We start from the raw sequence: 68869 nt of genomic DNA on the forward strand, positions 1-68869 counted from the left end.
CGCACGTCTCGATTGCCTAGATACGACCCACACAAGTACAAACTGAACGGCAGAGATCAATCTGAAAGCACAAAGACTGAAAAGCACGAATCGTCACTCACCAAACTTTTACTAACACGCGTAAACACGGAATCAGCAAAAGGAGCCCCAAGGGTGGCGCCAACAAAATCAAACCTCCCCTTTATAGTCGCGTCATACGTCGTGAGCGTCATCGCGCCGGAGAACGACCAGATTTTGGTATGTTACGTGTGTACGCAAAGCAAGCCTGCCGAGCTTCTCGACAAGTTCAACAAGGAACTCGTCGAGGAACTCGACGGGCTTGGCACGTCGAGTTTCTCTGTCGTGTGTACGAGGCCTCACAGTTAGCTAAGGATATACATGCTCCACAGATTAGTGTTCCTACTGACTCTTCTCATGTGAATGTGTGGTCGCCATCTAGTGGTGCTTTGGCTAATTGCGGCCACATTTCTCAGAATGTTGTTCCTCAAAATGTTGTACATTCACAAAGTATTGAAAATTCAGGTTATTCAGCTATTCGTACACAAAATTTACCTGAAACTTGTTTAACCAGTTCCCGACCACCGCATGTACATATACGTCCACAATATGGCACGTACAGGCACATGGGCGTATAGGTACGTCCCCGCCTTACCTCGGTTCGGGGGTCCGATCGGGACCCCCTCCGGTACATGCGGCGGCCGGGAACGGTGTACGGGAGGTCCGGGAGGAGGGGGCGGCTATTGGTTTCCAGCCGTCCCCTCTCGATCTCCCTCGGCGAATCGGATTGCAGAGCCCTCCCTGCCTGTGTAACTGTAAACACAGGCAGGGAGGAAGTGACGTTTTCTCCCCTCTGGCGGTCTTTTCGTTTGATTCCAGAGGAGAGAAGACGTCAGTACTGTGAGTTGCACCAACAGCACACTGACACAGCACACATAGGCACATAACCCCCCCCGATCACCCCCCCAGCACCCCCAGATCACCCCCTGTCACAGTGTCACTGATTGCAGTGATCATTTATTTTCTGATCACTGCTTTTAGTGTCAGTGTGACAGAAAAAAGTGTCAGGGCAGTTAGGTTTAGGCCCCTTTAGGTCCAGGGTAGCCCCCTACCCCCCCCCCAATAAAGGTTTAACCCCTGATTGCCCCTAAAGTTAACCCTTTCACCCCTATTGCCAGTGTCACTAAGCGATCGGTTTCTGATCGCTGCATTAGTGTCACTGTTGCCGCTAGGCAGTTAGTTTTTTTTGAGGTTCGCCGCCAGGTTTATATAGCGTTAGGTACCCCCATAAATAAAGGTTTTAACCCCTGATTGCCCCTAGAGTTAACCCTTTCACCCCTATTGCCAGTGTCACTAAGCGATCGGTTTCTGATCGCTGTATTAGTGTCACTGTTGCCGCTAGGCAGTTAGTTTTTTTTGAGGTTCGCCGCCAGGTTTATATAGCGTTAGGTACCCCCATAAATAAAGTTTTAACCCCTGATTGCCCCTAGAGTTAACCCTTTCACCCCTATTGCCAGTGTCACTAAGCGATCGGTTTCTGATCGCTGTATTAGTGTCACTGTTGCCGCTAGGCAGTTAGTTTTTTTTGAGGTTCGCCGCCAGGTTTATATAGCGTTAGGTACCCCCATAAATAAAGGTTTTAACCCCTGATTGCCCCTAGAGTTAACCCTTTCACCCCTATTGCCAGTGTCACTAAGCGATCGGTTTCTGATCGCTGTATTAGTGTCACTGTTGCCGCTAGGCAGTTAGTTTTTTTTGAGGTTCGCCGCCAGGTTTATATAGCGTTAGGTACCCCCATAAATAAAGGTTTTAACCCCTGATTGCCCCTAGAGTTAACCCTTTCACCACTGATCACTGTATAAGTGTCACTGGTGACGTGGTTAGCCAGTTAGTTATTTAGTTATTTTAGGTTCGCCACCAGGTTTTTAGAAAGCGTTAGGTACCCCCATATATTACCGAATAAAGGTTTTAACCCCCTGATTGCCCCCTAGTTAACCCTTTCACCAGTGATCACCGTATAAGTGTTACGGTTGACGCTGGTTGGTTAGTTTGCTGTTTATAGCATCAGAGCACCCGCCGTATATAACCCAATAGGTTTAACCCCCTGATCACCCGGCGGGTGATATAAATTTAATTTTAGCGCCAGTCAGGGTCTGCGTCACCCCAGGCAGCGTTAGGTTAGAGCCAGTACCGCTTACACCCACTCGCTAAGCATACACCCCCCTTAGTGGTATAGGATCTGAACGGATCGATACCTGATCTGATCAGATCTATACTAGCGTACCCAGCAGTTTAGGGTACCCAAAAACGCATTGTTAGCGGAATCAGCCCAGATACCCGCTAGCACCTGCGTTTTCCCCCTCTGCCCAGCCCAACCCACCCAAGTGCAGTATCGATCGATCACTGTCACTTACAAAACACAAGACACATAACTGCAGCGTTCGCAGAGACAGGCCTGATCCCTGCGATCGCTTACAGTTTTTTTTGAAGCGTTTTCTACATTTGCTTTTCTATAGTCAGGTGCTTTTTTTACCTGTGAATCCTTACCATTGTACCACTAAATTTAGAGTCCAAAATGGCAAACCGAAGGTACAATGATAAGCAGGCCTTTGAGTTCATGTGCATGTCAGATAGTGAAGAGGAGGAGGTCACGCATCTGACAGATTCTGGCTCAGAATATGAACCCATTTACGACAGCGGCTCCATGTCAGATAGCTCGCACGACGAAGTTGAGGTCCCTGCTAAGGCCAGGCGTACCCGATCCCATTCTGATGTTGTGAGCAGCAAGAACCGCAGGACCCTCGTATGGAGCAGAGATCCAGTACTAGCGCCGCTATTCCTTCTGGTGAATTGGCAAGCACCAGCGGCCTAGTACACCCTGGTCGTTTATCCAGCACTGCAGTAACACTTGGTGACGTGGCGAGTCCCATAAGTGCAGTTGAAGCTGGCGATGGGGCAAGCACAAGTAGTGTCCCGCTGCCACCAAGAAAAAGACAGAGACAGGCCCGTCGTGCCCATAGTGCCCTTCCTGTAGAATTTGCCTATCCTGATTGGGTCCCCACCACTTCTACAGCACCTGTACTTCCCCCATTCACTGGCCAACCCGGTATTCAGGTGGATACAGCGAACTTTATGTCACTTGATTTTTATTCGCTGTATTTCACGGAAGATCTCTATAGATCTATTGTGGACCAGACCAATTTATATGCTGGTACTTACATCGCCGCTAACCCCCAGTCTCGCCTTGCCAAAGAATGGAAACCTCTCGAGGTTTCCGAATTTAAGACCTTTCTGGGCCTTACCCTCAACATGGGCATACACAAATTTCCGTCATTGCGGATGTATTGGTCCACACATCCCATTGACCATATGTACATTTTCTCTGCTCACATGGCCAGGAGACGATACGAGGCGATCCTGCGGTTCCTGCATTTCAGTGACAATGCACTTTGTCGTCCACGTGGAGACCCTGAATTTGACCGGCTCTACAAAATTCGGCCCCTCGTAAACCATTTCAACGAACGTTTTGCAGCCTTGTTTAATCCCCAGCAGGTTGTATGCGTTGATGAGTCCCTGATTAAATTTGCTGGCCGCTTGTCTTTCAAACAGTACCTTCCCAGCAAGCGTGCCAGATACGGGGTCAAGCTCTATAAGCTCTGTGACAGGGCCACAGGCTACACATGGAGCTTTAGGGTTTACGAGGGAAAAGATAGTCAGGTAGAGCCGGAAGGATGCCCAGATTACATGGGGAGCGCTGGCAAGATTGTTTGGGACTTGGTGTCACCCTTATTCGGAAAGGGGTACCATTTGTATGTGGACAATTTTTACAGCAGCGTGCCACTTTTTAGCCACTTATTTGATCAACAGATTGGAGCATGTGGCACCGTGCGACCTAATCGCCGGGGCTTCCCCCAGCGGCTTGTAGATGCCCGTGTTAGGCCGGGGGCGAGAGCCTGCTGCAGATGTAAAAATTTGCTCGCTGTGAAGTGGCGGGACAATAGGAATGTTTTCGTTCTTACCACCCTTCACGCAGACACGACAGTCCAAATTCGTACGGCGACTGGTGTTGTGGAGAAACCCCTCTGTGTCCACGAATATAACCTTAATATGGGAGGGGTGGACCTCAACGACCAGTTGATGGCGCCGTATCATATTGCCCGTAAGACGAGACGCTGGTACAAAAAAGTGTCTCTACATTTATTTCAATTGGCTCTACTGAATGCTCATGTCGTATACAGAGCTTCAGGACGGAATGAATCCTTCCTTCAATTCCAGAGGGATATCATCACAGAACTCCTGTATCCAGGCGGTATTGTACCTCACCATCTCCTACCAAATGCAGTAAGCCGACTGCATGAGAGGCATTTTTCTTATGTCCTCCCGAGTACCCCTACCCAACGAGCCCCCCAAAGAAAATGTCGTGTCTGTACCAAGCGCGGATTTAGGCGTGACACCCGTTATTTTTGTCCCAAATGTCCTGGCAATCCTGGTCTTTGTATTGGTGAATGTTTTGAACGCTTCCACACACACGTTAATTATTAGTGTAGGGTGAAACATTTCACAGGCTAGGCACACTCACACAGGGTCTCCCAAGATGCCATCGCATTTTGAGAGACCCAAACCTGGAACCGAAAAGTTGAAGTTACAGTTCACAGTTACAAAAAAAAGTGTTAAAAAAAAAAAAAAAAAAAGTAAAAAATAAAAACACACAAAAAAATATAAAATAAAAAAACCAAAAATAGTTGTCGTTTTATTGTTCTCTCCCTCTCTATTCTCTCTCTATTGTTCTGCTCTTTTTTACTGTATTCTATTCTGCAAAGTTTTATTGTTGTTATGTTTTTTCATGCTTGCTTTTCAGGTATGTAATTTATTTTACTGTTTTCAGGTACGCCATTCAGCTGTTGCGCGGACTTATTTATCTTGACAGCAACAGCGTTTGCTCCCACGATATATAAAGCCGCGACTCCAGTGCTGTAGGAGGTGATTTCACCACCACAGTTAAAAAAAAGAGCATATATGCCGAAGCATGCGGGCAGCAGGGGCGGAGGAGCGATTTTGCTCCTAATGCCGCGTACATACGGTTGACATTCCTACGGAGGCTTTCCCGTGGAAAAGTCTGACCATGTGTACACGGCATAGAAAAGTCCGACCGTGTGTACGCGGCATAGAAAAGTCCGACCGTACGCGGCATAACTTTTTTGCGGGAGGATGCCCCCATGCTTTGGCATATATATATATTTTAGGCACAGGTTGCGTTAAAAAATGTTTTATTTTTTACTATGTTTTTTTATAGGTATTTGCTTTGCAGGTATGGTATGATCTTACTGTTATACTGGAATGTTACTTTGTTTTAATGTTAACCATCATTTGCTTAGCAGGTACGCCATTCAGTTGCAGTGCGGATTTATTTAGCGTGACAGCAACAGCGTTTGCTCCCACGATATATAAAGCCGCGACTCCAATGCTGTAGGAGGTGATTTCACCACTACAGTTCAAAAAAGAGCATATATGCCGGAGCATGGGGGCATTAGGGGCGGAGGAGCGATTTTGCTCCTAATGCCGCGTACATACGGTTGACATTCCTACGGAGGCTTTCCTGTGGAAAAGTCTGACCATGTGTACACGGCATAGAAAAGTCCGACCGTGTGTACGCGGCATAGAAAAGTCCGACCGTACGCGGCATAACTTTTTTGCGGGAGGATGCCCCCATGCTTCGGCATATATAAATGGTGCATGTATGCCCATCATTAGAAGTGGGTGGATGAAGGGAGGTATTCTAATGGTGGGCATACCCACCGATCAATCTTTTTTTTGTTCAGCCAACAGACTGCATGAAAAAAAAAAAGATTACAATACATGTCCAACAAGAACCATCAACGTACTGGTATGTTGCAGGACTTTGAATGGTTATACCAGAATGATGCCTGCGGGTTTAGGCATCATCTTGGTATCATTCTTTTCAGCCAGCGGTCGGCTTTCATGTAAAAGCAGTCCTAGCGGCTAATTAGCCTCTAGACTGCTTTTACATTCAGTGGGAGGGAATGTCCCCCCCCCCAGATATAAACGGCGCCATTGAGAATATGGGAAAGCATTTTATCACACCGATCTTGGTGTGGTCAGATGCTTTGAGGGCAGAGGAAAGATCTAGGGTCTAATAGACCCCATTTAAAAAAAAAAAAGAGTACCTGTCACTAACTATTGCTATCATAAGGGATATTTACATTCCCTGAGATAACAATAAAAATGGTAAAAAAATAAATAAATGGAAGGAACAGTTAACAAATAAAATAAAAAAAGCGAAATAAATATATAAAAAAATAAAAAAATAAAAAAAAGCATCCCTGTCCCCCCCTGCTCTTGCGCAAAGACGAACGCAAGCGTCGGTCTGGAGTCATATGTAAACAGCAATTGCACCATGCATGTGAGGTATCACCGCGAAGGGCAGATCGAGGGCAGTCATTTTAGCAGTAGACCTACTCTGTAAATCTAATGTGGTAACCTGTAAAGGCTTTTAAAGGCTTTTAAAAATGTATGTAGTTTGTCGCCACTGCGCGTTTGTGCGCAATTTTAAAGTATGTCGTGTTTGGTATCCATGTACTCGGCCTAAGATCATAATTTTTATTTCATCAATAATTTGGGCAATATAGTGTGTTTTAGTGCTTTAAAATAAAAAAAAGTGTATTTTTTCCCCAAAAAATGCGTTTGAAAAAACGCTGCGCAAATACTGTGTGGAAATTTTTTTTGCAACACCTACCATTTTAATCTGTAGGGCCTTTGCTTTAAAAAAATATATAATGTTTGGGGGTTCAACTTTACTTTCTTGCAAAAAAATAATATGTTTTTATGTAAACAAACAGTGTCAGAAAGGGCTTTTTCTTCAAGTGGTTAGAAGAGTGGGTGATGTGTGACATAAGCTTCTAATTGTTGTGCATAAAATGCCAGGACAATTGAAAACCCCCCCAAATGACCCCATTTTGGAAAGTAGACACCCCAAGCTATTTGCTGAGAGGCATCTTAAGTCCATGGAATATTTTAGATTTTGACCCAAGTTGCGGGAAATATAAATATATATATATATATATATTTTTTTTTGCGCAAAGTTGTCACTAAATGATATATTGCTCAAACATGCCATGGGCATATGTGGAATTACACCCCAAAATGCATTCTGCTGCTTCTCCTGAGTACGGGGATACCACATGTGTGAGACTTTTTGGGAGCCTAGCCGCGTACGGGACCCCAAAAACCAATCACCGCCTTCAGGCTTTCTAAGGGTGTAAATTTTTGATTTCACTCCTCACTACCTATCACAGTTTCGAAGGCCATAAAATGCCAAAATAGCACAAAAAAAACCCAAATGACCCCATTTTGGAAAGAAGACACCCCAAGGAAACTGCTGAGAGGCATGTTGAGTCCATTGATTTTTTTTTTTTTTGTCCAAAGTGATTGAATAATGAGAAAAAAAAAAAAAAAAGAAAAATGTGTCACTAAATGATATATTGCTCACACATGCCATGGTTATATGTGGAGTTGCACCCTAAAATACATTCTGCTGCTTCTCCTGAGTACGGGGATACCACATGTTTGGGACTTTTTGGGAGCCTAGCCGCGTACGGGACCCCGAAAACCAAGCACCGCCTTCAGCATTTCTAAGGGCGCAAATTTTTGATTTCACTCCTCACTACCTATCACAGTTTCGAAGGCCATAAAATGCCAAAATAGCACAAAAAAACCCCAAATGACCCCATTTTGGAAAGTAGACACCCCAAGCTATTTGCTGAGAGGCATGTTGAGTCCATGGAATATTTAATTTTTTTGCCCCAAGTGATTGAATCATGACCAAAAAAAATTAAAATAAAAAAATGTACAAAACATTGTCACTAAATGATATATTTCTCACACATGCCATGGTTATATGTGGAATTGCACCCCAAAATACATTCTGCTACTTCTCCTGAGTACGGGGATACCACATGTGTGGGACTTTTTGGGAGCCTAGCCGCGTATGAGACCCCGAAAACCAAGCACCGCCTTCAAGATTTCTAAGGACATAAATTTTTGATTTCACTCACACAAATCCTGAAGGCGGTGCTTGGTTTTCGGGGTCCCGTACGCGGCTAGGCTCCCAAAAAGTCCCACACATGTGGTATCCCCGTACTCAGGAGAAGCAGCAGAATGTATTTTGGGGTGCAATTCCACATATAACCGTGGCATGTGTGAGAAATATATCATTTAGTGACAACGTTTTGTATTTTTTTTTTTTTGGTCATTATTCAGTGACTTGGGGCAAAAAAATTAAATATTCCATGGACTCAACATGCCTCTCAGCAAATAGCTTGGGGTGTCTACTTTCCAAAATGGGGTCATTTGGGGGGGTTTTGTGCTGTTTTGGCATTTTATTGCCTTCGAAACTGTGATAGGTAGTGAGGAGTGAAATCAAAAATTTATGCCCTTAGAAATCCTGAAGGCGGTGATTGGTTTTCGGGGTCCCGTACGCGGCTAGGCTCCCAAAAAGTCCCACACATGTGGTATCCCCGTACTCAGGAGAAGCAGCAGAATGTATTTTGGGGTGCAATTCCACATATAACCGTGGCATGTGTGAGAAATATATCATTTAGTGACAACTTTTTGTATTTTTTTTTTTTTTTTTTCGTCATTATTCAATCACTTGGGACAAAAAAATTAAATATTCAATGGACTCAACATGCCTCTCAGCAGTTTCCTTGGGGTGTCTACTTTCCAAAATGGGGTCATTTGGGGGGGTTTTGTACTGCCTTGCCATTTTAGCACCTCAAGAAATGAGATAGGCAGTCATAAAATAAAAGCTGTGTAAATTCCAGAAAATGTACCCTAGTTTGTAGACGCTATAACTTTTGCGAAAACCAATAAATATACGCTTATTGCGATTTTTTTTACTAAAGACATGTGGCTGAATACATTTTGGCCTAAATGTTTGACTAAAATTTAGTTTATTCGATTTTTTTTACTTTTTGTTATAAGAAAAATCATTTTTTTTCAAAATTTACGGTCTTTTTGCGTTTATATCGCAAAAAATAAAAATCGCAGAGGCGATCAAATACCATCAAAATAAAGCTCTATTTGTGGGAAGAAAAGGACGCAAGTTTCGTTTCGGTACAACATTGCATGACCGCGCAATTACCAGTTAAAGCAGCGCATTGCCAAATTGTAAAAACACCTCTGGTCTTTAGACAGCGTATTGGTCCGGAGCTTAAGTGGTTAAAAGTACCGATGCCTTGTGATGTTAACCCTTTAGGTTTCCATTTTTCCGCTACGGTTAAAGAGAAAATCTGGCGGGGAGAGTTTATAGATATATTATCTTTACTCCCGTCTGCTAGAGATTTTGTTAACAGAACGGACAAAAAAGATGAAGATGACAGACGTAGGCCAGTACAAAAATCATTTAACAATTGGCTGCAGTCGTTTTGTATTTTTTCTGGGATCATTTGTGAAAAGTTTCCTGAAAGGAGCCCCGGCCTCTTTCAGCATCTTGATATTATCATAGAAGCCTTTAGGAATTTTGGTGGTGTAGCATGGTACAATTATGACGAAGCCTTTCGTCAGAAATTGTCCGTGCACCCCTCTTTGAAGTGGGGGGTCAAAGATGTTGGCCTTTGGCTGAATCTTTTTCTGCCCCAAAGGCCAGCATTTACCAGACCTACCGTTAGTCCACAGGTCGTCAGTAGCTCTGGATACAAAAGGGGCTTGTGCTTCAATTTTAACGATAGCCAGTGCAGGTGGCCAAATTCATGCAAATACAGGCATGAATGTGCATTCTGCGCTGGCTCGCACTCAGTATCCAGGTGTTTTAAAAAAATGGCAGCAGCAAACCAGCCAGGTACCTTTTCAAAGAGCGGTCACACCAGTGAGGCTTCTAAATATGTTACCGTGGCTCAAGGGGTACCCAAACCAGCAGAAGGCGCACCTTCTCATTGAAGGTTTCAATGAGGGTTTTTTGTTGCCGATTTTTTCTGGTCAAGGTTGTGATATTGTCAACAATCTTAAATCGGTTAGTGAGTTTCCCAAAATAGTGCTTGAAAAAATTAATCTGGAAGTGTTGGAAGGTCGGGTGGAAGGTCCATTTTCCGCCCCTCCTTTTGAGAATTTCAGGATTTCCCCTTTAGGTATCGTCCCAAAGAAAGAAAAAAACTTGTTTAGATTAATTCATCACTTGTCCTTCCCCAAGGGATACTCCCTAAATGATGATATAGAGGATAACTTGTCTTCTGTATCATATGCTACTTTTGAGGATGCTCTTGTTAAGTTGAGACTCCTTGGTAGGGGTTCTCTCTTAGCAAAAGCTGACATCAAATCGGCTTTTCGCTTGCTCCCTATCAACCCGGTGTGTTTTAACTCCCTTGTTTTTTTTCTTTGATAACTGTTTTTATTTTGACAAATGCCTGCCGATGGGTTGTTCCCTGTCATGTTTCTATTTTGAAACATTTTCATCTTTTTTAGAATGGGTAGTCACTTTTCAATCGGGTTCTGATTTTCTCATCCATTATCTAGACGATTTCCTGTTTTTTGGCCCTCCCAATGCGTCCGATTGTGACCAGTTGTTAGACACATTTTTTAGAATTTGTCGTCACTTCGGTGTCCCTTTAGCCGTTGATAAGACAGTTTTGCCATCCACATGCTTGGAATTCCTAGGTATCATCATTGATACTGAATTAATGGAATTCAGGCTTCCTGAATTAAAATTAGAAAAAATAAAATAATGTTATCTTTGATTCGAAAAAAAAAGGCTCTTTTGAAAGAGATTCAGTCTCTTTTAGGTCTACTAGCATTCGCAACAAGGATCTTGCCGATAGGTAGAGTCTTCTCAAGAAGACTTTATTTGTCCATCTCTGGTTTAAAATCTCCTTTCTCACATGTGCGAATGTCCCATGACATAAAAGAAGACCTGTTGGTCTGGTTACAGTTTTTATCCCATTTCAATGGCAGAACAGTGTGGCAGGAGGAATTTATTTTAGATAAGGAGTTTTTTCTGTTCACTTACTCTGCGGGTTTGGTGGGTTTTGCCGCTATTTGGCAGACCCACTGGTGTGCAAGACGTTGGTGTTCCTCCTGGCAGGCTAAGAATTATTTAAAAAATATTGTTCTGTTGGAATTGTTCCCAAATATAGTGGCTCTGGAGATTTGGGGATCTTTCTTTCAGAACTAGTGAATTCTGGTTCGTACAGACAATAAGGGTGTGATGTACGCCATAAATTGCTTGTCCTCTAAGTCTCCGCCAGTCATTGCTCTTTTGAGATTTATGGTCTTTAAATGTTTAAACCTGAATGTTTTGGTGAAAGCAGTACATGTTGCATGAAGGGACAATGACTTGGCGGATGCTTTGTCTCGTTCGCAGATGGAGCGTTTCTTCCGGTTGCTCCCAGAGGCAGACAAGGTGGGAACGTTATGTCCACCCTTCCTATGGGATCTGGTGTAAGGCCTATTTCACAATATATCATTAATTCGGTGGCCTCTTCCAGGGCCGGATTAACAAGGGGGCTGATGGAGCTGCAGCTCCAGGCCCCTTTCTCAAGATAGGCCCATTTGCCCAAAAAAAATTCAGAAAAAAAAAAAAAAAAGATCGACTTCGGGGGTTGTAGCTCGACGACCAGAGGTCACAGAAACCCCACATTTGGGGGGTAGGCAGATGAAGACCTACCCCACAACTGGTCAAAACATGGGATGGCTATCATTTATGGTTCCGGAGATACGGGCCTGCTGGCACAGCCTGTCAGAAGCTACATTCAGAGCGGCCAATATAAATACAAGCTGACACTCTGCAGCAAACTGATAGGATCACAGGGCTTATAATAATTATTTGTATATTTCTCATGGTAATTAACCCCTTGCCACCCAGGCCAATTCTGACACTTCTCTACTACATGTAAAAATCATAATTTGTTTTTTGCTAGAAAATTACTCTATGGTGGTCTTTGCACTTTTTATGTTGCACGGTGTAGAGCTGCACGATTCCGCCTAAAATGAGAATTGCAATTTTTTTGCTTAGAAGATAGATCACGATTCTATCACGATTCCTGCGGTGTAACATCATCTTTCACATTAAAACAAACAAAAACAAAAAATGGGCTAACTTCACTGTTTTGTTTTTATGGTTTTTATTATTCATTGAAATGGGCAAATGCAGTGTGACATAAATATTGCAGCAATAGCCTTTGTATTAAAAAGATTCTTTGGCCTATCCCCGACAATGTCATTTACGACGAAACGTGCGTAGGAACGGCCGGATTTTGCGTGGAACGTTATCACGCTCACGAGGAGATACACACACACACGGAGACCAGCTGACAGGACTGAATCGGATCAAAACGCTACTTTCTGTCTATCCCATGCTGTTTTAATTCATCTTAACTGTAAGTGCAACCCAACCTTTATTAAACCCGCGATCTTTGCAGTACTTCACTATGGAGTGTTTTTGTTCATTTTTCCAACATATATGAGCCATATTATTCCATGTGTTGGGGACTGTTGCTGAGGATCTGCCCTTTCCATTCACCTGCCGGAGAAAGTCTGATTGGGAAGACTATAATCATCCCTGTGGCTTACTGACCGCTGATATAGCGGTCAGTGGATTCGGTAAGAAGACTACATCTCACTACTTGGGTGTCCCTTTTTGGTGGAAGAAGATTTTTTCAGTGCACCTCCCTTCTTTTTTCAAATTATTAACCACTTCACTACTTGGGACTTTTACATTGATATAATATTGGTTTCAAACGTTTATTTTATATCATCTTATTCACATTTTTTTTTAATTTGTCACCATTTTTCACTTATTTGGTTATTATCACTCAATATTTCTAGCGCTGTACCTTTTTTGTATTTAATAGCCATTGTATTCCCTAGATTCTCTGCTAAAATATATATAATGTTTGGCGGTTCCAAGTAATTTTCTAGCAAATAATATTTCTTTTTAACTTAAGAAACAAGTGTTGGACTTTAAGTGGTTAAATTTCCTGCATTTACACACAGAAGTTTGATCTAAGAAGATAGTTGGTTACAATGTTTCATGTTGTTTACAAACTTGGCAGACTGCCCAGATTTTTTCTTTACACACAGAAGTTTATCCCTTTGATCTAAGAAGCAAGGTTAGTTACAATGGGCCAGATTCAGGTACATTTACGAAGTTGCGAAGCTGCGCCGTAACGTATCCCATTTACGTTACACCGCCGCAAGTTTACAGCGTAAGTGCCTGATTCACAAAGCACTTACCTGTAAACTTGCGGCGGTGTAATGTAAATCCGCTCGGCGCAAGCCCGCCTAATTCAAATGGGGCGGGCACCATTTAAATTAGGCGCGTTCCCGCGCCGAACGTACTGCGCATGCTCCGTCCGTCAAATTACCCGACGTGCATTGCGCTAAATGACGTCGCAAGGACGTCATTGGTTTCGACGTTAACGTAAATAGCCTCCAGCGCCATTCACGGAGGACTTACGCAAACAACGTGATTTTTCACATTTCTTCGCGGGAACGACGGCCATACTTAACATTGGCTAGTCCACCTAGAGGGCAGCCTTAGTTTTACGCGGCGTATCTCGACGGAAACAACGTAAAGTTAGAGTGACGGGTAAAGCGTACGTTCGTGAATCGCCGTAACTAGTCATTTGCATATTCTGCGCCGACCGCAATGGAATCGCCACCTAGTGGCCGGCCTAGAATTGCATCCTAAGATCCGACGGTGTAAGTCAATTACACCTGTCGGATCTTAGGGCTATCTATGCGGAACTGATTCTATGAATCAGCCGCATAGATACGACAAGCGTATCTCAGAGATACGTCGGCGTATCAGGAGATACGCCGTCGTATCTCTTCTGTGAATCTGGCCCAATGTTTCCTGTTAAAAACTTGGAAGACTGCCCAGATGTTTTCTTTTGATAGCTGAAAGTCTTTCCACTTGTTTTATGAAAGAATCGGCAAACTCTGCATTGGAGATCGTCAGGGGGGTTGAATCGAGATCACAATTTTTTTTAACGATTAATTGTGCAGCTCTAGCACGGTATTTGCGCAGCAATTTTTCAAACATGTTTTTTTGGAAAAAAACTGTTTAGTTCATTAAAAAAGAAGTTAGCACGATTTTTTTTGGTATCCTAAGCGATGCTTTAAATTTTTTTTAGGTTACATGTTTAGAGTTACAGAGGAGGTCTAGTACTAGAATTATTGTTCTCGCTCTAACGATCGTGGCGTATGTAACCTGTGTGTATCTGGCTCTGATACTACCAGTGCCTACACAGCCACTGACTACTATCTCTCCCCAGCCTGTCCCCCACACACCCCCTCACCTGCTGACCTGTGGATGGGGCAATCACTCCTGCAGTGTTATTGTGTTTTGCCAGTGCATACAATGATCAGTGTTGCTAACTATAGCTGGCAGCACTGATTGTTTTGGGAAATAGATTGACTTATGTAAAACCAGATAGCCCATACATAGATCGACTATGGCTGGTCTCTGCATAATTGGTGTAATTTCAATCCATGTATGACCTGCTTAACCACTACGCAGTCCCTAAATATCCTTCCACTCCTGTACATAGTGCTCACTGTCATACTCTCCACACTCCTCTCCTGTACATAGTGCCCACTGTCATACTCTCCACACTTCTCTCTTATACATAGTGCCCACTGTCATACCCTACACACTCCTCTCCTGTACATAGTGCCCATTGTCATACCCTCCACACTCCTTTCCTATACAGAGCACCCACTGTCATACCCTTCACATTCCTCTCCTGTACATAGTGCCTGCTGTCATACACTTCTCTCCTGTACATAGTGCCCACTGTCGCACCCTTCACACTCCTCTCCTGTACATACTGCTCACTGTCATACCCTCCACACTCCTCTCCTATACATAGTGCCCACTGTCATACCCTCCACACTCCTCTCCTATACATAGCGTTCACTGTCATACCCTCCACACTCCTCTCCTATACATAGTGCCCACTATCATACCGTCCACATTCCTCTCCTGTACATACTGCCCACTGTCATACCCTCCACACTCCTCTCCTGTACATACTGCCCCGTCATACCCTCCACACTTCTCTCTGGTACGTACTACCCTCTGTCATACCCCCACACTCTTCCTGTACATACTGCCCATTGTCATACCCTTCACACTCCTCTCCTGTACATAGTGCTTTTTTCCGTACCCTTTGCACTCCTCTCCTGTACATAGTGCCCACTGTTAGACCCTCCACATTCCTCTCCCTCACCTGCACATACTTCCCACTTATATACCGTCCATACTCCTCCCCTATGTCGCTTACCCACAAAAACAGTTCTTTAAAATTATACTGAATATCCTCAATGTTACCAGCTCTAGAATGGACACACTTTTGTTAGTTCAACTAAAGGAAATATCAGTTCTCATATTTGTTCTGCCCCATTATTAGTACTCATTTAATTTTGTGATTACTACTGTGATGTATAGAGGAACATAGGGGATCTCAGCTACTCTAAATATAGCACTTATATAAAAAAGTGTCCCTGAAAATATTTTTTAAATGTTGGCAACTGTGCACTTAGGCACTGCTCAAGGGCCACTGGGTCAGTAGGGGCCCCATGAGAGGCTCCTGGGATCCTGTGATATTAAAGTGGTAGTAAACTTTCCTGACATTACTACTTTTTAGAGGCCCTGGGGTAGGTTATGCCACAACGTACAAGTATGCACAGCATATTAGCACATTAGTGTACACTTACATTTTCAGACTGAGCCCTCCAGTGCTGCGCTGTGATGAATCAGGCGGGGCCCGGGCGCTTCCATCTTCACCCGGTCTTCCTTCTGGGTTCTGTGTCTTTGGTCACTTGCCTTGGCCGGGCTGCATTCATGTCATTCCCACACATTTATTTATTATTTATAAAAGGCCCCACCAAAATCCTCAGCACCAGGCCCATGATGTTCTTAATCTGGCCCTGCCACTAGGATCAGTGGTTAGGTTGCCATTCGGTAATGCCGGCCGCCAATCACAGTGTGCCACATATGCTGTACATGCGCACAGTGCTCATAGCAACAGGGCAACGGGAGGACTACTACCTGTGGAGTCGCCACGGAAACCAGTGATGTAAGGCTGGCACCACATTAGATATACCACAGTGCTAAAGGAAGTGTAGGCTAGGAAAGGTGAGAAACTAAAGAAGAGTGATAAAATATTGGGGTAAAAAAGGTGAGAGAGCATGAAAAAGATGAATAAGAAAAAAATAGAAGAGATGAAAAGAAAAAAGAAGGGGAAATAAAGAGGAGACAAAAGGAGGAGAAAACAAGAAAAAAAAGGCAAAGAGAAAAAGAAAAGGCAAAAACAGGAGGAAAAAAACTGCAGAAAAACAAAAAACGGTAAAGAGAAAACAGTAAAAGAAGGAAAAAAGGGGAAAGAAAAACAAAAAAGAAAAAGGAAAAAAGTGGAGCAGGAAATAAAATAATATGACATGAACAACAGAAAAAAAAAAAATATATATATATATATATATATATATATATATATATATATATATAAAAAAATATATATACATGGGTATCTATATATATATATATATATATATATGGGTATATATATATATATATATATATATATATATATATATATATATATATATATATATATATATATAAAATAAAAACAGGCACACAAGTGACAAAAATCAACAGATACAAAAAATTTAATAAATAAAATAAAAAATAATATAGACATGAGATCAAAAGGTGATTTTAAGGGGAACCCCACGCTACAACTAAAAAAAAAAAAATAATGTCATTTTTTTTTAAAGTTCGAACTCCACCTGATGCAAAAAAAACATGCACAGGGTGTACTGTACACATAGTCCTCCTCAGAAGAGAAAACACCCTAGTCCTGATCCCCTGGGGTCTTAGGCTCCAGACGGGGACTGGGGTACTTCACTGGTCATTCTCTGGAAGGTCTGCCGAAACAGACCCACCCAATGAGGGAGGGCGAACCAAGCCAGAAAGCCATGTCCACCCCCTCCCAAGACTTTCAGGGCAGGCCCGAGCATCTCCACCCTACCAAGCGTGAAACAAAACGTGTACACCAACAACCATAAAAAAATGACAAATTGACAAAAACAACAAACAAACATAAAAGTGGGTAAAAGGCAAGTGGAGAAAGTGCTAGGTGACCATTTTGCTGAGACTCCTGGCTCCACCCCTGACCCCACCCCATTTTCCATGCCCATGTATACCTCACCTTTTTAATGAAGCGCCCAAATGTAGCCTCACCAGCGCCTATCAAATGTAGCCTCACCAGCGCCTATCAATGCAGCCTCACCAGCGCCCATCATGCAGCCTCACCAGCGCCCATCAAATGTAGCCTCACCAGCGCGCATCATGCTACCTACCAGCGCCCATCAAATGTAGCCTCACCAGCGCGCATCATGCTGCCTACCAGCGCCCATCAAATGTAGCCTCACCAGAGCCCATCAATGCAGCCGACAAGTGCCCATCAATAAATGTTTGCTTGCGGAGTAGTCGCTGCCTGCTGATGCTGAGACTTAGTTGCTTGCTGCAGAGAGAAGATAGTAGGTACACCAGTGGCCGGGCGCCCTAGGTAGCAGGGCGCCCTAGGTGTCTGCCTAGTTTGCCTAGCGGTAGCACCGGCCCTGTGTGCAGTGACCGCAGTGCTGGTAAAACTCAAAGTGGGACACCAACATAGTGAGAGTTACGGCACCCCTGGACTGCCACTCCAGGGGCACATACACCACGGGCTTCTTTTGGGAGCCCTGCCCCTCCGTCCCTTTCAGGTGGTAACCTTTCTGGCTTTCTCTAGAGGTGACCTACTCATGGCTCTCAGTTTGTCGAGCGGTCCGGTTTGGAATCTCCCCGATATTAACTGTTCAGATTACCATTACAGTGGACAGTGTATTTGCATAGCCACCACTACCCCCAACCTAACGCTGTAGCCTAGGGACAGTAGCACAGCGCCTCCACTGGTAAGAACAGATACTACACGCCATCTTAGACCCCTTTCACACTAGAGGCTTTTTCAGGCACTTTAGAGCTAAAAACATTGCCTGTAAAATGCCTCATTTGCAGTCCCAGTATGAGAACCCGAGGGCTTTCACACTGGGGTGGTGCGCTGGCAGGACATTAAAAAAAGTCCTGCAAGTAGCATCTTTGAGGCGCTTTAGGAGTGGTGTATACATCGCTCCTAAAGCACCCCTACCCATTGAAACCAACGGGCAGCGCCACCGAAGCAGTGCTTTGAATCCTTTATTTGGCCACTAGAGGGTTAAAAGCACCCCACTAGCGGCCGAAAAGCGCCTCTAAAATTACAGTATAGCGCCGCTAAAACTAGCAGTGCTTTTCCGCTAACGCGGTCAGCACCTCAGTGTGAAAGGGCTGTTAAGCCTCATACACACGATCGGACTTCCATCTGACAAATCCGTGGAATTTTGTCTGAAGGTCGTTGTTCGTGAACTTGTTCTGCATTCAGACAACAGAACTTTTTCATCCAACATTCACAAAACTACGTGTTTTTTCTGCTCTTTACCGCCACCCTTTGAGCAACTTCTGCTCATGTTGTCTTATGGTTAGCATTGGTTTGGAGTAGGGTTGTCCCGATACCACTTTTTTAGGACCGAGTACAAGTACCGATACTTTTTTTTAAATGTGTCCCCAAATGCAGCCATGTCCCCCCACAAATGCAGCCATGTCCCCCCCCCCACATATGCAGCCATGTCCCCCCCACAGATGCAGCCATGTCCCCCCCATATATGCAGCCATGTCCCCCCACATATGCAGCCATGTCCCCCCACAGATGCAGCCATGTCCCCCCCATATATGCAGCCATGTCCCCCCACATATGCAGCCATGTCCCCCCATAGATGCAGCCATGTCCCCCCCATATATGCAGCCATGTCCCCCCACATATGCAGCCATGTCCCCCCCATATATGCAGCCATGTCCCCCCACATATGCAGCCATGTCCCCCCACAGATGCAGCCATGTCCCCCCCATATATGCAGCCATGTCCCCCCACATATGCAGCCATGTCCCCCCCACAGATGCAGCCATGTCCCCCCTCATATATGCAGCCATGTCCCCCCCCCCATATCCAGCCATGTCCCCCCCCCCCATATCCAGCCATGTCCCCCCCCATATCCAGCCATGTCCCCCCCCATATATTCAGCCATGTCCCCCTTACCGTACATGCTGCCGCGCCGCCGCTTGGTTAATACGGGCGGGGAACATTACAGCTTTCATTTGAATAGCTGTAGTCTTTCGCGCCGCGCTGCGTATAGACACTCCCCCTTGCTCGGTATTGGACAGTTCACCCGAGCAAGGGGGAGTGTCTATACGCGGCGCAACGGGAAACACTACAGCTATTCAAATGAAAGCTGTAATGTTCCCGCCCATATTAACAAAGCGGGGATGCGGCGTAGCGGCGGGATGCATCGGCGGCGACGGGGGGGGGGGGGGGAGTATTCTATTTCGGTATCGGGGGTATTTGCGGGAGTATGAGTACTCCCGCAAATACTCGGAATCGGTCCCGATACCAACTAGTATCGGTATCGGGACAACCCTAGTTTGGAGCATGCGTGTTTTTACTTTGGATTTTAGTCCGACGGACTTGTGCACACGATCGGATAATCCGACGGAACACATTTGTTGTCGAACAATTTGAGAGCATGCACAGCCAACATTTGTTGTCAGACAATTTGAGAGCATGCACAGCCAACATTTGTTGTCGGTAAATTCCAACAACAATTGTCCGATGGAGCGGATTATCCGACAACAGCCTGTCATCGTACAATTGTTGTCGGAATATCCGATCGTGTGTACAGGCCTAAAGTGTTACACTGTATGATATGTGTAATGTCTCCTATCACATACACAACCAGCACAGTGTAATGTAACACACATCTACTATGCATGTGAGGGAACCGTACAAGGAGGAGGGCGGGGTCACATATAGAGGGAGAAGGTGGGAGGAGGGACCTGAGAGACGTCTGTTCATTAGACCATAAAAGACCACCATACACCCTGATTGGTTATTCATTTGTTTACTACTCAAAGCTACGCCAATGACTTTATCATTACTTTAGCATATATTACTGACGGGAACAGATGTAACCTAGCCCCGCCCCTCCCACAGTGTCCCGGTTACGCAGTGACAGACTGGCGACGTCATGACGTTGTCAGCGTGCCTGTGTCAGGTGGCAACGTCAGCTCCTGTGCTGCTGGCCGGAGGGACATTGTGAGCCTCTTCCTGGACGGGGAACTTCGTGTACTGATACCTGATGGGAGCTCCTCCGGCCTCCTCCTTCTCCTCCACCACCGCCACCCCGGGGACAGCCTGCTGAGCCGCTGGTCAGTACCTCGTACGTTCCATTGTTATTATCGGCTCCTTATTGCTGCATCATCAGGACAGAGCACAATGCATGCTGGGCTTTACTATCGCTACTCTGCATGCTGGGGGTATTGTTATTATCAGTACCCTGCATGGTCTATTATTATTATATCTGCAGGGTTACTAATTGTATCAGTACAGAGCAATGCATGCTGGGTTATCATTATCACCATCATTACTCTGCATTGTATGCTGGGTTTAATAATCATCTCTCTGCATTGTATCATCAATCTATTATTATTATTATTATTAGTTTTGCTGCTGTGTGCTCCGTTATCAACTTTATATAAGTACTAAGCAATGCATGCTGCATATTATATATGATATATTAATATTATCATTTTTAGAGGTCAACCCATATGGGTTTTTCTCTGGCCGATATTTAGAAATCAGGGCGACATATGATGGCTGATATATGATGCCAATTTTTTATGTTTTGACATTTGGCCCTGGCTCGTGGCACTTAAAGGTGACACTGGCAAGTGGCACTAATTGGCACTGGCAGGTTGCACTGGATGGCACTAATTGGCACTGGAAGATGGCACTAGCAGATGGCACTGATTGGCAGGTGGCACTGGTAGCCACTAACAGGTGGCACTGGCAAGTGTTACTGGTTGGCACTGATTGGCAGATGGCACTAGTTAGCATTGGCAGCTGGTACTAACAGGTGGCACTGATTGGCAGGTGGCACTAATTGGCACTGGCAGGTGGCACTGGATGGCAATAGTTAGCATTGGCAGGTGGCACTAATTGGCACTGGAAGATGGCACTGATTGGCAGGTGGCACTGAATGGCATTGGCAGGTGGCACTGGATGGTATTGGCAGGTGGCACTGGATGGCACTAGTTAGCATTGGCAGGTGGCACTAATTTGCAGGTGGCACTGGATGGCAATAGTTAGCACTGGCAGGTGGCACTGGATGGCACTAATTGGCACTGAAAGATGGCACTGATTGGCAGGTGGCACTGGATGGCATTGGCAGGTGGCACTGGATGGTATTGGCAGGTGGCACTGGATGACACTAGTTAGCATTGGCAGGTGGCACTGATTTGCAGGTGGCACTGGATGGCAATAGTTAGCACTGGCAGGTGGCACTGGATGGCACTAGCAGGTGGCACTGATTAGCAGGTGGCACTGGAGCAAAAAAAAATGTCACCCCCCTCCCTCAGTACAGACACCCCCAATGTAGTACACCCCCACCTCAGTACAAGCCCCCTTCAGTGAAGACCCCTCATCAGTATAACTCCCAGTCCCCCTTACAGACCTCCAGACAGCGGTGTGTGTGTCCCTCGCGCACAGGCTCCTCCTCTCCTCTGTGCGTGTAAACAGAGAAGAGGGCCGCCGCTGGGTGTACCAAGATGGCCGCGGCTCTGGAACTAGGCCGAAGCCACGGCCTTTCCTAATGCTATGGCCGCAGCGGCCGATCCGAAAGGGGTGACACGTTCGGATCACAGATCAACGGTGATCCGTTGCACCACTAGCGGGCAGGTAAAATATCGGCCTAATTTGGATAAAAATCGGCCGATGCAGATTTCTCCAAAATGGCCGATATATCGGTCGACCTCTATTCATTATTAATGCTGATCACTGCATGGTTATTATCAGCAAGATCAATACTGTCCACTTCATCCATCATCCTCATCGCCTCCATCATCATCATCGCCAACTTCAGCACCTAAGAGATTGTAAACCAGGGTGGGTATAAATCAATGATTAAAAAAAAAAAGCATTAAATTTGGTTGGAAATTATAAAGATTCTAACTATCAGCAAGAATAAGTCCTTACATTTAAAGAGCACCTGTCATTTCAGATCCATCATGGCAGCGCCTGTTAGCAGGCATCCACTCACCTGCTGCCGCCACGTCCCTCACTGTCAATGTGTCAACAGCGGGTCAGAGGAGGAGCCACCGAGATGACGGTTGCTTTTTAAAAATTATGATTTAAATCAAGCCCTTTTACTAGTGATTTATATCAAATCCTCCCTGTTTAGCCGCCTCAGCCACCAGCAGGATGGGCCGGGCCATTTTTTGCAATACGGCACGTTATCGCTTGAACTGACAATTGCGCGGTCATGCAACGTTGCATCCAAACAAATTGACATCCTTTTTCACACCACAAATAGAGCCAGGGTTTGAAAAATTTGCTTGGAGTCTAGGAGCCAGCTAAAAAAGTTGGGAGCCAGAAAATGCACCCCCGTCCCGATGATCTTGCGCGCAGAAGCGAACACATACAGATTTTTTTAAACGTCGCCAATGAAGATTTTAAAGGATAAAAGTTTGTCGGCATTCCACGAGCGGACGCAATTTTGAAGCGTGACATGTTGGATATGAATTTACTCGGCGTAACATTATCTTTCATAATATTAAAAAAAAATGGGGATAACTTTACTGTTGTCTTTTTTTTTTTTAATTAAAAAAAGTGTAATTTTTTCCCAAAAAAGTGCGCTTGTAAGACCGCTGCGCAAATACGGCGTGACAAAGTTTTGCAACGATCGCCATTTTATTCTCTAGGGTGTTGGGATAAAAAATATATATATAATGTTTGGGGGTTCTAATTAGAGGGAAGGAGATGGCAGTGAAAATAGTGAAAAATAGCATTAGAATTGCTGTTTAAAGCGGTGGTTCACCCTGCTGAACAACATTTCAGCATAAAATTCGGCATAGTAGCGCGAGCTACAGTATGCCGGTCTTACATTTTTTATCCCCGTACTCACTGTTTAATCGTACATAGACGATTCCATCTGCCGCGGGGAATGGGCGTTCCTAGCAAGAGGGAGGGTGATTGACGGCCGACTCTGGCACGTCACGCTCCCCGAAGACAGCCGGAGTAGGTCTCGGCTCTTCACGGCGCCTGCGCACAGGCTATGCGCAGGCGCCGTGAAGAGCCAAGCCTATTTTGGCTATTTCCGGAGAAGCGTGACGCGCCAGAGCCGGCCGTCAATCACTTTCCGTCTGGATTGGAACGCCCATTCCCCGTGGGCAGACGGAATTGTCTAGGTCGGATTAAACAGTGAGTACGGGGATAAAAAATGTAAGACCGGCATACTGTAGCTCGCGCTACGATGCCGAATTTTATGATAGAATAAAAAAAAAATATATATTTTTTTATTCTAGGGTGAACCCCCGCTTTAACTTGTAATGCTTATCCTGTAATACCAACGGCCACCACCAGATGGCGCCAGCTCGCAGAAGGAAGAGCTGGGGACTTCACACAAAAAAATAAATAAATATTTTTTTTGCCCACCTTCCAAGCCAATTCGCCAGGACGCTATTTCTAGTCGCCCTGGTGACCGGCATTTGTTGAGCCTTGAATAGAGCTTTATTTTAGTGGTATTTGATCACCACTGTTTTTTTTTTTTCTTTTTTTTGCGCTATAAACTAAAAAAGACGGACAATTTTTTTCTGCTATAAAACATTTAAAAATATTTTTGGTAAAAAAAAATTGCAATAAGCGTAATATTGATTTGTGCAAAAGTTATAGCGTCTACAAACTCTGGGATAGATTTATGGCAATAATAATAATAATATTATTATATATATTTTTTTTTACTAGTAATGGCAGCGATCTGTAATTTTTAGCGGCACTGCGGTGGACAGATCGGAGACCTAACTGACATTTTTACACTTTTTTTTTTTTTTTTTGTGAACCAGTGACATTAGTGATCAGTGATAAAAAATATGCACTGTTATTGTACTAATGACACTGTCAGGGGAGGGGTTAACATCAGGGGTGATCAAAGGGCTAAATCTGTTCCCTGCAGGTGTTTTCTAACTGTATGGGGGACTGTGTGACAGCGGAAACACAGATCCGGTCTTTCTGCTAAGCAGGAAAACGGATCTCTGTGATCTCCCCTGTCAGAACAGAGATCTGCCTTGTTTACATAGGCAGATCCCTGTTCTGTCACTGCAGGGAACGATCGCTGATTGGACCACAAAGGGGAGTTTCTGAGCCAACGTTACGGCAATTCCCCGGATCGTACCACCCTGCCGCAGTATAATGATGGCGGCTGGTCGGCTAGCGGTTTAAAAAAAAAAAAAAAACTTTAAAACAAAGGCATAATGAGCTAGTATACATGGCATACTAGCTCATTATGTAATGCCTTAGAATGAAGCTCTGTGTCACCAGCATGCCGCTAAGACAGCTGACATTTTTCAGCGTCTCCCTGCAGGGATGTAGCCCCATGGGAGGGAGCGAGCACACTGACTAACCCCCAGCCAGAACGGCTCGGATGATAGGGACAAGCTTACTGAGGAGGAACAGGAAGTGAGCTGCAGCCACGGAGGTGCCTGGTCAGTTACAAGCCTTGTGAATATTACAGAACACTGCCCCACTATGCATCTCGTCATGCCGCCCAGACTCTGGTAGGACACTATAGTGAGAGGAGAGTGGGGAGGAATTTATGGCAGCCAAGGAGTGAGTGGATGGAAGGCTGTGCTGTGTTTGAAGGACAGGTGACAGCCCGCTCTGCTGGGACTTGTAGTGCCTCTGTGGGGGGCTGAGATATGGCAACCTGCTCTGCTGGGACTTGTAGTGCCTCTGTGGAGGGACTGAGAATTCCTCAATTTCCCCACGGTACAGGGCACTACAAGTCCCAGCAGAGCAGGTTGCCATATCTCAGCCCCCCACAGAGGCATTACAAGTCCCAGCAGAGCAGGCTGCTTTTACAGAACAGGAGAAGCAGCTGGGGGAGGGGGGTTTGTACTGGAAGGGGAGAGAAGATGGCACAAGTTTGAGATGAGGAGGATTTTTTTCTGTGAGTGAGGATTTATGCTGGGAGGGATTTCTTTGGCACAGGTCAGGCTGCATTTCATGGGCACTGGTAAATACCGTATTTATCGGGGTATTGCGTGCTCCGGCGTATAGCGCTCACCCCTAAAGTGGACCCGCATTCCTGTAAAAAAACATTTTAGTACTTACAGTTTTGGTGTCTTGTGCGGCGCCCTCGTCGGGTCCGGCGTCCGTCTGCGGCTTCGGTGGTGTCCTCGTCGGGTCCGGCGTCCTTCTGCGGTGTCCTCCCCACTTCCCGCGCCGAGTTTGAACCACTGCGCCGGCATATACCGAGCGCAGTATAGTCGGGCAGGCTCGGCTCCTCTCGCGGTCACGTCCTGTACTTCCAGGACGTGACCGCGAGAGGAGCCGAGCCGGCCCGACTATACCCGAGTGTACTGAGCTCGGTATATGCTGGCGCAGTGGTTCAAACTCGGCGCGGGGATCGGCGTATATCGCGCACCCACGATTTTGCCCTGAATTTCAGGGCAAAAAAGTGCGCGATATACGCCGATTAAATACGGTAGTTTAGTGGACCATTTGGTTAAGAATATTTTCTTGTTTTCCTCCTCTAAAACCTAGGTGCATCTTATGGTCAGGTGAGTCTTTATAGAGCGAAAAATACGGTAATTACTAGGACGTGAATCGTAGGGAAAAGGGAATATTTTTGTAATGACGAATGAACAATTTAATGGAAAATTTGAAGCTTCATCAGAAGAACTTCAATGATCAACACTAGGATTTCCTTTTATATTTAAAGGTGTCCATCCACCTGAGTACAGTGTCACTTAAAACTTGTTGCTTAAAAAAGACATGAGCTTCTTTTACGGCAGAGTCCTGATTTTGACCTCAATAGCCATTGGCTACAAATAATAAAAAAAAACTCAAACCTGATGTGCGCATGAAAACCCAGTACAAACGCTGAAGAAAAACAACCAAAGACGCCCACCTCATGAATGACTTGGGCCTAAGAAAGCTGCTTTGTATGTAACCAGCCTATTGCTTTGTACTATGTTATTCTGAGACTCCTTCACTGAAGTCTTTTCACTTCATTCTTCTGTTTATCTAATTTTGTGTTCTTCTGTTTCCAGTGAAAAGCCACAAATTGCTGTCTGTGATCAGCAAGGAGCTTTGAATGAAGCATACGGGAGCTGCATAGCGGAGGTACTTATCAGCTGATCAGAGTGCATGGATGAGAGAATACACAGCGCTATTACACACAAGATACATTTTCCCATTTCACATCACTTTAGGCCTAAGGGCAGTTCCCTTTAATTGCTTTTTGGACAATGGTTTGGTCGTTTATTTGAAGGTTCTGACGCTGGTGAATACGGCTATTGTGCAGGGCCACTGAACCCAAAAAACAAGCCATCGCACATCAGGAAACTATTGTTAGTCTGTCCACTCAGAATTCCAGCTGCTGCGGGGTTAAACCACCTGGAATTTTTCTTAAATATATCAGAAATTCTATTCATGCTCTGTGTTCCCTCATCTGCACATCTTCTGTGGCTGTTATGAGGATCACACACTAGGGCAGAGGTCTCCAAACTTTCTAAGCAAAGGGCCAGTTTACAGCCCTTCAGATTTCTGGGGGAGTGGTGTTCAGACACTGACTACTGGGAGTAGGAAATGTCTGTGTCAGTGGGCATATATAATGTCTGGGTTTGGTGGTCAGTAAGAGTAAAAAACAAATTACTTGGTGCCTGTGGTCAGTAGGAGTGGTACTAGGGCCCGATCATTGTTGGTGAGGGGAATAGCGCCCCATCATTGGTGTCAATGGGAGGAATTATTCCACATGGTTGGTGTCAGTGCCAGGGAGAGTGCCCTACGGTTGGTGTCGGTGCCAGGGAGAGTGCCCCACGGTTAGGGATAGTGCCCCACAGGTCAGATAAAGGGCAGAAACCACAGAAACTCCCAGGTGGGCAGGAGCAGAGTTGGGAATTCTGAGTGAGCCATTACTGTTGGAGTATCCAGGACAGAAACCGAGGCACTCCCCTATCTAAAATATCACTTTAGTGTAGGGTTGTCCCGATACTAGTATCGGGACCGATACCAAGCATTTGCCCGATGCTTCACCCAATACTTGTACTGTCAGTGGTGATCAGTGCATGGGGAAGTTACAGGCACCGATCACCGCTGTATAGATTTAAAAGTAATTCCCCCCCCAGCTTTCAGCTGCTTTAAAATCAGCGGTGATCGGTGCTTGCCCACACACGATCACCGCTGACTGTCCCGTGTCCTCCAGCCCCCCTCCATTTTGCTTCTCTTTCTTTCTTTCTTTCTTTCTTTCTTTCTTTCTTTCTTTCTTTCTTTCTTTCTTTCTTTCTTTCTTTCTTTCTTTCTTTCTTTCTTTCTTTCTTTCTTTCTTTCTTTCTTTCTTTCTTTCTTTCTTTCTTTCTTTCTCCCCCCCACACCCTGGAACTGTCAGGATGGAGAGCGGGGTAGGAACCGGTAAATCCGGCTCCGAATGGGCAGTCAGTGATCACGGAATCTGTCTATTCACATAACTGAAACATTGTAAACTGTAATTACAATGTTTCAGTTTATGAATGAAGAGAAGCGGCTGTCTTCTGTCCATTCATTTTCAGCGCAGCTGATGCTGCTGAGAAAGGGACTGGGGAACATGTGTCCCTAGTCCCTTTCTCTGTCTCAAAGGGGAGATGTCAGAGGTCTGTTAAGACCCCTGATATCTCACCATAGCCCCCCCAACAGGGCTGAAAAAATAAATAATTAAAAAAAAAAATTATTGTAGAAAATTATAAAAAAATAAAATAAAAAAAACACTGACACGGTCCACCCCCCCCCCCCCCTTAAAAAAAAAAAAAGCATTATGAATAAAAATCAAAAAAATGTAAAACAAATTGTTAAAAAAAAAAAAAAATACTGACACATATGCCGCTGTCACATGAGATAAAAAAAAGTATTGTTTTTCGGTATCGGCGAGTACTTGAAAAAAAGTATCAGTACTTGTACTCGGTCTTAAAAAAGTGGTATCGGGACAACCCTACTTTAAATGAATATCCACACTGATGCAGTTTTTACGGATAAGTGTGTGAAAGGATATTCATGCCAAATGCCCCCTGCTCCAAATGAACTAATCGTCACAACATTGCACCCGAACACATGGTGTTCTTTGGGTGATATGTTGGGTTTGCGCCAGACATAGCATTGTCCGGTCCGTGAGTTTTGGTGTGCCGCCGTCTCTTGGCAGGTTTGCTGTTGTGCCATGTTCTTTACATTTGGTTATAATAAATTTGATGGCGCTTCTAGGGATCATCAAAGATTTGGATATTTTTTTTATAACCTAACCCTGACTTGTACTTCTCAACAACATTGTCCCTTACTTGTATGGAGAGTTCCTTGGTCTTCATGGCAGTGTTTGGTTATTGGTGCCTCTTGCTTAGGTGTTGGGGCCTCTCAAAAAGGTGTGTCTATGTAATGACAGATCATGTGACACTTAGATTGCACACAGGTGGACATCATTTCACTAATTATGTGACTTCTGAAGGTAATTGGTTGCACCAGAGCTTTCTATGGGCTTCATAACAAAGGGTGTGAATACATATGCACATGCCAATTATAATTTTTTTTTTTTTTTAGATATTTTTCTAAGTTTACTTCACTAACTTAGACTATTGTGTTCTGATCCATCACATATAATTCAGATAAAAAAAAAAACATTGAACGAAAGGCTGTAATGTGACCAAATGGGTAAAAAGCCAGGGGGGTGAATACTTTTGCAAGGCACTGTATGTCATGTAAATGAGATTTTGAATATCCAGAGGGTAAAAAGAGGACACAAAATAGTAAATAAAATCTCTTTGTCATTCTAGGTATAAACTGCTCAGGATGGCGGTCACGCAGTTTCGGCTATTTAAAATTTGCACTTGCTTGGCGTCCATTCTTTCCTTCTTCAAGAGGTTAATATGCAGGTAACTATACTCGGAGCATATTGTACAGTGTGTTCATTACAGCATAACGTCTCTATTATAGAACCGAAGCTGTAAATGTATAATTTTACTTGCTGCTCCAGACAAGATCAGGCTCCACAATCTCTATTAAAGCAAGCCATACATTATGCAATTTTCATTCCTTTAACCATGGGTTGAATGAAAGAAAACTACTTGATTCCCCCATCAACACGGTTAGTGTTGATGGGGGAGATCCCTCCTGCTGCGCTGTTGTGTTTTGATAGGAGGCGGTTTTCCAGCTGTCAGAATACAGTGATCTCTGCCGGTGTCTTATCGATCTGGTTCCCCTATCGAGATGGTTCCCTGCCTGACTGCACAGGCGCGGACGAAGCCCACGGAAATCGCCGAACCTCTGGCGGCATCCAGGCTCATTCCTTAACATCCCTGTGGATTGGAGGATGTTAAAAAAAAGAGCCAGGAGGCCGAGCGAGCGCAGCGAGCCGTTCGAGTGAAACGAGGCCGACTGGCCACTTGCCTCAAATTCCACATCGCCCTGGAGGTCCGGTGATTTCCGTCGGCAAGGATTGCTCCTGCGCAGTCAAGACAGGAACCATATCGATAGGGGGAACCATATCGTCAGATCACCGGCAGCTATAGCTGCTGGCAGTGATTAAACAAAAAAAGAAAACCTGACAGGCTGGTTGTACTGAGGTGGTTGGTTGATGGATCCACTTCAGTACAACCAGCCTGCTCATAGATGGATGGGAGTTGGACCACTTCCTGCTGAACTGGAAACATTTCGATCAGTTTGACGTGCTGGCTCAGCTTGGCTCATCTCCAATGAAGCAATCGGTTGTACCAGTAAAAAATGTCACACACCAAGATACAAAATCATTTTTCTTTTATAAAAAAACAGCCAGCATTTTTAATGCTAGGCACATCGCTTTGTCAAAGAATGACAAAGGCACAACCCATAAGCAATTACTGTGTTCAGAAACATTTCCACCTGATCATTAACCCATTCCAGTATTTAACATTTGTCCAATGCAAATAATTACCACAGCATGTGCATTGGAACGTATATTGTGCTACATCACAAAAAAATCGAATGTAGAAATAAAATGTGGCAAAAGAAGAATGCGTGTAAGAAATGCATTTGTATTCATTTTGACAAGTAGGAGGAAGAGTTTTGTTTCATACTATAGCAGGCTATGTTTTAGCTGTTCTTCCATTAAATGGCACGCTGTGAAACTGAACAGATTACATTGTTATGTAGATTATTGTGGTATGCGGCATTCCTGTTGCTGGTGGTACTTAAAGTGCAGTTTCCACCGGGGGAAAAAAAAATTCCACCAAAAATCTAAAAAACAAAAACAAAGTTTTACTTAATATGTTTTACTTACCCTAAATAGCTGTTGCTATGCGGAAGTGCCGAATCTGCCTCTTCATCCTCCGGTGGATTCTCGTCGTCCTCCTACACTCAATGTCTTCTTGTGAATGGGGCGCGCTGCATTCTGGGAACAGTGTGTCCCAGAAAGCAGCCGGCCCATTCACAAAGCGCCGCGCTACTCACGCATGCGCAGTAGGAAACGGGCCTCGGCGGGGGCAGACATCGCTGGTGGCTAGGACAGGTAAGTGTCATTATTAAGTCAGCAGCTACAGTGTTAGTAGCTGCTGACTTTTAATTTTTTATTTTTTTTGGAATGGAACCTCCGCTTTAAATGCTTTGGTGTAAATTTATGAATGTTTGGATTCAAATTCTTCAAGGTAGAGCGAGATTTGAGAGGGCAGTCCTGGCGTACATTATTCGTTCTTGCATACATGATTCAGTCAACTATTTAAAAAAATTCTGCCTGTCTTGACGGCTCATTCACCACAGCTGGGGTAAGCCTGGTGGGTAAGGCTGGTGGGCCTCCTGTAGCGACATTGCCCAGATTAAAGTGGTTCTAAAGGCAGAAGTTTTTTTTTCTATACATTAAGATAATTTTATATATTTTTTTTTTATATATAGATATATATCTAACTTCAGTGTGCAGCAGCTCCCCCTAATACTTACCTGAGCCCCATCTCAATCCAGCCTCGGCTTTCCAGGACTCTCCCTCCTGAATGGGTAAGACACAGCAGTGGGCATTATTGGCTCCTGCTGTCATTTGAAGTCAGTGAGACCATAAGGAGAAAAATGGGGGGCGGGGGGGGGGGGGGCGGCTGAGCCGTCGCTCAGTGTCTGAATAGAAACACAGAGCAGCAGCTTGGCTCGGTAGCCCCCATAGCAAGCCGGTTGCTGTGGGGGTGCTCGGCAGGAGGGAGGTGCCAGGAGTGCCTGCGTGGTACACGTGAAGAGGAGGATCGGGGCTGCTCTGTGCAAAACCGCTGCACAGAGCAAGTAAGTATAACGTAAGAAACTTTAAAAACATATAGATATCTACATTTTAGTTATTTTTGTTTTATTTATTTTTCTTGAATCATACTTGCCTAGGTGGATGCAGCATCAGTGCCCCCGGCGCCTCTAGGACTGAGAACCAACTGACCGAACGCCCAGATCGCTTGGTTCTCATAGCTTCTCAAGCTCTCTGCCCCCTCCCTGCTCAGTGGAGCGCTGGGTTTGGAGGGGGCAGGGACTGGCTGTCTCAGAGGCTTAGCCAGGTGCTGGTCCAGGCATGTGGGCGGATCCTGACTCCATTGTTGTGATTTACACGTGCTGATATATTGTGTGTGTGTGTGTGTCTTTTTTTTTTTTTTTTTTTTATTCTACATGGCCTTGGTTTAAAAAATAAAGAAAGGCACTTATCTAAACTAATCTAGATGGATTAATCTATTTTTATCTATCTATCCTCTCTTTCACTATTGGGGGGGAATGCTGGTTTGTGTAAAATGGAAACATTGCTAGAGGGGAAGTGATTGAAGGGAACCTGAATACATCTGCAAGGGGTGCTGTTTACTCGCTTTTAAAGATGGCTCTCCAGTGCGGTTTTTCCAATCCAGCCATCAGCAACTAGTAATTTTGATGATTTAAATTGGTGTTCGTAAACCCAGGACCCTGCATTCATCATATCTCTCCCACAGTACACAGAACATGGACATGCAATTGTTTTAGTAAATATAAACTGCTAAATACTTTTTTCAGCAGTATATGGCAGTCTTATGACTTTTGTCAGTGTCTGGTTAAAGCTTGTAGGAGGAGTTTTATTCTCCCATAACTGTCCTATGAGGCTGCATGACCCCTGACTTTCTGTTTGGACAGTGCTGATTGGCCCTGTGCTGATCACATGCACACTGCCAAAAAAAACTGCACATGCTCAGTTTGTGTATTGATAGCGTGCCCCCAAGGTTCTGTACTATGAGATAAATTAGAAACTGTGGAAGGAGAGGATCAGAGAAGACAGGATCAAACAGTCTCTTTACACAATGCAGAGGGTTAACCCCTAAGATTCCACAGTGAGTATAACAAGCATGCTTTACTACATATACAGACTGATTTTACTGTTGTGGGTTTAGTAACACTTTAAGCATGCAGAACATTGGCTACACGCTTCTTTTAGGTCCTTGACTCTGGGAAGAGAATTCTGGAACCTGCGTCTTTTAACTTGGTCTTTAATTGCAGGCCCCATATTCTTTAAGGGCACTTTCACGCTGGGGCATTGGCGGTAAATCACTGCTATTAGCGGCGCTTTACAGTCGTTATAGGGGTGCTTTTAACCCCCGCTAGCGGCTGAAAAAGGGTTAAAAGCGCCGCTCCCGTAACTCTTCGGTGGTGCTGCCCATTGATTTCAATGGGCAGGGGTGCTTTAGGAACTGTCTATACACCGCTCTTAAAGCACTCCAAAGATGCTGCTTGCAGGATTTTTTTTTTTAAATGTCAAGCAAAGGCGAGGCCTTTTAGGCTGAAGTCACACCTGAGCGTAGCGTTTTTGGTAGTTTTTTTCGGCATTTGTCGCACGTATTCATGCGTGTTTGCATACAGCATCGTCCGACGTTTTTGTACATGACGTTTTTTATTTTAGCCAATAGGAAAAATTATCATATTTTCATCACTTGTTGCTATGTTTGTAGATTTTTTTTTTTTAATCTTCTGCCTGGGTGAAATGTTCTATTGATTAAAGCGACAAAACGCCCGTAGCAAACGCTCGTTGTCGCGCTAGAATCGAGTGTTTCCATTACTTTCTATGGGAAATACAAACGCTCAAACGCCCAATTCGCGCGACAAAAAAGGGTCCGGAACTTGTTTGAGCTTCAGGCGTTTTGGAGTGGGGATGTGAACCATCTCAATAGAGAATAATGTATTTTTTCCCCTCTAGCGTTTTGGAGCCTCGCGCTTCAGGCGACAAAACGCTCAGGTGTGAATGGGGCCTTACAGGCAATTTGCAGGCACTATTTTTAGCGCTATAGCGCCTGTAATGTACCTCGGCGTGAAAGTGGCCTTACTTCTAAAGTATTATGTCTAATATACTTATTATATACTTGTATACTTATTATGTAAGTGTTATATTTTGAGCATACTTTCCTGGTTGTGTAGAAGTTTCTTCTAGATATGCATTTTGTTTTTAGTTTCACACTTTTCATATTTTTTTTTTTTCTTCCCCAATTCTTAAAGGTCCGGACGCGGTAGAAAACTTAGCGGTGATCAGATAACGTTGCCAACAGCAGTAGACTACTCATCTGTTCCCAAACAGGTTTGTGCATTTTCCTATGTAAACCTTTTAATGCTCGTATTCAGAAGTACTGTGTGCCTGTTTAATAGCATTGTGTGGTGGAGGGAAACCATGGCAACCTATCAGACTGAATGGATTCGGTGACTACAGTATTTGAAATTGGTTGGATGCTCTGGGTTACTGCATTCTACACAACCACTGACTTACATTATCTGATGAGGGAGAAGAGGGCGGTCCAAAGAATCAACTTCCTGGGTAAAGATGTTGTTTCCATGGAAAAATAATCTTAAAACATATTTATTTCCTGGTGCTTTTTATTTATTTGCTCTATTATTTTGTTTGGGAGATGCAGGTGGAGCGAAGGATTGGATGAGTGTAACTCAAAACAAATAATTCTTCTCTGGTGTTAATAAATGTATCCAACCACTTAAGCCTCATACACACGATCCGTGGAATTTTGTGCTAACGGCGTTGGCCGTGAACTTGGTATGCATACAGACGGCAGAACTTTTTCAGCCAACATACACAAAACTATGTGTTTTTTCAGCTCGGTAGCGCAACCCTTTGGGCAACTTCTGCTAATGTTGTCTATGGTTAGCATTGGTTTGGAGCATGCATGTTTGTTCTTTGGATTTTTGCCCAATGGGCTTGTCTACACACGATTGGATAATTTAACAAGACACCCATCACTGGTGTCAGTGGGAATAATAGTTCCTTATCGCTCGTATCAGTGGGAGGCCCAGTGCTCTATCGTTGGGGTCAGTGGGAGGCCCAGTGCTCTATCGTTGGGGTCAGTGGGAGGCCCAGTGCTCTATCGTTGGGGTCAGTGGGAGGCCCAGTGCTCTATCGTTGGGGTGAGTGGGAGGCCCAGTGCTCTATCGTTGGGGTGAGTGGGAGGCCCAGTGCTCTATCGTTGGGGTGAGTGGGAGGCCCAGTGCTCTATCGTTGGGGTGAGTGGGAGGCCCAGTGCTCTATCGTTGGGGTGAGTGGGAGGCCCAGTGCTCTATCGTTGGGGTGAGTGGGAGGCCCAGTGCTCTATCGTTGGGGTGAGTGGGAGGCCCAGTGCTCTATCGTTGGGGTGAGTGGGAGGCCCAGTGCTCTATCGTTGGGGTGAGTGGGAGGCCCAGTGCTCTATCGTTGGGGTGAGTGGGAGGCCCAGTGCTCTATCGTTGGGGTGAGTGGGAGGCCCAGTGCTCTATCGTTGGGGTGAGTGGGAGGCCCAGTGCTCTATCGTTGGGGTGAGTGGGAGGCCCAGTGCTCTATCGTTGGGGTGAGTGGGAGGCCCAGTGCTCTATCGTTGGGGTGAGTGGGAGGCCCAGTGCTCTATCGTTGGGGTGAGTGGGAGGCCCAGTGCTCTATCGTTGGGGTGAGTGGGAGGCCCAGTGCTCTATCGTTGGGGTGAGTGGGAGGCCCAGTGCTCTATCGTTGGGGTGAGTGGGAGGCCCAGTGCTCTATCGTTGGGGTGAGTGGGAGGCCCAGTGCTCTATCGTTGGGGTGAGTGGGAGGCCCAGTGCTCTATCGTTGGGGTGAGTGGGAGGCCCAGTGCTCTATCGTTGGGGTGAGTGGGAGGCCCAGTGCTCTATCGTTGGGGTGAGTGGGAGGCCCAGTGCTCTATCGTTGGGGTGAGTGGGAGGCCCAGTGCTCTATCGTTGGGGTCAGTGGGAGGCCCAGTGCTCTATCGTTGGGGTGAGTGGGAGGCCCAGTGCTCTATCGTTGGGGTGAGTGGGAGGCCCAGTGCTCTATCGTTGGGGTGAGTGGGAGGCCCAGTGCTCTATCGTTGGGGTGAGTGGGAGGCCCAGTGCTCTATCGTTGGGGTGAGTGGGAGGCCCAGTGCTCTATCGTTGGGGTGAGTGGGAGGCCCATGCTCTATCGTTGGGGTGAGTGGGAGGCCCAGTGCTCTATCGTTGGGGTGAGTGGGAGGCCCAGTGCTCTATCGTTGGGGTGAGTGGGAGGCCCAGTGCTCTATCGTTGGGGTGAGTGGGAGGCCCAGTGCTCTATCGTTGGGGTGAGTGGGAGGCCCAGTGCTCTATCGTTGGGGTGAGTGGGAGGCCCAGTGCTCTATCGTTGGGGTGAGTGGGAGGCCCAGTGCTCTATCGTTGGGGTGAGTGGGAGGCCCAGTGCTCTATCGTTGGGGTGAGTGGGAGGCCCAGTGCTCTATCGTTGGGGTGAGTGGGAGGCCCAGTGCTCTATCGTTGGGGTGAGTGGGAGGCCCAGTGCTCTATCGTTGGGGTGAGTGGGAGGCCCAGTGCTCTATCGTTGGGGTGAGTGGGAGGCCCAGTGCTCTATCGTTGGGGTGAGTGGGGGGGACCAGTGGCTCATATATCAGTGGGAGGAATGCTGCCCCAATGACTGCATAATGGCAAGCAAGGGTCCACAGTTTGGAGACCACTGCCCCAGACAAAAACAGTTGACCCGTGCAGTGCAGGCACCGCGCCACTGCATAGGAAAATTTCTTTTTTTTTTCACTTGGCGTTGGGCCTTAACTTTTTAGTCATTTGCCAACCTATTGCAAAGTGTGACTACATTATTTATTTATTCCAGTGTTAGTGTACGTGAATTTTGTTACAGAAAGGAAACTACTGCAATTTTGCGACATTTGCATTATAGCAATGAGGAGGAAGCCATGTTGTCTCCATTTAAATTAATTCATAAATTGTAAATGCCAAACTGTTGTGGAAGATTGTCGCAAACCATTTGTGTTTAGCACCCTTTTTTTCGTGACGCTGCTTTAAAAAAAAAAAAAAACACTTGATTAATGTCCCCCCAATGAGTTGTGTAAAAGATTGCAGTAAGCTTCCTTTAGGCTGGGTTCACACTACTACACTACTTTCATCCTACTTTGCTCTGTGTTCAATGTTTCCCTATGAGAGCGTCTTGTAGCGTCCTACACAAGTCGGTCCGACTTTGAAAATGCTCCCTGTACTACTTTTGGTCCTACATTGATCCTACTTCAGGTCCATTGAATATCATTGAAGTCGGACCAAAGTAGTATCCTGTTCATGAAAGTAGGATGGATGTAGGACCGATGTAGCAGAGCAAAGTAGGATGAAAGTAGTGTAGTAGTGTGAACCCAGCCTCACAAAGGAAATGCATAGTGAGGGCGTATGTGGGCTGCCTATACTGACCGCCTGAAAGTTTTTCACTGCTTGACTAAGTCAGTGTAAAGTCAGAACTATTGATCTGCATGCTTGTTATAGGGAATGTATTGCAGGCAGGTGGGTCAGTCTGACAGCCTCCATATTACTACCTGTGAAGGTAAGGCATAACATAGAATGAATTTGTTCTCATAAAGGTGGAGGAATGGAGCTCCTGGGATGACGAGGCCCCCACAAGTGTGAAGATTGAAGGAGGAAATGGAACTTTGGCTTCAGGGGACCCAGGTGAGCCTGATTACTTCAAGGATATGACGCCAACCATCCGGAAAACCCAGAAGGTAAGACCACTTTTCTCTGTTCCATTTCATTGTATATTTTCTTATTTTGTTCTCCTTCCCAATTTGGGAGCAAAGTAAAGTATTTGTTAGTTTTGGGTGTACAGAGCGAACGTGATCCCCCCCCCCCCCCCCTCTTTTTTTTTTTTTTTTTCCCCCCACATGACAATTCCTTTCTTCACAATTGGCCTCTCTAACACAACAATGTCCCATGGGGCGAGAGGGGGACACATGCCGTGTGCAAGCTCATTGTACACAGGGTTTCTTCCCTTTTACACTCAGTGATGGACAGAGCGGTGGGTAAACAAAAGTAGGCAAAGTAAAAGCAGCTTTATGGTTAACAAAAAACCTTTCAGCTAGACTGGTCCTCAATGCATAGTCTACCTTTTTTGCAAAAATGTTATAAATGTGCCCACCTGGAATAGAATAATACAAGTTTTCTGGAGCCTGCAGTGATTGGTGTAATGCACAGGCTCCTGCAGACCTCTGTGTTCCCGGCACTTGATTGAATAGATTGATGGCAGTGCAGCCATTGGCTTTTGCTGCTGTCAATCAAATTCAATGACGCGGGGCTGAGTCCGGCATTTGTGTCTATGTACGCAAATGCTGGACTCGGGAGCACGCATGCAAGGTAGAGAGCGCTTCTCCTAGGGGCTTATCTAATGCAGGGAGGAGCCGTGAGGGACCCCAGAAGAGGATGTTTGGGCCACTCTGTGCGAAATGAGCTGCACAGTGGAGGTAAGTATGACATGTTTGTTTAAAAAAACAAACGCTCCTTTACAATCACTTTAACCTTAAATAAGTACATGTGCATTTTTTATGCGATTTACAGCGTTCCAGTGCAGGAAAAATGCAGCACGTTCTACTTTTTTTTTTTTTTGCAAACGCTGAACTATGCCATTGATAATCATATAACCTACTTTCCATGCGTTTTTGATGCAGAAAAAAAGGCACTGGACTGTATGTGGTGTGAACTGGCCCCAAGTCAGAAAAGTGACCAACGGAGGTCAGCCATTCACTGCTATATTGAATGTGTTGACTGTTCTAAAGGTTACTCGGAAAACCAGCCGCCAACTTTTTGTGAATTCAACACTCACTGGAACTTAGGGCTGTCATCGCGACAACATTTATGCCTGGGAGACATTAGGAATCCCTCTGGAATACATACAGAAACCAGCATTTAATGGCAGTTTCTGATGAACCTCCTAGCTAGTTCTCACTTGATCCAGTGCTGGGCCCGTCTATAGCGGCTCTCGCCTCTCCCATCTTTAACAGGACAGAGAGGCAGTAGTGTAAGCAGAGAGAGCGGGCGGGGGTGAGCCAGGCTGTGTTTGTCTATGCATACACACATCCTGGCTTGGGAGTGAGCCCGAATGTGTGCCCTAATAGAAAGCGGCTTCATATGAAGAGGATGAGCCAAGAGTGCTGGTGGAGAACCCCAGTAGGAGAGGATTGGGGCTTGCAAGTATGCCGTGTGTATATATATATATATATATATATATATATATATAAAAAAATTTTTAAAGAGCTGATGGTCCGCTCTCTTGCAATAGTAACTGGAGTTGTTAACTAGCCACTTGATTGCTATTACAAGCAGCGGGGAGGGAAAAAAATGTAAAAAACAAACATGATCGTCAGTCACGCATGCACGCGAACAGTGATCGCCTCATGCATGAGGTATTGCCGCGAGCGTCAGATTATGGGCAGTAATTCTAGCACTGGTCCTCCTCCTGTAGATATAAAGTGGTAACCTGTAAAGGCTTTTATAGTTTCGCCTATGGATAGTAAAAAATGTGTGACGTTTGTCGCTGCTGCGCGGGCTTGCGCAATTTTAAAGCGTGACCTCTGTTTACTTAGCGTGACAACATCTTTAAAATTTTAATGCAAAACAATTTTTTTTGTAAAACAAAGTATTTTTTCCCCACAAAAGTAGCATTTGAAAAACCGCTGCACAAATACAGTAATACCTTGAATTGCGAGCATAATTTGTTCCAGAAACGTGCTTGTAATCCAAAGCACTCTTATATCAAAGCTTTTTTTTTTTTTTCAAAAGAAATAGCGACTCGGTTGATTTTGTTCCACAACCATTTATTCATATAAAAATGATTACGGCAATACAAAATACAGTATAAAGTGTACTCTAAAAAAAATGAATCTGCATTTCAAAATGCAGTACTGTAGCTCATGTCAATGGTAGGAATACTGTATAGTACCTCTTTGGGGGGGGGGGGGGGACTGTTTTAATGTAAAAAATGAATTGCTCTCACAGTGTTAAGTAGTCTGGTGTTGATCCATGTAAAGCATCTGGTGTATATGTACAGTAAAGCCGTGGGTTTACAGCTACTTTATGTGGCCAGAGGTCCGAGGGCACCGGTGGCTCCCAGCGCTTCCTGGAGAACTCGGACACTTGGGAACTGTTGACACTTCCGGGTGCTCTGAATTCACGTTACGCCCGCCACACCCAGCTGGAGGTGTCTCCCGAGTTCTTCCAGGAAGCGCCGGGGGCCACCAGCGCCCTTCGGACCTCTGGCCACATACTGTACGCCAGCAGCGTTTCATGGATTAACACCAGACTCCTTAACATTGTGAGTGTAATTCTTTTATTTTTTTACATTAACACTATTCGCATATCAATTTTTTTTTAAATCTGCTTGTCTTGCAAAACGCTCGTATATTACGTTCCTCACAAACCAAGGTATTGCTGTACAAGTGAAATAAAAGAATTGCAAAACCCACCAATATATTCTTTAGGGCCTCCGATTTAAAAAAAAAAATCTGTTTTGGGGGTTCTAAGTAATTTTTCTGTTTTTGTATAAAAAGTGCCAGAAAATATCTGGTTTTCAAATGAACCTTTACAACCCTGGTAATTTTTTCATTTTTATTTTAAAGATTTTAGTGAATTCTCATTTTTGGTAAACCATATAGAAGAAGAACTTGGGGCGTCTCACCAGTGTGGTGATTGTACTCGGTGCGGCGAGCAAGCTGGGGGAGTGTCACCGTGACCTAGGAGAGCTGCTAATGCATTTGTGTATAAACTACAAACGGTGTAGTTCATTAAAATATTACAGTTCTGTCCAAGTCTTTGCATCAGTGAGTTGAAACAATGAATACGGGTCATAACTGGATTCACTTCTAATTTCTGCCGTCGCTATAGGTGATTATGGCAGACGATTTTCCTGCTCTATGTAACAATTGGTAGTGTCTGCTTTGAATCATTATTATTTAATGCAAATCAAGTTTTTGTAAAGTGACTCTTTAACCACTTAACCCCCGGACCATATTGCTGGTCAAAGACCAGAGCACTTTTTGCGATTCGGCACTGCGTCGCTTTAACTCACAATTGCGCGGTCGTGCGACGTGGCTCCCAAACAAAATTGGCGTCCTTTTTTTCCCCCCCACAAATAGAGCTTTCATTTGGTGGTATTTGATCACCTTTGTGTTTTTTTTTCGTTTTTGCGCTATAAACAAAAATAGAGCGACAGTTTTGAAAAAAAATAATATTTTTTACTTTACCATAATAAATATCCCCCAAAAAAAAAAAAAAAAAAAAAAATTTCCTCAGTTTAGGCCGATACGTATTCTTCTACATATTTTTCATAAAAAAAAACTTTTTTGAAATGTGTTTTTTCTGGATATATTTGTTCTTCTGACTCTCGCTGTTAAAATAAACCTACCGTTTAACCACTAAAGGACCGCCTAACGCCGATATACGTCGGCAGAATGGCACGGCTGGGCACAAGCATGTACCTGTACGTCCTCTTTAAGTCCCCAGCCGTGGGTCGCGTGCCCCTGCGACCCGGTCCGAATCTCCGTGACCGAGGGACCCAATCGGTCACAGGAGCTGAAGAACGGGGAGAGGTGTGTGTGTGTGTGTGTGTGTGTGTGTGTGTGTGTGTGTGTGTGTGTGTGTGTAAACACACCTTCCCCTTTCTTCACAGTGGCACTGTCATTGATCATCTGTTCCCTGATATAGGCAATGGCGTCACACGTCCAGCCCCGCCCCCCTACACATATGAGGTCACACTTTACCCCTTCTGCGCCCCCTAGTGGTTAACTCCCAAACTGCAATTTCTTTTCACAGTAAACAATGCATTTTTATAGCACTTTTTGCTGTGAAAATTACAATGGTCCCAAAAATGTGTCAAAATTGTCCGATGTGTCCACCATAATGTCGCAGTCGGGAATAAAATCGCTGATCGCCTCCATTAGTAGTAATAAAAAAAATATTATTAAAAATGTAATAAAACTATCCCCTATTTTGTAAACGCTATAAATTTTGTGCAAACCAATCGATAAAACGCTTATTGCGTTTTTTTTTTCTTCCAAAAATAGGGAAAATACGTATTGGCTTAAACTGAGGGGGAAAAAAAAAGTTTTATATATCTTTGGGGGATATTTGTTATAGTAAAAAATATTGCATTTTTTCCAAAGTTGTTGCTCTATTTTAGTTTATAGCGCAAAAAATAAAAACTGCAGATGTGATCAAATACCACCAAAAGAAAGCTCTATTTGTGGGGAAAAAAAGAACGCCAATTTTGTTTGGGAGTCACGTCGCACGACAGCGCAATTGTCAGTTAAAGCAAAGCAGTGCCGAATCGCAAAAAGGGGCCTGGTCCTTTACCTGCATATTGGTCCGGGTCTTAAGTGGTTAAAATTACAGACTAATCATTTCTTTGTCAGTGGGCAAATATACAAAATCGTCAGGGGGTCGTATACTTTTTCCCTCACTATATGGGGCTGCCATTGCTGACCTCTTCTTAGAGGATGATGTTGCTTTGCTGGCTCTCATGCTGATAATTTGGCTCCAATGCTTTGAGTGTCTAACAAGCATAATAAAAAAGAATTCTGACAGTTGCAATATGTCTCTCCCACGTCTTGAGATTCAACATAAGCCAGAGACAGCCAAGCAACTTGCATTTTTAGCAAAGAAAAAGAGCCGGCAATAGTGGCCCCTGTGCTTCTTTTTTTTTTTTTTTTTTTTTTTGTGCGACGGTTACTTTAATTTCTGTCTGTAGACATGGATCAGCTGTGCTCTGACTTGCCTGATATTTTATGCAGATTGTGATAAAGAAGAGAGAACCGGCCAATTACATCATCCCAGATGTTAGCCTGGGCTACTCCAGCAGACTGGCAGCCACCCAGGATATTTCCTTCATTCATCAGTCTGTAAGTATTTGCTCTTCCCTTCATGTTTTATTACAGCCACTGATCAAGCCCATCTCCTCCTTTTCGTAATCCCTCAAGCATGTTCATTGACCAGCCTTGGTGACATTTTAGATGAAGACTAACTCCGTTTAAAACGATAACGTAGTTTGTTTTGGATTTATGAATCTCTCTGGGAATTGCCAACTCTTCACCGTTCCACCCCACAGCCGTGACCCAATTGTCTAATGGTTACTAATGCTGGCCATACACTACGAAAAATTGGCTGAACCCATTTTAGAAAAACTAACATTCGGCCATGAGCGCAAACGATGGTGCCATCGTGTAATGACCGATAAATCGTTAAGAGGACATAAATAAAAAAAACATTGGTTCGTGGGGTGTGTGTTTTGTTTTTTTTAATTTTTTTTGTCAATTTATTTTTTTACATATACCTGGTGCAGACAGTTCGGGAAACACATTAACCTTTCAATTTATTGTTCGTTTGGCAGAAAATTTCCAAACTTGTCCTTCATTTTTCCGGCTCAAACGTCCCCAACGATTATCATTTTTTTTTTTTTTTTTTTTCACCCATTAACTGTCCGAAAAACAAAGTGACTGTTTTTCAGCCGATGTTTCGTATAGTGTATGGCCAGCATAACATCCCAATACATTTCAACAATTTATTGTGAACGCTTAAAAGAGAAGTATTGGGATTGGTTTGCGTTCTCTTTTTTTTTTTGCATTCTACTTTCTGCATCTGTCCCTCATCAGCTCTAAAGCCCCATACACACTATCAGTTTTCCTGCAGGTTTTTCCTCTTCAGGTTTACCAAAACCATCTAATATGAGGTCAAACCTTAAGAGTTTCAATTTGTATGCAATCAGGCAGGCCCTTGCACTACATGATTTTGGTAAACCTGAAGAGAAAAACCTGCAGGAAAACTGATAGTGTGTATCGGGCTTAAGACTGAGAACAGAGTGATCTAATGGCACAGCTCGCTCGGTTCTCAGTTTCCTAAGCAGACAGCTGGTGACTCTCTGCCCCCCCCCCCCCCGCTCACTGGAGTGCTGGGCTGTGGAGGGGGCAGGAGCGGCCGGCTCAGGTTCTCAGCGGCTCGCTTAGAGGCTGAGCCGGGTGCAGTTCCAGCCTTGTTGGCGGATCCTGACTTAATTGTCGAGACCTTGTTTGAGCCTTGATCGGCTCTGTGACGTCGGCTGACAGCGGGCTTCAGCTGTCTACGAAAAATGAGTCGCACGAATGCAGAACGATCTGTGATTCACAGGAGACGTATAGCCAAACAAGCTTTGGTTGTACTTCTCTTTTAATGTCACAGCTTTATCGACAAATCGATTGAGGCATGGACTTCACTGGACCTCTGACGTTATGCTGTGGTGTCTGGCCCCAAACTGTCAGTAGCAAACCCTTTTAGGCCTCTTTCACACGGGGCAGATCAATAATGATCCTCCCCGTGCACCTCCGCTTGCTCAGCGGGGATCGTTCCGTTGATCACCGCTGAGCTGGCGAATGACAGGGCGGTCCCCGCACACTGTGCAGGGACCGCCCTGTCTTTTCTCCGCTCTCCCCTATGGGGGGATCGGATTAACACGGACCGTATGTCCGTGTTCATCCGATCCGCCAGACGGATGGAATAGTAGGTTTTTCCTCGGTCACACTTTGGCGGGTTGGATGCCAGCGGGCATGTCACCGCTGACATCCGCGGCTCCATAGAGGAGCACGGAGCGCCGTACAGGTCCGCAAAAAAAACTGACAGGCGGACCTGTACGGACGCTCAATGTGAAAGAGCCCTTAAGAATTCAACATAAGAACCTGAATGACAATAAATGGCGCTCAGTGCTTAAAGTGTTGCTGTAAAGCATGCTTGTTATACTGTCTAAGGGGTTAATCCTTTGCATTATGTAAAAAGGCTATTTGATCCTCCCCTTCTTTTACTGTCCCCAATTCATCTGCTGATGGAACAGAGCCTTTGGGGCACTTGTTTGCACGTTGCTAAAGAGTGGTGTTTTTTTTTTTTTTAATGGGAGGGTGCATGTGATCAGTACACAGGGGGTCAGGGGTCATGTAGCCTCATAGGACAGTCAGAGGAGAATGAAAACTCCTCCTACAAGCTTTAACCAGTGCTCAGGTGGACACTGATAGTCACATGACTGCTATATGCTGCTGATGAGAAAAGGTATTTAGCTGTTTATATTTACTAAATATTATATTTACTAAAGTATCTGGATTTCCATGTTCTGTGGAAGACCAGATATAGTGAATTCAGGGTCCAGGGTTTAGTAACACTTTAACGCTCAAGTGCTTCCTCTATGGGCAGTAATACCAACAGGAGTAAACCATCATTGTGTATATTCCTCTGCCCAGGGGACACAAAGTATCAAACTCAAAACAAATAAAATACAAAGTAAATACCAAAGAGTGATTGAGCCGGCAGCCCTGAGCGAGACCTAAAAACCTGACACAAAAGGTGCGCTGCTGGGAATAGTGGAGGAGGTGACCCACCTGTGCAAAAACAAGAGGGGGAAGGGAAAGAGCGCAACTGCTGTAGTCCAATATATCAATGTAAGCCTTTATTGAAATGGTGTAAAAGGATCCTACTCACAAAGGTGGGTGCATCGGGAGCAAAAAAATAAAGACCGTGGGCTGCTGTTGATGCGATATCCCAAGCCGCACAAAGGATTCAGTCCATGGCTTGGTGTCCAGACTAAGTGTGTACCGACCCCTAGTGGCAGCTGAACAGCCGCCTGACGTCCTTGTGCTGAAGAAGTTCACCACAAAGATGGAAGAGGGAATGACATAAGTGTAACCTGGCAGGAAATGTACTTTTTAAAACAATGATAGTAAAGGAGGTGGAGAGCATTGATACTAAAGAAACTTCATAAAATTACTGAAGGTCCGCTTTAAAGGTACAATTTTTTTTTTTTTCCTTAATAGCTTCCTTTACCTTAGTGCAGTCCTCCTTCGCTTACCTCATCCTTCCATTTTGCTTTTAAATGTCCTTATTTCTTCTGAGAAATCCTCACTTCCTGTTCTGTCTGCAACTCCACACAGTAATGCAAGGCTTTCTTCCTGGTGTGGAGTGTCATGCTCGCCTCCTCCTTTGGACTACAGGAGAGTCAGGACGCCCACTAACACACAGCTCCTTTCTCTATCTGCAACGTAGAGAGCGTCCTGACTCTCCTGTAGTCCAAGGGAGGGGGCGAGCACGACACTCCACACCAGGGAGAAAGCCTTGCATTACTGTGTGGAGTTAGACAGAAGAACAGGAAGTGAGGATTTCTCAGAAGAAATAAGGACATTTAAAAGCAAAATGGAAGGATGAGGCAAGTGAAGGAGGACTGCACTAAGGTAAAGGAAGCTAATTGGGAAACAAAATTGTACCTTTACAACCCCTTGAAGTATTCCTTTTATTTTCTTGTGAAAAAAAGTATTCTTTTTATAGTGCAATATTATTTTTCAAACAAGAGGACATGCTCTAATATACACTATTTGGCTATATAATTAATTACACGTATCCAAGGTGTATTTATGGTTTTGGCCACTAGATGGCAATCTGACCACAATGCAGAAGAATTCTTATCCATTAGCTAGTTTTCAGCAAAGTCCCATTATCACTTCTTTTTTTTTTATTGGCCTTTATAAATAGAATTTACATTTCAGATATGAGATATGGATTAACGTGTTGATTTTATTGTATCTTGTGTGTTTTTTTTTTTTTTAATCTGTATTATTATTATTATTATTATTATTATTATTATTATTATTGTTCCTTCAATTTGTTTGCGATTTGTTTTATATTGGTGTTTATGTAACCCAGCCTGGATACCTGGCTACATTTTGTAGCCCAGAAATAGGAAGTGGCCAAGTATTATATGGCATTGCTACTTTGTTAAACATAGTATTCAATTTACTAAAGGACACCAGAGAGATTTTGATCTCTGACCACTGGGTTATGGCACCACCTTCAGGAGTCGGACACTAGGCACAGAAATGGAGCCTAGAGCGGCCCCTGACAGTGACCAAACTCCCAATCGCTGGAGGCCAGAAGTGTTCAGGAGTAAGGACCTGAGTTTGTGAATCTTGGTTCCTAGACAAGCAGACGGCCTCCTGGTGTTCGCTAGAAGAGGCCCACTGATTACCTGGATGTCCTTGTTGACACATGGTGTCTCTCCTAGGTAGTATGTAATGGCAGCGGCGGCTCTTAAGGGTGTCCCCAAATTGATCCGTATTCCCCAGTGCCCTCCCGTGGGTGTACACGCCATGCAGTCAGGCCTGTCAGTTATTTTGGGTTGTGGCTTTGCGACATACCGGTGCAAACTGGTGGCTTCTATGTATACTTGGGGCTATTCCTTTCTCTGCTGTCACCTCCTCCTGTGCCACACCTGGGGAGAGACTCTGCTTAACTGTGGGCTGTGGACCACTTGACTCCCTTGTAGATCTCTGTCCAACATGGCAAGCAGAGAGGTAGTGTGTGTGGGAGGGGGGGGATGCTCCCTGCAGCTATCTGTGGTTACTAGTGAGTCTGGACTGTCGCCCGCCCCCCCCCCCCCCCCACCTCCCTTGGGCTTCCTTGTTCTATCAGGGGCAGTGAGTCTCAGGCAGCCTGTCCTCCTCATTGTTTCATTCCGCGGTTCATCTGCATGGCAATTAAAGGGAAATCCTTAGCCTCTGTATAGCCGCCAGGTTCATGTTCACTGCCTGCTAGGTGGATGTGCAGCCACCGGAAAGGTGGTCACTTTATGGCTCATAAACGATGCTGGCTGTGGCCTAAGTATGTGAAGTCCCCCCAATGGGTTGTGGTTTCTTCTCTCATACAGACTTTTGAGCCAAGTAGCGTGCCTATAAGATTGCTTTTTGGTTCTTATGGTGGATTTCGTTCCACTATAGAACTGCCAGATTGGCTTGCGTATTTCACTAGTGCTATCCCCTAAAATAGCTCCTTTTACCTGCCTGTACTTTCATGAAGGTTTTTTTGATTGGTAATTCTCTCTCTCTCTCTCTCTCTCTCTCTCTCTCTCTCTCTCTCTCTCTCTCTCTCTCTCTCTCTCTCTCCCCCCCCTCTCTCTCTCTCTCTCTCTCTCTCTCTCTCTCTCCCCCCCCCCCCAAACAAATTGCAGCATGTGTTCACCTTACGGGGGCTAATATGTAGGTTGCCCCTGTTGTGGATCCAGCAGGGTCAATTGCAGTTGGAGCCCCCCCTTTTTAGACCATGTTCTTCTGGCAAAGTCCTGTCGTGCAACATATTGTGGTTGTGAAGCCTGTCTGGCTTGCTTGACTGGGTTAATGCCCTTAAGTGATGCAGTAGCTGGGCTGACTGCTCTCTAGTCCTGGATCATGCAGGTTTCATTAATGTAGAATGCATGGTTGGATAGGGATCTCCATCCCTATGAGGTCCCTTTTTGGTGCAGTTGAGAAAAATCTTGGGTTGCACTGCTGGATTGCAGAACCTGCCTGCTGGACTTCAGACCTGCCTCTGTCTTTGCACAAATATCAGATCTGCATGCTACTGCTGTGGGCCTTCTGGCACTAGGGGCTTTGACTTCAGTTTGTGCAATGGAACAGTTCAGGAGTTTGACCCCAACTTGTTCTTGGTCCTCACATATAGGGGCTTCCAATCCATCTTGGACCTCAAGGCTTTCTGTTTCCTATACACTCTACCCAGGAGAGAGAGAGATCTCTGACCATACATGGATCGAAATTCGAACCATTCAGCCAGTTTGACTGTAGGCAAGTTTAAGGAATGCAAGTTGCCTAATGTATGGCCTTCAGACTTGGTACAACATAGAAACAATGTTCAGCAGTGAAAGACCAGATTAACAGACTGTATCTCTATTATATGAAAATGCCAAACACAGAGTATATTACCCCATGTTCATATACGGATTGTAGCCTTGTTTGCTGTGTCTTGTGAATCAATATAATTTCTGTGCATTTCCAGGCGGAATTGGGAGACTTGGAGACGTGGCAAGAAAACACCAATGCTTGGGAGGAGGAAGATGCCACTTGGCAGGCTGAAGAGGTTTTAAGGTAACAAGCGCTTTACCACTCCTTGAATACATTTTCCCATGCATTGCTGCAGAGAACTAGAGGGGGGGGGGGGGATTTACAAAAACTAGAGTGCAAAATCTGGTGCAGCTGTGCATGGTGGCCAATCTGCTTCTAGCTTCAACTTGTTCAATTAAGCTTTGACAAAAAAAAAAAAATGAAAGCTGATTGGTTTCTATGCAGAGCTGCACCAACATTTGCACTCTCCAGTTAGGCTCTGTTCACACCAAGGCGTATATACGCCTGAAGCGCGATGCCGCAGCAGCCCCTAAGACGCTGGAGGGATGATTTTACATTGCCCTCTATGGAGATGGTTCACATCTCCACGCCGTACGCCTGCCGCCTGAAAACAAGTCCCGGACCTTTTTTTCAGGCGGCGTTCGGCATAGGAGATGTGGACCTGGGGGTAAGCTGCATTCACAATCGCAGCGTTTTGTCACCGCAAATCGCGGTACAAAACGCCGCAATTTGTCGGCGCAATTCGCGGGACAAAACACCGCGATTAGGTACGCCAAGGTGTGAATGCAGCCTTAGAGTACATCAACCCCTAGCAATGCAAAGCTGTGCATGTTCCTACTTCTCAGACCTTCATGTCAAACTGACAAAATAGCGATCGTATGATCGTGTCTTATTGACTGATACATTTTTTAATCTTGAAATACTTTGCTTTAATGATCTCTGGGCAGGAAAAGGGTAAAGAAAGCTCTAGAGGAGGCGCAGGCAGTGCTGGAAGTATTACACAGACGTACTAGAAGCCTGTACTGGGAGAAATACAGACTACTGTCTGATGTGTTGTGGAAATACTAGTTGCCCTGACTGTGAGGCTGATCTTAGGTTTCCTAGGGCACTGACCTGGAACATCAATGATGCAGGTCAGGAAAGTGATGTCGAGTCTTCTCTCTTTTGCCGCCTTGTTCTTGGTTAGTGACCCAGAAAGTATGGAAACTGTTGATTCAGCATGATACCCAGCTAGTGATCTCTATCACAGTGAACAAAGAACATTCAGTTCACTGATTTAATCCTCCAGGGCAGCCACAGCCTACAACCTCACCATTGGTGAGTCTAAGGCCCCGTACACACGACCAGACATGTTTGGCCGTGTGTAGGCACGAGCGGACCATTTTCGGGCGGATCGGACATGTACGTTCATCTGTACAGACCTACCGTACATGTCCGAGCGCCCGCCGTCCCTCGCATGCGTCGAATGACTTTGACGCATGCGTGGAAGCATTTAAAAGGCAGGCCCGCCCACGTCGCCGCGTCATTGTCGCGGCGACACCGCGGACACGCCCCGCTTATTGTTTACGCGCGGAGTTCTGTTCGATGGTGTGTACAGCCATCGAACAGAAGTCCCCGGGCAGACATGTCCGATGAAAACGGTCCGCGGACCGGTTTCATCGGACATGTCTGCTCGTGAGTACAAGGCCTTAGAAATAAGAGTGTGGGGTGCTTTTTTAGATCATGAGATTTAAATTTTCACAAGTATGAGGAAACCGATATAACCTGCTTGGCTGGGATATCCAATGTGATGCGCCACAACAGAACTAATAAAATGTAGGGTGAATTGTGCATCTATGGCTCTGATTTCATAGGATTTTTAAAAGCGGCTCAGCAGTTTCTTAGGTGGTATGTAGCTCAATCGAGGAAGGGCGAGTATAAAGCCTCATACACACGATCGGACTTCCATCTGACTTTTCCGTGGATTTCTGTCTGAGGGGCGTTGTCCGTGAACTTGTTCTGCATACACAGGGCAGGACTTTTTTTTTAGCCAACTTTCACCAAATCACGTGGGTTTTCAGATCTTTACCGCCACCCTTTGGACAACTTCTGCTATTGTTGTCTGATGTTTAGCATTGGTTCTGAGCAAGCGTGTTTGTATTTTTTGACTTGTGTACACATGATCGGATTAGCCGACGTAGAACATTTGTTGCCGGAAAGTTTGTCTGTTTTTCACAGCGAATATTTGTTTGGAGCGTACACACACAGTCGGATTGTCCAATCGAACAGGTCCGTCGGACGTTTGTCAAAGTCCGATCGTGTGTATGGGCCTTAAGACTGGCTGAGGGAGCAGGGGACACTAAAATAAATAGATAGATAGATATATAGATATATATAAAACATTTTTATTTTATTTTTTTTTACCACTTTAGCCCCGGAAGATTTTACTTTAACTGGTAATTGCGCAGTCATGCAATGCTGTACCCAAACAATGTCGTTTTTTTTTTTTTTTTTTTTTTCACAAATAGAGCTTTCTTTTGGTGGTATTTGATCACCTCTGCGGTTTTTATATTTTGCACTATAAACAAAAAAGAGCGACAATTTTGAAAAAAAAAAATTTTTTGATATATTTAAAAAAAAATTAAAAATCTTCCTCAGTTTAGGCCAATATATATATTCTACATATTTTTGGTAAAAATTCCAATAAGCGTATTTGCGCAAAAGTTTTAGCGTCGGAAAGATTTATGGCATTTTTATTTATAAAAAAAATTCTCTTGTAATGGCGGTCTGCGTGTTTTTTTTTTTTTTTTTTTTTTTTTTGCGGTATTGCGGCAGACAGATCGACACTTTTTTTGACCATTCGCATTTAAATATTCAGTGATCAGTGCTATAAAAATGCACTGATTACTGTGTTAATGTCACTGGTAGCGAAGGGGTTAACACTAGGGCAGGGCTCGACAAATCCCGGGCGCCAGGTCGCCATGGCGACTAGAAATAGGGTCCTGGCGACCATCTGGTGGTGAGCCGTTGGTATTACAAGTTATTACCACTAGATATGTGAGCTGGCACCATCTGGTGGTGGCCGTTGGTATTACAAGTTATGCATTACAAGTTAAACAGCAATTCTAATGTAATTTTTCACTATTTTCACTGCCATCTTCTTCCCTATAATTAGAACCCCCAAACATTATATATATTTTTTATCCTAACACCCTAGAGAATAAAATGGCGATCGTTGCAATACTTTCTGTCACGCCGTATTTGCGCAGCGGTCTTACAAGCGCACTTTTTTGGGAAAAAATTACACTTTTTTTAATTAAAAAATAAGACAACAGTAAAGTTATCCCCATTTTTTTTAATATTATGAAAGATAATGTTACGCCAAGTAAATTGATACCCAACATGTCACACTTCAAAATTGCGTCCGCTCGTGGAATGGCGACAAACTTTTACCCTTTAAAATCTCCATAGGCGATGTTTAAAAAAATCTACAGGTTGCATGTTTTGAGTTACGGAGGAGGACTAGGGCTAGAAATATTGCTCTCGCTCTACCAATCGCGGCGATACCTCACATGTGTGGTTTGAACACCGTTTACATATGCGGGCGCTGCTCACGTATGTGTTCGCTTCTGCGCGCAAGCTCGTCGGGACGGGGCGCGTTTTCTGGCTCCTAACTTTTTTAGCTGGCACCTAGATTCCAAGCAAATTTGTCAAACCCTGCACTAGGGGGTGATCAAGGGGTTAAATATGTGTTTTAACTGTATGGGGATAGGACTGATTAGGAGAGGAGACCTATTGTTCCTACTTGGTAGGAGCAAACGATGGGTCTCCTCTCCCCTGACAGAACAGTGATTTGTGTGTTTGCACACACAAATCCCTGTGCTGACTCTCGTGCACGCAATCGCGCGTTTCCCAGCCACACGCATCAGGTCCCCCACCGTTCAGTGGGCGTGCACCCTCTGGAGGCTCTTAAAGGGGACGATGTACCCATACAGGATTTTGTGCAGCCGTGCTATTCTGTCGCAGTATCCCTGCGTTGGGCATTTGGTAGCGGTTAAACACACACCCCTAACATAAAAGTACCTGAATGTCTTTATTACCCTCTTATGATCCCCCCCCCCCCCCCCCTCCACTGGGAATGTAAAAGGAAGGGCAACACTAGGAGCCAATCGGTATCTGCTGCAAATACCGTATTTTCCGGCGTATAAGACGACTTTTTGCATCCAAAATCATGCCCCAAAAGTCGGGGGTCGTCTTATACGCCAGGTACCTGTTGTCAGACGGCGGCGATTCCATTATTCAAAAGCCGTGCCGCCTCCTCCAGGCTGTTCTGTGATAGGCAGAACACTAATTTTCCCAGCAGAGCCTCTGTTCAGTGTTCCACCTATCACTGCCTCGGACGAGAGGAGATCCGTGATAGGCTGAACACTGAACAGAGGCTCTGCTGGGAAAATTAGTGTTCTGCCTATCACGGAACAGCCTGAGGAGGAGGCGCGTCTTTTGAATAATGGAATCGCCGCCATCTATTTGCCGGCGTATAAGACGACTCGGCATATAAGACGACCCCCTAATATATTGCTAAAAACTGTGGTTTTGGGATCTACTCACCGTATTAGACGACCCCCTTCTGCGGTAGTAATTCTTTTAAAACAAAGAGGCCGCCGCCGCCGCCGGGTGCTTTGTAAGGCTGTATGTAATGCCTTTTAAAAACGAAAATGCCGCCGCCGGGTGCTGTATGTAGTCTGTATATGCGCCGCTCAGCCAATCCCGATGCACTGTGTTGATGACGAAACATGCTAAGCCTGCTCGGATTGGCAGAGGTTATTACTCCAATCCAAGCAGGCTTAGCATGTTCTGTCATCAACACAGTGCATCGGGATTGGCTGAGCAGCGCAGAATACAGAGCGCCCGGCAGGCTGAAAACAAGCGAGCAGCTGCTTCACCCGGCGTATAAGACGACCCCCGTTTTTTGGCTGTGTAATTCCAGTGTAAAAGGTCGTCTTATACGCCGGAAAATACGGTACTCTGAAAACAGGAGAAGGTAGGGAGATCGTCGAGGCAGGGAATGGAATGGCACCTTGAGGCAGGCATAGTGGCACAGTGAGGCATGTATAATGGCACAGTAAGGCGTCGTCTTGTACAGTGAGTCTATCCCAAAACCAACATTTTAGCTGGAAAATTAGGGGGTCGTCTTATAAGCCCAGTCGTCTTATACGCCGGCAAATACGGTACATGTGCTGACAAAAAGCAGATATGCCTTTTTGTATGTTGCTCCAATCAACAGGCTGTGGCTGGGGAAGTGGCGCCATGTAATAACTCTTGGCAGAAAAAGTGGTGTCACCTACCTAGTTGTGCAATTGGCTGTATAAATCGCTATGGTAGATAGAATTACAAATCTTCTGGCTCGTAGGGCGTATGACACCTGTATTTCAACCAATCAATGTGATCTGAAGTTTTGTTGTTGTTTTGCATAGGCAGCAGAAACTTGCAGAGCGGGAAAAGAGGAGCGCAGAGCAGCAACGGAAAAAAATCGAGAAGGAGGTTCAACGGCACCTGAAGAAAGATCAAAGCAAAATCGGTGTGAAATTATCGTAACACCCGGCCGGAGATCGAATGGTAGGGCGTGATGCCGATACAGACATTTCTACACGTTTTCACGCTTCACCTCCAGCCTGGATGATGAAAACATTCTGACCATCCAGTGGCTGTGATATGTGGGGGACAGGGACCCCGTCTTTTTAAGACTTTTGACTCTACAGCGGATCACAATTGCCTCCTCAGATTCTGCATGAGACTTTTAAAATTTAAAGAAGTGGTGTAAATAATTCCTTGGTGGAAAATCTACTGCTCCCTAATGCTATGTGCAAATATGTAATTACTAAATAAAGAATTTTAAATAAATGTAATTGATTGTGATTTTTTTTTTATTTGTTTAACTGTTTCTTTTCGGGAATGATCCACCCAAAATGGATATTTTAAGTTGCAAGAGGGAATTTCATTCTGATACATGAAGCCTTTCCATTGTCTTGGATCGGTCACTTGTACCATAGAATTCTCCAAAGAATGACATAAAGTCACAATGTAGCAACTGTGGCAGGTGAGTTGAGCCAGGGGCACAGTGCAGAGGTCTGGCATTGAGTGCAAAGGCATTTGGTCACATGATCTCTGCATTAAAGGACACTAAAGCATTGCACCTGCAATCGGCAGATCACATATGCAATACAGGAGGGCTGACAGTGAATTACCTAGAGCACTCAACAGTGCCCTGGTAGTTCTTTGTAGTTCTCACATTTATTTGTATGTATCTTATTTTTTATTGTGACAGTGTGTGGGGAGAAGATCCCAGCTCGCTGTCACAATCGGGACGGGGAGTGCGGGGTTTGCTGCATCTGTAATATATTAGGAAAGGTGCACTTCTCCCAAGAAAGAGGATCTGCCAATGGCTCCCACTGCTATCCAATGAGGACAGACAGTGGCTGGGCTTCTGCACATCGCTGGAATGGGTTGGCTCAAGTAAGAAAAAGGGGGGGGCTCTGAGGGCAGCTGCAGCAAAGAAGGGTTTACCTTAAAGTGGCGTTCCACCCAAAATTGGAACTTCCACTTTTTGGAATCCCGGCCCCCCCTCGGTGTTACACTTGGCACCTTTCGGGGGGGGGGGGGGGGGGAGCAGATACATGTGCAATACAGGCATTTGCTCCCACTTCCTGGCATAGATCACCACCGTGTCCTACATCAAGTCAGGCACCTAGAAGACAGCAGGGACCAGTGAGGATGCGCAGTAGGGAACCGGAGAGTGAAACCACAATGCTTCACTTCCTGATTCCCTCACAGAGGATGGCGGCGGGGGCAGCCGAGAGCCGAGCAATTGTTTGGCTGCCTACATCGCGGGCACCCTGGATAGGCAAGTGTCCATATATTAAAGTCAGCGGTTGCAGTATTTGTAGCTGCTGCCTTTTTTTTTTTTTTTTTTTTAGGCTTTAAGTGAAGTGAAAACCCTTGAATTTACTATCTCTTTAAATAAACCCCTATTCCTATCACTTCTGGCTGGGGGTTAGTCAGTGTGCTCGCCCCCTCCCTTTGGGCTACATCTCTGCAGGGAGTCTTTGTTCTCCTTGCAGGGATGTAGTCCCAAGGGAGGGGGCGATCACGCTGACTAACCCCCAGCGAGAATGGCCCGGATGATGGGGGCAAGCTTACTGAGGAGAAACGGGAAATGAGAAATTCAGACAAAGGGGGGGGGAAAAAAACATTTAGAAGGGCAATTGAAGGAAAAGGTAAGTGAACCAACAATGCACTAGCTTAAAGGAATCTATTTAGAAAACACAGTTTTACAACCCCTTTTAAAGGAACCGGCTACAGCATTTAGTGACCCTATGGTTGTAGAGTGCCTAAAAGCTTTTGGCTTCTGCCCTGCATTACTACATCTTCCCAGCGAGTCTTCTATCTGTGAACACAAGATGTCCTTTGATTAAATATTGGTCTGTAAAACAGCAATGTGAAAACGGAAAATTGTATCATACTTACCAGTAATTTTTCCTTTCCTGGTGCCTATCCATGGCAGCGTACCTGTGTTAGAGCTCCGCCTCGACTCCTCCTTCAGGACAAGTGAATAGCATAAATTAAAGGCATAGCCCCTCCCCCAACATTCTCCGTAATATAGAATACCGAGGGTGGGAGCGTATGCTGCCATGGATAGGCACCAGGAAAGGAAAATTACTGCTAAGTATGACACAATTTTCAGTTTTCCTGGTGCCTCCATGGCAGCATACCTGTGATAAATAACTAGCTTGACACGGGTGGGATAATGCCTAACAATAAATGTTTAACCGCTTCCATACCGGGCTGTTACACACCTCCATACCAGGCCTATTCTGGCACTTCTCTCCTACATGTACAAATCATTTTTTTTTTTTTGCTAGAAAATTACGCAGTACCCCCAAACATTATATATGTTTTTTTTAGCAGACACCCTAGGGAATAAAACGACGGTCATTTCAACGTTTTATCTTGTACGGTATTTGCGCAATTATTTTTCAAACGCCTTTTTTGGGGAAAAAAATTGTTTCATGAATTAAAAAAATAACAAAACAGTAAAGGTAGCCCAATTTTTTAGTAAAATATGAAAGATGATGTTACACCGAGTAAATAGATACCTAACATGTCACGCTTTAAAATTGCGCACACTCATGGAATGGCGCCAAACTTCGGTACTTAAAAATCTCCATAGGCAACGCTTTGAAATTTGTTACTGGTTACCAGTTTAGAGTTACAGAGGAGATCTAGTGCTAGAATTGTTGCTGCCACTCTAACGCACGCGGCGATACCTCACATGTGTGGTTTAAACGGCGTTTACATATGTCGGCGGGACTTGCGTGTGCGTCTGCGCGCGAGCTACCGGGGACAGGGGCGTTTTAATGAATGAATACATGAATACTGTGGCTTACAGCCGCAATCGCGGCTTTGTTTACGGGACCCGGGCGTGACGTCATCACATCGCGCCCGGGTCCTCCGACGGTCATAGAGATGACTGGTGACCATCTGGTCACCAGTCATCTCTATACTTCCTGCCAGCGCCGGACGATTCTTTCTCCGGGCCCCCGATGGCACGGGAGAGCACGGAGAAGCACCGGATGGTGGCGGGAGGGGGGGGATGTCCCCTCCCGCCGCCTGTAAGAACGATCTAGCGGCGGAACCGCCGCTATGATGGTTCTTATGTTGTGCAGAATCGCCGGCACAAGAGATAGATATCTGGATGATGCCTCTAGCTGCAGGCATCATTCAGATTTCCCCCTTCAAAGTCCAGGACGTTATATGACGTCCACTCTGGATGGTAGAGCCACTTTGTGGATGTCGTATGACGGTGACTGGTATTGAAGTGGTTAATTAGAAGAGGACATAGCAGCCTGAACTGCCCTTCTTCCGAACTCAACAGTCATGAGAGCTCCTGGAGCAATATGGTAGTGTCTGAGGAAGGTATGGTGTGAAGACCAGGTGGCGGCCCTGCACACCGTCTCCAACAAAACATTAGCCCTTGCTGCCCAGGAAGCCGAGACTGCCCTTGTAGAATGAGCATTGACTCAGGATGGAGGATATTCTTCACCCTGTAGACCTTCTGGATTAACTTTACAACCCAAGATGCCAGAGTTCTGATGGAAGCTTCTTTGCCCCTGTATTTACTGAACGGTACAATGAAAAGTCTCTCGGAGTTTCTGAAGGGGTCGTGGCTTCTAGGTAGGCCCTGAGCAGTCTAGATACGTCCAGCTCACGACAAGACTCTGAACCTGTGTCTGTAAACACTGGTAGCGCCCAGGGTTCCAACAGGTGGCTTGGAGTAGCGACCTTGGGTATCAACCCTCGAAGGTGGTGAAGTTCCATCCTGTCCGGGAAGAAGGAGATATGGCCGTCACCTATCCCTAAGGAGTGAAGTTCCGAGATCCTTCTGTCAGATGTAATGGCTATCAGGAAAGCCGTCTTTAGTGTCAGGTTCCATATGGCTACTTGTTCCACTGGAGCAAGGGATGGTCAGATAGACCTTCAAGGACCAGGGACAGATCCCACTTAGGAAATGATCGTCTGACAGGTGGACGAATCTTCAATGCTCCTCTGAGGAAAGTGACTACCAAAGGATCCTCCACCCATCTCCTTATTTGTTGCGGCAGAGATCTGTGCCGTCGTAAATTTAACTGTATTCTCAAATTGAGATACACTTAAATCTAGCTCAGATACGGGCGCCGTCGTATCTTAGCTGTCTATTTAGGCTGGCCGCTAGGGGCGTGTACGCTGATTTACGCCTAGAATGCATAAATCAGCGAGATACGCCTATTCACGAACGTACGCTTGCCCGTCACAGTAAAGATACGCCGTTTACGTAAGGCGGTTTCAGGCCTAAAGTTAGTCCACCAAAAAGATGGCGCAGCCAATGTTAAGTATGGATGTCGGAACCGCGTCAAATTTTACGTCGTTTGCGTAAGACGTCCGTGAATGGGGCTGGGCGTAATTTACGTTCACGTCAAAACCAATAAGTCTTTGCGGCGTAATTTGGAGCATGCGCACTAGGATATGTCCACGGACGGCGCATGCGCCATTCGTTCAAAACGTCAATCACGTCGGGTCACGATTCATTAGCATAAAACACACCCACCTCTTCACAATTTGAATTAGGCGCGCTTAGGCCGGCACATTTATGCTACGCCGCCGTAACTTAGGACGCAAGTGCTTTGTGAATACAGCACTTGCCTCTCTAACTTACGGCGGCGTAGCGTATATGAGATACGCTACGCCTGCCTAACGTTAGGCTGATCTACGTGAATCCAGCTAAGTGTGTGTGTGTGGGGGGGGGCTAAAATTGGTGTTCAAAATCTGGTGCAGCTCTGCATAGAAACCATTCAGCTTCCATTTTTTTTTTGGCCAAAGCTTAAAGCGGAGGTCCGCCTAAAAAAAAAAAAAAAAAATTAAAAGCCAGTAGCTACAAATACTGCAGCTGCTGACTTATAATAAATGGACACTTACCTGTCCAGGGTGCCCACGATGTTGGCAGCCGAAGCCAATCAATCGCTCGGCTCCATCCTTGGCTTACAGCTTCACTTCCCGGTTCCCTACTGCGCATGCGCGAATCGTGCTGCGCGTCCTCACTGGTCCCTGCTGTCTTCTGGGACCTTCGTCTTTCCCAGAAGACAGCAGGGGAAGACAGTGTAGGCGCCGGACATGATGTAGGTCAGCATTTGGAAAAGATCCTGTGCGTCTTTGGTTCTGATAAAGGGAAACATCGGACCCCCTGCTGTGAGCCGCAGCATGTGTAAACCCAGCCTTAAGGATGTGATTTCTGATTTCTAAGCCACATACTAGTTCCATGACACTAAAGTGTAACAAAAAATAAAAAATATTTAAAGTTTTGGATTAACTGGAGGGGGATTAGAGCCCCTGTCAGGTTATTTTGCTGCCTGTTCCAATTTTAGATATTCACCCTCTTTATTGTACTGTTTACCGTGAAAGTAAAAGAAAAAAGGCCAAATTTTGGGTTGACAGCAGAGATGGGAAATCTTCCAATGACATCTCTCGATTCCCTCACATTAGAGGGATTTCCTTTCATTTCCTGTTTTGGCTATGGAACAGGAAGTGAAACGAAATCTTCCCTATGGAACAGGAAGTGAAACGAAATCTTCCCTATGGAACAGGAAGTGAAACAAAATCTTCCCTATGGAACAGGAAGTGAAACAAAATCTTCCCTATGGAACAGATGGCAAAATCCTTTCCCTACTGTATCCATGCCTGTATTCTACTTTAATCCCATCCTATTAACTCAGACACATTTGTTCAACCACACTGAAACTGTTAATCTTTAGGTAGCAGGGGTGTTGCTTTCCAGCACTGTGTGTATGGGTGAACACAGCCCAACACCAGAGCATGCATGCATGGGTGCCACTTTAGAAACCGGCTTGCTAAGGGGGCACCTGGAGGAAGAAGGGGTTGTTGGGGGTCCAAGGTAGAGGTAAATGACTGCCCTGTGCAATATTGTTGCACAGAGAAGTTATTTGTAAAAGCAATCAAATAATAATAAAAAAAAAAAAAAAACTTAAAGAGGTTCCTCTTTGTTTCCCTGCAGCGTGCCCTTTCTAACTCCGGAGCATGCGCAGAAGAAATCGCCACACGGCGATTTGCAAATATCTCCTAGACCGGGCAGGTCTGGGAGATATTTCAAGCACCTACAGGTAAGCCTTAATCTAGACTTACCTGTAGGTTAAAGTTATTGTAAAGGGTTTACAACCACTATAAAGCGGAGGTTCACCCTAAAAACAAGTATATACCATTCAATCCAGCATACTGCCGATATGTACAGTATGCTGTTTTTTTTTTCGGTTTACATACCGTAGTATAGTTATTCCCCCCCCCCCCGGCTTCCGGGTAGTGAATCCCGCGGGAGTGGGCGTTCCTATTCAGAGACTAAGTGATTGACGTATGACAAAAGCTTCACCCCCAGCGCATAATGCGCGTCACCAGTTTCCGAAAGAAGCCGAACTGCGAGTCGGCTCTATACGGCGCTATACAGGGCGTCTGCGCACCGACGTTCGGCTTTTTCCGGAAACTGGTGACGCGCATTATGCGCCGGGGGTGAAGCTTTTGTCATACGTCAATCACTTAGTCTCTGAATAGGAACGCCCACTCCCGCGGGATTCACTACCCGGAAGCCGGGGGGAAAATACCTATACTATGGTATGTAAACCGAAAAAAAAAAAAACAGCATACTGTACATGTCGGCAGTATGCTGGATTGAATGGTATATATTTGTTTTTAGGGTGAACCTCCATTTTAACCACTTGCCGCCCGCCAATGACAAATTGACGTCGGCAAAGTGGTTGTAGAATCCTGACTGGACGTCATATGACGTCCTCAGGATTCTGAGCCGCTGCGCACCCCTGGGGGCACGCATCGCGGCGATCGTTGTTGCAGGGTGTCAGTCTGACACCCCGCAACACCGATCTCGGTAAAGAGTCTCTCACGGAGACTCTTTACCACGTGATCAGCCGTGTCCAATCACGGCTGATCACGATGTAAACAGGAAGAGCCGTTGATGGCTCTTCCTCACTCGCGTCTGACAGACGCGAGTAGAGGAGAGCCGATCTGCGGCTCTCCTGACAGGGGAGGTTCGCGCTGATTGTTTATCAGCGCAGCCCCCCCTCGGATCGCCACATGGACCACCAGGGAAGCCCACCAGGGAAGGGCAAAAAAAAAAAAAAAAAAAAAGTCTGAAAAAAAAAGATGCAAAAAAAAATGCCAAAAAAAAAAGATGCCAATCAGTGCCCACAAATGGGCACTGACTGGCAACATAAGTAAATCAGTGCTGCCCCACAGTGTCCATCAGTGCCACCCCACAGTGTCCATCAGTGCCACCCCACAGTGCCCATCAGTGACACCCCACAGTGCCCATCTGTGCCACCCATAAGTGCCACCCCACAGTGCCCATCTGTGCCACCCATAAGTGCCGCCCATGAGTGCCGCCCATGAGTGTCCATCAGTGCCGCCCATGAGTGCCGCCTATGTGTGCCCATCAGTGAGTGCCCATCAGTGCCACATACCAGCGCCGCCAATCAGTGCCACCTCATCTGTGCCCGTCAATACCTCATCGATGTCCATCAGTGCCATCTCATCTGTGCCCATCAGTGCCACCATATCAGTGCCTGTAATTGAAAGAGAAAACTTACTTATTTACAAAAAAAATTACAGAAAAAAATAAAAACATAAAAAAAAAAATCGCAGAGGTGATCAAATACCACCAAAAGAAAGCTCTATTTGTGGGGGAAAAAAGGACGCCAATTTTGTTTGGGTACAGTGTAGCATGAACGCGTAATTGCCATTCAAATTGCGACAGTGCTGAAAGCTGAAAATTGGCTTGGGCGGGAAGGTGCATAAGTGCCCTGTATGGAAGTGATTAAGTATCAAGTCTACAATTAACACCAAAAGTCAAGACCGGTCGATGCGTCTCGTTTAACGATTCAAAAGTGACCTCTAAACACCCACAAGGAGGAAGCGGGTGTCACACAAATAGTGAAGAGTACTAGGATAGTCAAATTATGAGAATTTCTTGTAAATCAACCCCAGTGTGCCAACTTGTGGATTCTTGAAACTGCCTACATAAGAACAAACCAGATCCAGAGAGAAACCCATATCTATGGGCTGAAGCTGACGGTTTCCAATGGAGTAAATCTCTAAACTGGAACATCTGGAAAAAGGCAAAATACTCCTTAGATTGTCTTTCAATCAAATAAAAATGCAGACCTTTGTACTTTGTAAACCAATCATTAAATTTCAACTACAACTGAACTGATAAGGAAAAGTTATACAGTGGAAGCTTGGATTGCGAGTAACGCAGTTAACAAGCGTTTCGCAATACAAGCACTGTATTTCTGAAAATCCTAACTCGGTTTGCGAGTGTTGTCTTGCAAAACGAGTAGGATTCTGGCCAAAGCGGTGTGCAGTACCGCTTTTGGCCTGAGGTGGGGGGGGGTGCCGTTCGGAAATGCATGGAAAGGCCCGAGGACGGATCGGCTGACCTCGGCAAACCTCGGAAAGGCTCGTGAATGGAGTCTTTCCAAGGTTTAAGAAAAAGGGGTAGGTTGGATCCGCTCTATGGAAAACAGGAGTGCACAGAGAGTAAATGAACTGCTGCCCCTACTAATTTACTACCACCTGGGTGGAGTAACAGATTGAAAGAAAAGGAGGGGGTGTAGGTTGGCGCTTTTCTGGTGTGAGAAAGCTAGCCGCAAGGTAGCTTTTGCCTGGGTGTACCCAAAATAAAATAAAATATAAACGTGAAATATATACCACACTATGAATGAACAAATAAAGACACCTTATAAAAAGTTTTTGGGGAAAAAACCCAATATTTGAGTGAATATGTGTTACACCCTCGGCCGGGTGTTTGCTAGTTTTCACGTGTGTGTGTGTGTGTGTGTGTATAGATGAAAATAACAGACAATACCCTTTACAACCAAAGAAGTGAAATTGGTGTTGCTAAAGGTTGAAAGACTTGAAATGAGTTGTGTGTGCGCGTTTTTCAGGTGTTTGACCCTCGGCCGTGTGTTTAGTGAACCAGAGAATTATTTACATATAAATAAATAAAACACCCTTAATACCGGAATGAATCAAACAACTTAACCAGTGAAATAAAAGAAAAATGAAAATAAAAGAAAAAAGTTCTGCCGGGTGTTAGACCCTCGGCCGGGAAAGAAAAAAACAAAAATCAATTTAAATCTTGCGTGCAATATGTCCAAAGAAAGTTTATAATGGTCCAGTCCAGTATTATTATGAAGTGATTATAATCAATAATTGAAAAGTGAAAAAATGAAAAAAAAATAATAATATAATATTCCGATGACGTCTGAATGACGAAACGCGTAGGGAGGAGTCAGAGGCACGTTAGCGAAACACTTCCGGTTTTCGGCTGCAAACTTTGTTTGGTCAGCGTCAACTAATTTATCTTTTCTGCCTAATTTGTTCATATACTATGTGAGTATTTTTTAAACGCATTTGAACAATAAATTGGTTATCCTATACGGAATCACGCTATGACATTCAGATCTTCTGAATTAAAACTCTAGCCAAGATAGTGTTTAGACTAGCCAACACTATGCAAATAAATAGGGAAAAAAGATAAAGAACCCCAAGCCCAGGATCATGCTTCATGTCTTTAGAATCTTTGATCTGGTAGCAAGGAAATCAATCCAATTATTAGATAATGTTAAAGCGGTGTTCCGGCAGAAATTTTACTTTTTAGATAAAAATACCCCTATAATCCTCATGCTTAATGTAGTAAAGATTTGCTGTAAATGAAGGTCCGTTTGGGATTTTTGCACCATTGATTTCTTACTTTTGTAAGTTCCAGCAGGCCGCGGCCATCTCATGTGTGGGCATTAGAAGCCAGTCTGTATCTCTTCCAGTATTCTATGCGGCTGGTTACCCAGCATGCACCTCCAGATCTCACACATGCTCAGAGCAGCACGAGCGGTGTAATAGGTTGTAGGTCGGGTTTCCATAGCAACAGAAGTGTCAGAGGAAGTTGCCGCATTTACAAATCTAGAAATATAAAAAGCTCCTGCAAAAGGTAAATTGTTTTTAACCACTTAAGCCCCGGACCTTTAGGCAGCTAAATGCCCAGGCCAGGTTTTGCGATTCGGCACTGCGTCGATTTAACAGACAATTGCGCGGTCGTGCGACGTGGCTCCCAAACAAAATTGACATCCTTTTTTTTCCCACAAATTTAACTTTCTTTTGGTGGTATTTGATCACCTCTGCGTTTTTTTTTTCGGTTTTTTTTTTGTGCGCTATAAACAAAAATAGAGCGACAATTTTGAAAAAAATGCAATATTTTTTACTTTTTGCTATAATAAATATCCCCCAAAAACATATATACATGTTGTTTTCCTCAGTTTAGGCCGATACGTATTCTTCTACCTATTCTACTTATTTTTGGAAAAAAAAATCGCAATAAGCGTTTATCGATTGGTTTGCGCAAAATTTATAGCGTTTACAAAATTTTTTCGTGACTGCGACATTATGGCGGACACTTCGGACAATTTTGACACATTTTTTGGGACCATTGTCATTTTCACAGCAAAAAATGCATTTAAATTGCATTCTTTATTGTGAAAATGACAGTTGCAGTTTGGGAGTTAACCACAGGGGGCGCTGTAGGATTTAGGGTTCACCTAGTGTGTGTTTACAACTGTAGGGGGGTGTGGCTTTAGGTCTGACGTCATCGATCGAGTCTCCCTATAAAAGGGATCACACGATCGATGCAGCCACCACAGTGAAGCACAGGGAAGCCGTATTTACATACGGCTCTCCCCGTTCTTCAGCTCCGGGGAGCGATCGCGAGGGGGCGGCTAGAAACGAATAGCTGCGCCCTCGTCCCGGATCGCTCCCTGAGGCTTTCCGACCACCGCATGTACCGGGGGGGGGGGTCCCGATCGGACCCCTGACCCGCGGAAATGCAGCGACATGCGGGCACGTCGTTCTGCCTGTCCGTGCTATTTTTCCGACGTATAGTTACATGCGGCGGTCGTTAAGCGGTTAAAAGATGCAAATTGTAAATGATATCCCTTGTTTCTGTGCAGAGATTATATATATATATATGTTATTATATTGCAGATCACCAATTCTTAGATGTGGTGGCTGCATTTGTTTTCTTTCCTTTATTTTCAACCGGTAATCTGGCCATTAAGGCCCCATTTACACTGGGGCGTTTTTCGAGCGTTATTCAAGCGTTATTACATCGTTATTCGAGTGAAGCCTCATCTGCAATCCCAATGTGCTGGTAAAGCCCCGCTAAGACCCTAAAGTTTTAGGGCGTTTTTGCAGTGCCTCAGTGTGAAAGGGTAAGGCGTTTTTACAGCGCTTTCAATTCATTTCAATGGAGAGGGGCGTTTTTGGAGCGTTTTTTTCAGCGCTCCAAAGATGCTGCTTGCAGAACTCAGTGTGAAAGGGTCCATTGAGATGCATGGAGAGCGTTTTATGAGCGTTTTAAGAGCGCTTCAGTGTGAAAGGGGTCTAAGGCTCCATGCACATTGGAGCTGATAAACTGCAGTTTATTGGAGTTTGGGCATTTTTTTTAAAAGCCCATAAACTCCACTCTATGTTAGCCTGTGTGTCCATGCACACATGGACGTTTTTCAGCCTTAATGAGCAGTGGAGTTTATGGGCTTTTTTCTGAACGCCCGAAAATCGCTTTCAAAGCGCCGTTTTTTTACCTAAAAAATGCTAAAAACCGCCAAACGCTAATAAAACGCTCAAAAACGCTCAAAACCGATTGGCTAGCCAGCGTTTTTTTAGCGGTTTTGATCCATTGAAAAAAACGGTAATGCTGAAAAACACAAAAAATGCTGATAAACGCTATTGCAAAAACGGTAAAAAACGTTGAACGATTCCCTGCAAAGCTACTGGTGTTTTTATAACATTATTTTAGTGTCCAGTGTGCATGGAGCCTAAGGCCCCGTACACACGAGAGGATCTATCCGCTGGTATTTATCCGCGGATCAGTTCCAGCGGATAGATCCTGTGGTGTATACGGCCCCGCGGATATTTATCCGCGGATATTTTTCGGGCCAATGGATTTCCAGCGGATAAAAATTTATTGGCATGCTAAGAACTCTATCCGCTGGAATCCTGTCCAGCGGATTGATCCGGTGGTCTGTACAGACTCACCGGATCAATCCGTCTGATCCCCTCCCTCGCATGCGTCGTAATGATTTGACGCATGCGTGGGAAGTCTTTACCTTCCAGCGTCGCGCGTCATCATCGCGGCGACGGCGCGACACGTCACCGTGGATGGATTCCGTGCGAATTTTGATCCGATGGTGAGTACAAGCCATCGGATCCAAATCCGGAGGAGATCCCCTCGTCTGTACGAGGCCTAAGTCTGTTGTGTCCCAAAAGGAAAAATGTGTTAGTTTATCTAAATCTTAATATTCATAAATAATTGTGTTTTTATTTATATCAGGACATTTCTGTGACACTTGGAACTGAATATGATTACGGCTTTATAAATTCACTTGGTTACAAGTATCACAGGAATGTCCTGATATGAATAAAAGCACAATTATTTATGAATGGCTCCTCTAACACAAGTCTTTTAATCATTTTCATTTTATTTTTTCACTTTTATTTTGTTAATTTTCATGTTAAAACAGGAAGCATTACATGATTTAACCACTTCCAGACCAAAGGTGTTTTTCAGATTCGGCATTTACAAGACTAAAACATTTTTTTTTGCTAGAAAATTACTTAAAACCCCCAAAAATTATATATATATATTTTTTCTAACACCCTAGAGAATAAAATGGCGGTCATCGCAATACTTTTTGTCACACCGTATTTGTGCAGCGGTCTTACAAGCGCACTTTTTTTGGAAAAAAATCACTTTTTTGAATTAAAAAATAAGACAACAATAAATTTGGCCCAATTTTTTTATATATTGTGAAAGATAATGTTACGCCGAGTAAAATGATACCCAACATGTCACGCTTTAAAATTGCGCCCGCTCGTGGCGTAAAACTTTTACCCTTAAAAATCTTGATAGGCGACGTTTAAAAAATTCTATAGGTTGCATTTTTTGAGCTACAGTGGAGGTCTAGGGCTATAATTATTGCTCTCGCTTTAACGATCGCGGCGATACCTCACTTGTGTGGTTTGAATACCGTTTTCATATTGCGGGCGCTACTCGCGTATGCATTCGCTTCTGCGCGCGAGCTCGTCGGGACGGGGCGCTTTAAAAAAAAATTTTTTTTGTTTTCTTATTTATTTTTATTGATTTTATTATTTTTTACACTGAAATAAAAAAAAAATTATCACTTTTATTCCTATTACAAGGAATGTAAACATCCCTTGTAATAGAAAAAAACATGACAGGTCCTCTTAAATATGAGATCTGGGGTCAAAAATATTTAGACTTAAATGCAAGAAAAAAAAAAAAAAAAAGGAAAATTTGTCATTTAAAAAAATGACAACAAAAAAATTGTCTCTTTAAGAGGCTGGGTGGGACTGACGTTTTGACGTCACTTCCGCCCAGCAAAGCTATGAGGATGGGTGGGGGCCATCTTGCCCTCACTCAAGTCCTCACACACCAGGCAGCAGCATCCGATCTCCTCCGCCGCTACCGATGGCTCCGGTAAGCGGCGGAGGGCGCGGAAGAGCGGCGGGAGGGGGGGCCCCTCTCCCGCCACCGATAACGGCGATCTCGCGGCGAATCCGCCGCGGAGACCGCCGTTATCGTTTACACGGCCGCCCACTGTAAAGATGGATACCTCGATTGTGGCAGCAGCTGCTGCCGTTACCGAGATATCCATCTTTAAAAAGAGGACGTATATATACAGTGGGCGGTCGGGAAGTGGTTGTTAATAATCACGTTTTTTTTTTTTCTGCTATGTGCAGATTCAAGCGGTCTCTTAACTGTAAAGAACGTGGTTGCTACGACAACACACTGATGTGATAAGGCACTGGCAGTTGGAAGGGATTTAAATTCTGCAGATTCAAACGTCTCTAAACTGTAAAGAACACGGTTGCCTGGCAACATATTGTGATGTCATGAGGCTCTGGCAGTTGGAAGGTATTTAAACTCCTCAGGCAGAGATCACGTCAGAAATCATTGGTCACTGGACAGAGCAGCATCACTTCTTACAGAGGGATCAGCTACTACCACTGACTGCGATTTACTTTTGCCAATTTAATAGATTACTGCGAATTTCTGCATTTTATCTTTGTGGGTTTCGCTCACCGGATTTAGATTGAACTTTTCTTTATTGTACTAACCTATCAACAAGTAAGTGTCTCTATACTTTGTATATTATTATTATACAGGACATTGTACACATCTTGTAGCATCAATCCCATGGACAATTTCTAAGTGATTCTCATGGGATTTCATTACATTCATTCTCTACAGAACTTTCTGTTACATCTCAGGCTGTTCTCATCCCTCCAACTGCCAAATAACTCAGCAGAAATTTGAATTTTTCCTCCAGTATTAACCAACCCTTTTCCTAAGCGTGACATAGCTGAGCAGCTGTGTGTATATATAAGACCCCTTTCACACTGGGGCGGTTTGCAGGTGCTATAAGGCCTGCAAACAGCCGCTGCTGTGTCTCCAGTGTGAAAGCCCTGAGTGCTTTCACACTGGAGTGATGCGCTAGTAGGCCGGTAAAAAAAAGTCCTGCTTGCCGCATTTTTGGAGCGGTGAAGGAGCGGTGTGTATACCGCTCCTCCACCACTCCTGCCCATTGAATTCAATGCGGCACCATGGCTATACCACAGGCAAAGCGCCGCTTTGTGTTGGTTTTTAACCCTGTCTCGGCCGCTAGCAGGGGGTAGCGCCGCCCCCCCCCCCAGTGTGAAAGGGGCCTTAGAATAAAGATAACAAATTGGGCTAACTTAAGGCACCTTTCACACTGGGGCGGGTGGTGCGTGACGATAAAGTGCTGTTATTTTTAGTGGCTAATTTCGCGGTGCTATTTGGCCGCTAGCAGGGCGGTTTTACCCATCAGGGCTTTCACACTGGAGAAACAGCAGCAGCTGTTTCAGGTCGGTTTGCAGGCGCTATTTTTAGCGCAATAGCGCATGCAAACCCGCCCCAGTGTGAAAGGGGTCTTACTGTTTAGTTTTTTATTTTTATTTAATTGAAGTATATTTCTTCCTAAAAAATTGCTTTTAAAAGACCCCTGCGCAAATACAATGTGACATAAAAAATTGCAACGATCTCCATTTTATGCTCTAGGGCACAGGTGTCAAACACAAGGCCCGCGGGCCAAATCCGGCCCT

General features: G+C 44.9%; 1 protein-coding gene across 1 annotated transcript; it reads left to right on the forward strand.

Moving 5' to 3' along the window:
• Window positions 1–19970: 19970 nt before the first annotated feature.
• EBAG9 (estrogen receptor binding site associated antigen 9) lies at window positions 19971–53961 on the forward strand. Its single transcript, XM_040354859.1, has 8 exons — window positions 19971–20344; window positions 26243–26315; window positions 28985–29083; window positions 33654–33732; window positions 37004–37144; window positions 42200–42307; window positions 48240–48328; window positions 53539–53961. Exons 3-8 carry the CDS (start codon window positions 29001–29003, stop codon window positions 53657–53659), a joined length of 621 nt encoding a protein of 206 aa, XP_040210793.1. The 5' UTR covers window positions 19971–20344; window positions 26243–26315; window positions 28985–29000; the 3' UTR covers window positions 53660–53961.
• Window positions 53962–68869: the final 14908 nt, after the last annotated feature.

Source organism: Rana temporaria, chromosome 5, assembly GCF_905171775.1.
Source record: "Rana temporaria chromosome 5, aRanTem1.1, whole genome shotgun sequence".
NCBI lineage: Eukaryota > Metazoa > Chordata > Amphibia > Anura > Ranidae > Rana > Rana temporaria.

Coding starts and splice junctions, on each gene's coding strand:
- EBAG9 (XM_040354859.1), top strand. CDS start 29,001: ATGGCGGTCACGCAGTTTCGGCTATTTAAAATTTGCACTTGCTTGGCG. Junction 33,733..37,003: donor ACTCATCTGTTCCCAAACAG/GTTTGTGCATTT, acceptor GTTCTCATAAAG/GTGGAGGAATGGAGCTCCTG. Junction 48,329..53,538: donor CAGGCTGAAGAGGTTTTAAG/GTAACAAGCGCT, acceptor TGTTTTGCATAG/GCAGCAGAAACTTGCAGAGC.